This window comes from Molossus molossus, unplaced genomic scaffold, assembly GCF_014108415.1.
Source record: "Molossus molossus isolate mMolMol1 unplaced genomic scaffold, mMolMol1.p scaffold_m16_p_9, whole genome shotgun sequence".
In the NCBI taxonomy this organism is placed as follows: domain Eukaryota; kingdom Metazoa; phylum Chordata; class Mammalia; order Chiroptera; family Molossidae; genus Molossus; species Molossus molossus.
Window position 1 is genome coordinate 74558822 of NW_023425403.1, and position 72089 is coordinate 74630910.

Consider the following 72089-nt stretch of genomic DNA (forward strand, 5'->3'; position numbering starts at 1 on the left):
TATGTAACTTCCTTTTTTAGCCTCTATACATTTTTAACTTAACTTTGAGAATAAATATTTTTTTTAAATTTGAAAGATACTTTTTCAATGTCATAAAAAAAAAATATATCACTACTAAACAGAGCTTCCTATGGGGATTACAATAATTTGATTTATGTATTTTTAGTATAATGACTACTCCCTTTATATCTGAGTCCGTGAGGGGCATATAACACAATGTTTAAGATGAAGTGTTAAATTTCACTAATTAGTGTGAAATTCTAGGACTACCATCCCATCAGTTATTAATGTTTAGACATGTTTAATATAGTTAATCTTCCTTTGATTAATTTTCTCATTTTCACATAATGTGTTTATTTTGAATAAGATAACTAATGAATAGTCATATTGAATTTATCTCAAACATTATTTTTAAATTATTAGGAGAAACACTAATTATTTACAAAGTAAGATATTTTTTCCTTCAAGCATTTGTAATAAATATATAATTAAAATATTTTCCAGAACTCATTTAGATATTACATATCAGTATGATTGACCTGTCTATATTGTGAAACCACCATAAATAAGTAAGGTTGTTTTTCATGTCCACACATGTTAATAAGTCATAGTTAACCTGTCTCTTGAGTTCTCATAAAATGCTCAAACTGTGGTATGACTATTATGCTTTATCAGTTAGTAATCAGATGTGAACACGAATTAAGTGTTGCTAATTCAATTTAAAAATTAAAGTTTAACTAAAGAGTAAAGACAAAGCAGACTTAGAAGAGAGTATAATAACTATTTTTCCCCAAACAGAAATATTTGAAAAAATTGTTTAAAAATGTGTTTGCTCAGCTCCTGTATTTAAATACAGACTTTTAATCATTTATTTGAGAACTTATTTCCACCAGCTTTATAACAATATAACATTATGGACTATTTGCTTAAATACTGCCCTTGGGAATTTAAAAGAATGTTTTAAGTCTTTACAAGTAACTCCTTTCATGCTTGATGAGACAACTGTTTTGGTGGCCTTCAGTGAAATGACCTCTAAGAATACAAATCAAAAAAAAAAAAAAAAAAGTCAATCTTACAATAAAAAACAGATTTTGGCATTTTTCCTAAAACAAAGAATATTGAATTTCACCAAATGTGCAACTTAAGACTTTTATTAACTTTATGTCCAGATGTCAATGTTGTACTGTATAAAACATATTAAATAAAATAATGTAAAAGATGTTATAAAAACCATAAACTGGGAAATATTATATTTCATTAAATACAGAAATAGTTCAAATTGTTACATAAATATATTCTGACTAAAGCATTCAAGAATGGATGCTCAAATCACTCTGAAGTCTGTATTTCTTACTTCCCATTGTTTTGAGTATTTATAATGCCCTATATATCATTTTAAAATATGAATTTAGCCCTGGCTGGTTTGGCTTAGTGGTTAGAGTATCTGCCTGCAGACCAAAAAAGTCGTGGGTTCAATTCTGGTCAAGGGCACATACCTTGGTTGCAGTTGGGTCCTGGCCCTGGTTGGGGTCGTGTAGGAGGCAACCCATCAATGTGTCTCTCTCACATAGATGTTTCTCTCTCCCTCACACTCTATCTGAAGATACTATCAAAAAGTGAAAGAAAACCAGAGAATCAGAACATATTTGAAAATAACATATAATAGATTGTATATAAAATTTATAAACTATCTCCTCAATAATACAAAGAAAAAATTGAAGGTGGACAATTCACCTTAATAGCTATTTCTCCAAAGACTGATAGAAGTGGCCCATCAGCCCATGAAAAGATTCTCAACATTAATCATCATGGAAATAAAATCAGAACTACAATGAGATATCCTTTTACACTCATTAGTAGGACTATATTTCTTTCAATTAATTGAAAAAATAAAATATTTGTATTGGAGAGAAAATAGGAAAAAATAGAACCCTCATATACTGCTGTTAGTAATGTAAAATTGTACAACCACTTTTGAACACAATTAGGCAATTCCCCTCAAAAAGTTTAGTCATAGTTGCCATATGACCAACTAATTCTACCCTTAGGTATTTACTTTGGAGAAAAGAAAACATATATTCACACAGAATCTCATACTGAAAGTTAATAGTGGTATTATCCATAATAGTCAAAAAAAAAAAAAACCCAGAAATTACCCAAGTTGAACAATTATAGCAAGTGAACCCCACTGAGTTTATCTTTGCCTAATCATCACTGAACCTGGGCTACACATTTAGGTGAGCTTCAAGTGGTGGAGAGATGAAACTTTCACCAAAGAGAAAATTGCTACTTTTTCCTGTGTAACCAAGTTATTACTGGAGTCAGTCCTGGTTGAATTCTTGAATATAGCATTTCCCATTTCACTGGTGAGAATTGTTGCATACTATTTACCATATTAGTCATTGGGGCCAAGATGATGTACCACAAAATGTGCATGTTAGACCACAGAGTCAAATGGCATTTAGTTTCAACAAGAGTAGTAGCAAACCAAGAGATGTTTTTCAAAATGTTATACCTGGCAGCTGTCCATATTTAACCTGTCAGTTGGGCAACACATTCAAAACCACAAAGGGTGCTTCTTGGTAGGAGTTGCCTCCGTTTGCCAGAGCTTCCAATCATCAAAATGTCAGTAACAAAAACTCAAAAGTATCAGTAACTTAGTGGAGCCCAGATGTACAAGCTCTTCTGTACATGCAGTCTTGCTTATTTATTAGAATTCCCTTTGACACTTATGGAACAGGGATGAAGAAACACATAACACAAGAATAGCCATATAACACATAAATTTTTACTATGCATTCAGAGATAGAAGCAACAACAACATTCATCATACTGGCCTAAAGCCCCACCACACACACACACGAACACACACACACACGTTCATGTTAGCGTCTTTTCTATTTCTGAAAAATTTGCTCAGACTTCATCTTTGAATTTGCATAAATCCTATCCTTATAGAACCAGGTAAAATGCAACTTTTACAAATAAGAAATCCATGTAAAAATTTGATACTCCTGCCCTCAAATTCTCAAATTTTCTCACATGTGTATAGCCATAAGTTACTCATAGAATAAGAAGAACTTAGCCATATATATATATCAACTATGTGTGTGTGTATACATATGTCAGCTATGTGTGTGTGTATATACATATATATGTGTATATATATGTGTGTAATATATATATATATATTCCTCACCCAAGGATATGTTTATTGATTTGAGAGAGAGAGAGAGAGAGAGAGAGAGAGAGAGAGAGGGAGAGAAACGTTGATCAGCTACTGCCAGTACACACCCCAACAGGGGACAAAACCCACAACCTAGGTATGTGACCAGACTGAGAATCAAACCCGCAACCTTTTTGTGTATGGGATAACGCTCCAACCAACTGAACTACCCAGTTGGGCCTATTTCTTTCTTTATTTCAAATTGATTTTAGTGGGTTGACATTGGTTTGCAAAATCACAAGGTTTCAAGTGTACGACTCAATAAAATATCATCTGCACGCTGCATTTGGCGCCCACCTCCCAAAGCAAAATCTCTTCTGTCCCCATTTCCCTGGCTCCTTTACCCTCATGAACCTAGCCCCCACCTGCCTTGCCCTCTGGCCATCACCATACTTTTGTCTGTGGGTACATATAATGCATATATGATTTTTGGCTAACCACTTCACCTTCTTTCATCCAGTCCCCTGTCCCACTCCCCTCTGACAACTGTCTGTTCCATGCCTGTGTTTCTATTTTGTTCAACAGTATTTTGTTCATTAGATTCCACATATAACTGAGATCATATGATATTTCTTTCCCTGACTGGCTTACCTCACTTAGCATAATTATCTCCAGGTTGATCCATGCTGTTGCAAAAGGTAAGATTTTTTTTTTTCTTTTTTAAGGCCAAATGGTATTTCATTGTGGAAGTGTAACACAGCTTTTTTTTTTTTACTCATCTATTGATGGCACTTGGGCTATTTCTAGATCTTGGCTATTGTAAATAACACTACAACGACTATAGGTATACATTTAATTTTTCAAATCCATGTTTCAAGTTTCTTAGACTCTATTCCCAGAAGTCGGATTGCTAGGTCAACAGGCAGTTCCATTTTTAATTTCTTGAGAAAATTATATACTGTTTCCTCAGTGGCTGCACCAGTCTGCATTCCCACCAACAATGCATAAAGGTTTCCTTTTCTACACATCTTCACAAGCACTTGTTTGTTGATTTATTGATGATAGTTTTTCTGACAGGTGTGAGGTGATATCTCATTGTGGTTTTAATTTGCATCTCTCTGATGATTAATGACACTGAGCATTTTTTCATATGTCTAGTGGCCATCTGTATGTCCTCTTTGGAAAAGCATCTATTCGGGTCCTTTGCCCACTTTTTAATTGGATTGTTTGTCTTTCTGGTGTTCAGTTGTGTAAGTTAGAAGTGTATGCCAAAAAATTGGACAACCTAGGCGAAATGCAAAAATTCCTGGAAACATAAAATCTTCCAAAACTAAATTAGGAAAAATCAGAAAACCTGAATTAACCTATTACAGCTAATTAAATTGAAGCATTAATAAAATAACTCCCAGTAAACAAAAATTCTGGACTGGAGAGCTCCACAGGTAAATTTTACCAAACATTCAAAGAACTAATACCTATCATTCACAAGTTATTCAAAGAAATTCAAGAGGAAGGAAGACTTCCAAGCTTTGTACAAGGTCAGCATTATACTAATTCCAAAACCAGATAAAGACGCTACAAAAAAAAAAAAAAAAAAAGAAAGAAAAGAAAATTATAAGCATATATAGCTGATGGCATAGATGCTAAAATCCTCAAAAAATATGAAAAAACTGGGTCCAGCAATACTTTAAAAAATTATGCACTATTATGAAGTGTGATTATTCCAGGGATGCAGGGTTTGTACAATATTTACAAATCAATAAACTTTATACGATACATCACATTTAAAAAATGAAGGTCAAAAATCACATCATCATATCATTTGATGCAGAAAAAACATTTGATAAAATCCAGCACCAATTTATGACAAAAACTCTCCACAAAATGGCAACAGAGGGGTCATACCTCAACATACTAAAGGCCATATATGACAAACCTACAGCCAATACCATATTTAATGGGAAAAATCTAAAACTGTTCCCTTAAGATCAGGAACAGGGCAGGGATGTCCACTTCCACCACTCTTACTCAACATAGCACTGAAAGTCCCAGCCACAGCAAGTAGACAAGAAGAAAGAAAAGGCATCCAAATTGGAAAAGAGGAAGTAAAACTGTCATTATTTGCAAATGACATGATATTGTACATAGAAAACCCTAAACAGTCCACTAGAAAGCTATTAGATCTTATAAATGCATTTGGTAAAGGAGCAAAATACATAATTAATATTAAAAATCAATAGCATTTTTATACACCAATAATGAACTTTCATATAGAGAAATTAAGTAAGCAATCTCACTTACTATTGCAATAAACAAAAATTAAGGTACCTAGGGATACATTTAACCAAAGAAAGTAAAAGACCTGTATTCAGAAAACTATGGGACATTGAAGAAAGATATTGAAGAAGATACAAATAAGTGGAAGCATACACCAAGTTCATGGATTAGAAGAATTAACATCATTAAAATGTCCATACTACCCAAACAATACATAGATTTAATATAGCTCTTATTAAAATACCAATGGCATATTTCAGAGATCTAGAACAAATATTCCAATAATTTATATGGAACCACAAATGATCCTGAATAGCCTCAGCAATTTTGAGAAAAAAGAACAAAGTTGGAGATATCACACTGCCTGATACCAAACTATACTGCATGGCCATTGTAACCAAAACCATCCAGTACTGGCATAAGAACAGGTATATAAATCAGTGGAACAGAACAGAAAGCCCAGAAATAAATCCATGCCTTAATGGTCTATAAATATGTGACAAAGGAGGCAAGAGTATTCAGTGGAGTAATGACAGTCTCTTTAATAAATGGTGTTGGGACCGAAAAATGGCGGCGGAGTGAACGGAGCTACACAGACCGTCTCCCAGAACCAAACTGGAATTACAACTATAACACAGACAAATCGACAGGAAAAAGCAACAGAAAAGCAGCTTGCGAGGACCATACAACGAGGGACACTGACTGACTCCATCCCGGTAGGCTTGCGAAGGCGCGAGACGGGGCTGGGAGCGCACGGTCGGCAGCTCCGCAGCGGCTTGAGCTATAAGCGGCGCCCGTGGGTTACACTCCCAGGCGGCCCCACAGCGCAGCCGGGACAGAGGCTGAAACAGCCACAGCCACTCACCTTGGGCTCCGGCGGAGGGAGGGCGGACTGGACTGGAACTGTGTCCGGACACTCGGGGTTTGGAGGGCGCTCGGAGCTTTGGCTGAGTGCAGCCACTCGGGACCTCTCCACATTGCTCCTTCCCAGGGCTCTGAGGAGAGGCAGCAGCCCCTCCCTCGGAGATCCAACCCCACCCTGTGGGCCATTGAAGTGCTAATTGAGGCTCACTAACAACCAGCATCTGCCCCACCCTCCTGAAAGCCCCTTGGCTGAGCACCAGAGGGAGTTTTTCAATCAACTGACAACCCAAAACTGATCAATTAACCTAGACTGCTAGCCTCCAGGCAAAAAGCTAGAGGATAACAGTACGTTTCCTGGGCTGGCAACTTTAACCAGGAAAGTAAGACTTGACAGTGGTGTTCAACCCGGGTCCTCCCTCGCTCATCTAAACACAGGAGAGGGAGCCACAAACAGCAGAACACCAACACCCACAGGGAGAACTTGACAGGCTCCAAAGCCCACAGTGATAGCTAAAATGGTGAAACACAGAAACAGAAGCCAAATGAAAGAGCAAGACACCTCCACCGAAGATGAGATCAATGTGGAGCAATTAGGCATGTTAACAGAGCTAGAATTCAGAGCCATGATCTTGAGGAAGCTGAACAGCATGAGTAAGGACATAGAGACACTGAAAATAAGCCAAATGGAAATTAAAAACCAACAAGAAGAGATAAAAAATGACATATCCGAAATGAAAAACACATTGGAAGGTTTAAAAAGCAGAGTAGGGGAAGCTGAGGACCGGATCAGTGAATTAGAAGACAGGATAGAAAAAATCAACCAATCAGAAAAACAAAAGGAAAAAACTATTAAAAAACAGGAAGACAGCTTAAGAGAACTATGGGACACCTGGAAACGTAATAATATTCGCATCATAGGAGTCCCCGAAGAAGAAGAAAAGGAGCAAGGGATAGAGAATATATTCAAAAAAATAGTGAGAGAAAACTTCCCTAATTTGGTGAAGGAAGAAGGCATTCAAGTTCAAGAAGCACAGAGAGTCCCAAGTAAGAAGAACCCAAACAGGCCCACACCAAGACACATAGTAATTAAAATGCCACAAATTAAAGACAAAGAGAGAATCCTAAAAGCAGCAAGAGATAAGCAACAGGTTACCTACAAAGGGAACCCCATAAGGCTCTCAGCTGACTTCTCACAAGAAACGCTACAGGCCAGAAGAGAATGGCATGAAGTAATCAAAGTCATGAAAACCAAGAATCTGAATCCAAGACTACTCTACCCAGCAAGGCTATCATTCAAAATAGAAGATCAAATAAAGAGCTTCCCAGACAAAAAAAAGCTAAGGGAATACATTAGCACCAAACCAGCACTGCAAGAAATGTTAAAAGGACTGCTGTAATTAGCAGTAGAAATGGGAAGAAAAATAGAACCACACTAAACAAAAATGGCAATAAATAAGTACATATCAATAATCACCTTAAATGTAAATGGATTAAATGCTCCCATAAAGAGACACAGAGTAGCTGATTGGATAAGAAAGCATGACTCATCTATATGTTGTTTACAAGAGACCCACCTCTCAACAAAAGACTCACATAGGTTGAAAGTGAAGGGATGGAAAAAAATTTTCCAAGCAAATGGAAAGCAAAAAAAAGCTGGGGTAGCAATTCTCATATCTGATAAAATAAATTTCAAAATGAAGACCATAACTAGAGACAAAGACGGCCACTACATAATATTGAAAGGATCTATCCAACAGGAAGATATAACCTTGATAAACATATATGCACCCAATATAGGAGCACCAAAATATATTAAAAATCTTCTGGAGGACTTCCAAGGAGAAATCGACAACAATACAATCATAGCAGGGGACTTCAACACCCCGTTGACAGCACTGGATAGATCCTCTAGGCAAAAAATTAGCAAGGAAACAGAGACTCTAAATGAAGCACTAGACCAAATGGATTTAATAGATATCTACAGAGAATTACACCCCAAAACTACAGAATACACATTCTTCTCAAGTGCACATGGGACATTCTCAAAGATAGACCACATGATAGGACACAAACTAAATCTCTACAAGTTCAAGAAGATTGAAATCATATCAAGCATCTTCTCAGATCACAATGGCATGAAACTAGAAATCAATTGCAACAAGAACATGCAAAGACATTTCAACACATGGAGGCTAAATAGCATGTTATTAAACAATGAATGGGTCACCGAGGAGATCAAGGAAGAAATTAAAAACTTCCTGGAAACCAATGAAAATGAACACACAACAACACAAAATCTATGGGATGCAGCGAAAGCAGTTCTGAGAGGGAAGTTCATAGCACTACAGGCCTACCTCAAAAAACAAGAAAAATTTCTAATTGACTGTCTAACCTCACAGCTTAAAGAATTAGAAAGCAAACAAAAAGAAAACCCCAGAGCAAGTAGAAGGAAGGAAATAGTAAAGATCAGAGCAGAAATAAATGACATAGAGACCAAAAAAACAATTCAAAGGATCAATGAAACAAAGAGCTGGTTTTTCGAAAAGATAAACAAGATAGATGGACCCTTAGCTAGACTCACCAAGAAACAAAGAGAGAGAACCCAAATACACAAAATCAGAAATGAAAGAGGAGAAGTAACAACCAACATCACGGAAATACAAAAGATCGTTAACAACTACTATGAACAACTATATGGCAACAAATTCAACAATCTCAGCGAAATGGACAAATTTCTAGAAACACACAGTCTCCCAAAACTATTCCCGGAAGAGATAGAAAACTTGAACAGACCAATAACAACTAAGGAAATTGAAGAGGTAATCAAGACTCTCCCAGCAAACAAAAGCCCAGGCCCAGATGGTTTCACAGGGGAGTTTTACCGAACATTCAAAAAAGAACTAACACCCATTCTCCTCAAACTATTTCAAAAAATTCAAGAAGAAGGAAGACTTCCAACCACATTCTATGAGGCCAGCATAATTCTAATTCCAAAACCAGAAAAAGACACTACGAAGAAAGAAAACTACAGGCCAATATCCCTGATGAACATAGACGCCAAAATCCTGAACAAAATACTAGCAAATCGGATCCAGAAATACATCAAAAAAATTATTCACCACGACCAAGTGGGATTCATTCCAGGGATGCAAGGCTGGTACAATATTCGCAAATCAATAAACGTGATACACCACATAAACAAAATGAAGAATAAAAACCACATGATCATATCAATAGATGCTGAAAAAGCATTCGACAAAATCCAGCATCCATTTCTGATAAAAACACTCAGCAATGTAGGAATAGAGGGATCATATCTCAACATAATAAAGGCCATATATGAAAGACCTACAGCCAACATCATACTCAATGGACAGAAACTAAAAACATTTCCATTAAGAACAGGAACAAGACAGGGATGTCCACTTTCGCCACTCTTATTTAACATTGTACTGGAAGTCTTAGCCACAGCAATCAGACGTGAAGAAAAAATAAAAGGGATCCAAATTGGAAAGGAGGAAGTGAAACTGTCATTATTTGCAGATGACATGATATTATACATAGAAAACCCTAAAGAATCCATCAAAAATCTATTAGACTTAATAAATGAATTTGGCAAAGTAGCAGGATACAAAATTAACGTCAAGAAATCGACGGCATTCTTGTACATCAATGATGAGCTCACAGAAAGAGAAACGGAAAAAACAATCCCATTTACCATCGCAGCAAAAAAATTACGATACCTAGGAATAAACTTAACCAAAGAAGTAAAGGACCTATTTGCAGAAAACTACAGGTCATTGAAAAAAGAAATAGAGGAAGATATAAAAAGTGGAAGCACATACCCTGTTCATGGATTGGAAGAATTAACATAATTAAAATGTCCATACTACCCAAAGCAATCTATAGATTCAATGCAATCCCCATCAAAATACCAACGACATATTTCATAGAACTAGAACAAATACTTCAAAAGTTCATATGGAACCAAAAAAGACCCCGAATAGCCACAGCAATCTTGAAAAAGAAGAACAAAGTTGGAGGGATCACAATACCAGATATCAGGTTATACTACAAAGCGACTGTAACCAAAACAGCCTGGTACTGGCACAAGAACAGGCATATAGACCAGTGGAACAGAACTGAAAGCCCAGAAATGGACCCAAGGCAATACGCTCAATTAATATTTGACAAAGGTGGCAAGAGCATACAGTGGAGTAAAGACAGCCTCTTTAATAAATGGTGTTGGGAAAATTGGACAGCTACATGCAAAAAAATGAAACTAGACCATCAACTTACACCATACACAAAAATAAACTCAAAATGGATAAAAGACTTAAGTGTGACCCGTGAATCCATAAAAATTCTAGAAGAAAATGTAGGCAACAAAATTTCGGACATCATACGGAGCAGAATTTTCACTGATACATCACCTAAGGCAACAGAAATAAAGGAGAAAATGAACACATGGGACTACATCAAACTAAAAAGCTTCTGCACAGCAAAAGAAACAATCATCAAAATGGAAAGGCAACCCACTGTATGGGAGAACATCATTGCCAATGATGTATCAGATAAGGGGTTAATTTCCAATATATACAGAGTGCTCATACAACTCCACAAAAGGAAGACAAAGAACCCAATTAAAAAATGGGCAGAGGAGCTGAATAGACACCTTTCCAAACAGGACATACAAATGGCCAAGAGACATATGAAGAAATGCGCAACATCACTAATCATCAGAGAGATGCAAATTAAAACAACAATGAGGTATCACCTCACACCTGTCAGAATGGACGCCATCAACAAATCATCAAACAAGTGTTGGCGAGGGTGTGGAGAAAAGGGGACTCTAATACACTGCTGGTGGGAATGCAGACTGGTGCAGCCGCTATGGAAAACAATATGGTGCTACCTCAAAAAATTAAATATTGAACTTCCATTTGACCCAGTGATCCCACTGCTGGGAATATACCCTAGGAAGCCTGAAACACCAAGCAGGAAGAATATATGTACCCCCATGTTCATAGCAGCACTATTTACAATAGCTAAGATCTGGAAACAGCCCAAGTGTCCACCAGTAGACGAATGGATCAAAAAGCTGTGGTACATATACACAATGGAATACTATGCAGCGGTAAGAAAGAAAGATCTCTTATCCTTTGAGACGACATGGAGGGACCTGGAAAGTATTATCCTAAGTGAAAGAAGCCAAGCAGAGAAGGACAAATACCACATGATCTCACTTATATACGGAATATAATGAACATAACAGTCTGAGGAATACAGTAGACCCAGACACATGGAAGTGGGGCACAGACTGACATCCCTCAGAAGAGGGGATGGGGGGTGGGGGGGTGGGAAGGGATAAACCACAGAACTTATATGCATGTATGCATGACCAATGGACATGGACAACTAAGCCGGGGACAGGGTAGAGGGAGGGTGGGGTGGGGGGTGCCAATGGGGTAAAAAGGTAAAATATCTGTAACAAAAAAATAAATAAATAAAAATTTCAAAAAAAAAAAAATGGTGTTGGGAAAATTGGACAGGTACATGCAAAATAATGAAACTAGACCAGCTTCTTACACCATAAACAAGACTGAACTCAAAATGGATAAAAAACTTAATGTCACTTGTGAAACCATAAAAATTCTAGAAGAAAACATGGTTAGTAAAATCTCAGACATCCCGTGTTGAAATTTTTTGCTAATACGTCTCGTTGGGCATGGGGAACAAAGGACAAGATAAACAAATGGGACTACATCAAACTAAGAAGCTTCTGCATGGCAATAAAAACAATCAACAAAATAAAAAAGGAACCCACTGAATGGGAAAATATATTTGTCAATGATACACCTGATAGAGGTTAATTTTCAGCTCCATTTGTAATTATCCTTCACTTTAAAGAAGTTGAAGACAGAACAGGGGAGTTAGGGTTCAGGACGCATGGAGAGAAACAATGTCCAAGGCAGTGTACAAGGAATATTTATTTTTAGTTTCAAGTATAACGTGGTTGCTTGATGTTCAACCAAACTGCCCATTGTTTTATCCAAAGTCCATATTGGCTGTATGGTTATTATTACTGGCACCAGCTTTAAGGATCTCTTGACCCATTTATCTCTATGCTTTTCTGTTAGAAACACACAGTGTGCACTCTTTAGCTAGACTCAGACAATAGTGCCTTTTTTTTAAAAGTTCGCCTTTATCCATTTCATTTTCTGTCTTATTGTCATAATAGTATCTCTTACATTTCTTGTCACTTTTAACATAAGAGCTAGGAGTGTTTTTCAAGTCAGAAGACTTCTTTGCAATAATTTATCTAGATTTATTTGGTTCTGTTTCTTATTCCCTAATGAATCCACTGCATTTGGTATTTTAAACCCCATTTGAGGAAATAAAGTTCAAAATCTATTCAGTGCCTGATCTGTGGTTTCACATGGAAGTTTTTCTGTTTCAGGAACATTTTCTCAGCAGTGCCGGATCTGCCCTATCGTCGCTGACACTCAATGCCAATAACTCTAAGGCATTTTTTGTTTTTCTGTTTTTTTTCTGAATCAATCTAAGGTTGTCATGATAGATCATAGAACGTTCTGAACAGTAAAACAGCCCAGGTATTGCTTTTCTTCTTTTACAAGCATCATGCATCCCACTTCATCTCCCAATGACCCAAAGTTTTTACCGTGCTGTGGTTTCAGGCCATAGTGGTCATGAATTTCTTCCTTTCATATCTGTGTGCAGAAAACACATTTGTGTAACTGCTGTCAGACGAAGTGGGGAAGGAGCAGGCCACAGTTATGTGCATCCAGAATGAATCTTCATAGTGCTAGTTGTTACAGTGGGGCAGACCTGAGCTGAAAGCCAGATGGCAAGGAAGAGCCCCTGTTATTAGGAGAGTTAATAACCACCAGGGCACCATTCAGCAACCTGATTTTTGCACCATTTCACAGTACTCAATCAGTAGTCATTGCTTCAATTCTGCCCAATAAAAATCAACAAAATGTTGGACCATTTATTGCTAATTATTAATAAAATTGATCTACAAACTGGTTACCATGAACTCTCTAAAGTCCTGTAAATTCCCAACAGATTCTCATTCTTCTTCTTCAAAAGGGTCATGTCTCTGTGAGTATTCAATTCTTCACATCTAACCTGTGAAGAAATGTCAAGGGTCTGAGATTTTATTGTATTTGCCATTTAACATGTGAGCATGGTGCAATTTCATAAATGGTCTTATAAGACCTAACTCTCCTGGGTCAAAGTCAAAGGATTATATATATTACTCACAGCGCAGCAAGTAGTATGAGAATCAACATATGATTTGCACATGGGTGCAATAAAACATAGGCCCAGATAAATCCCTGTATATGTGTCAGGTTGCATTAAAGGAGAGGAACCCCAAGCTTTGGGAGCCCCTATTATTTAGCATACCTACTCTTTGCTCTGGACAAAAGCATTTCATTTGTTACACTGGACAGCAACCATCTCTGCCATTTGCTTCAGAGGCTGTATTCCAAGGTAATAGCAAAGCTGCCCTTTGCATCAAGGGCATATACATATATATTCCAAGCCCATTTACCATATAGATAGTTTTAAAAGATAGTCCAGAACAATAGGTGGAGTTTACTTACTCTCAAGATGTACAAAAATACAAGGCATGCATAAAAAATAGTCTCTCAATAGTCCACACATGCATTTTGTGTTTAGTTATTTAGTCCTATCTCTATGAACTCAAATTCTATTTCTGAAGAATAGTAAACAGCTTGGCAAAATGATAGAAGTTATACATTTTTTTCTCAATAATGTATCATTCCCTTTAAATATTACAGGAGGGCTTTAAAGATTAATTATTTCCTTTAGTGTATATAAAAATAAAATTATCAGCACAATAGGCAAATACTCATTTTTGAAATAAAAGTACTATATATAGGGACAGTTTCTTTGAAACTGTTCTTTTAATATCATTCTCTATCTATTAAACATTCCTTTCAACAACATAGCTTTAAAAATCCATATTCTTAAATCATAAGTAACATCAATTTAGAGATTATTCAGTACAAGTCCATTTTTTTAAAAATGAGAAAACTGAAGAAAATTGAGGTTAAACCTGATGTTGTGATAGAACAAGTTAATGACTGAGTGCTTTCTTCGGTACTTGAGTTTTCTTCTAAATCTGCAGATAAAAAAATGTTTTTTTATACAATTCCCATTTGCATAGAAATATTTTTCAAAATCAAGAAAAAATTATATATGTACACAAATGTATTCATATACATTTATAGATAAATAAAAAATTAAAACCATGCCAATAAATTAATGCATACAAAATGTTCTGCATTTCATTTAGCAGGAAATGTATAGTGACATTAACATTTTCATGTAGATGAATCAGTGCTATTACTATATTATTAATGCTAGAAAGGATCATCTATATGTATAAAACTTCATATCTTGATATAGCCCTATTTAAAATTAGGTCAAAATATAAACTAGGTATTTATTCATTATACAAATTGGAAAATGGAGAGAAACTGGAAAATTAAGACTGGAAAAAACATAAAATGATTTTCATTTCACATCATTTTGAGTGACAGTTTCATTAGTATAACACTTTAGGAGTGCTTATAGAATGTATAAAATAAACTAAAAGGAAAACTCTCACCTCATAACAAGTTTAAAAAATATATTAGGGAATCAAAAACAAGAAAGTTGAAACTATTTAAAAATAATCATAAAGTCATGTATTATAAGAGCAAAATAATACCAGAAAAATGCATACATACTAAACAGTATTTTAACGAATATCAGATTTAATTATTATTTTATAGACGCTAAGAGTGTCTGTTCTGTACCTGTGGAGAGGCGTCTCAATGTGACCTATGTCCAAAATTTTCACCCCTCTTTCTTTTCTTGTCCACGTTTCTCATCTGATTATAGAACTATTCATTTAAAATGCTTTAACTACAGCCTATAAGATATATATGAAATGAAATCCTACCCCAAGTCATTTTTAAATAAAATTAGATTTAAAAATAAATTATAAAACTCAGTATTTAACAAAATTATTAGCTAAGTATCATGTTTTTTTGTTTGTTTTCATTGATTCCAGAGAGAGGAAGGAAAAGATAGAGAGAGAGAGGGAGAAAGAGACACCTGTGTAAGAGAAACATCAACTGGTTGCCTTCCACATGTGCTATGACCAGGGATTGAACCCATGATGACCTGAGTATGTACTCTGACAGGAAATCTAACCCACCACTTTTTGGTGTATGGGACAAAACTCCAACCAACTGAGGCACATCGGCCACGGCTAAATATCATGCTTTTTCATTGAAAACAAATATTTACCACATCACACTTAAAATGATGTTATTAACTTCATGAGAATTTTTATACATTTTTTTCATAAATATACATATGTAATAGACTTACACTGAATAATTTCTAAACTTATTTGTGAAATATAATAAACAAAATAGACCCAGAGACATAGAAAGAAGTAGAGTTCAGACTGACAAACCTCCAAGGAGGGGGCTGGGGGGATGGGGAAGAGATAAACCAAAGAACTTATATGCACATATGCATAACCAATGGACATAGACAACAATGCCATGGGTGGGGGGATTTGGGGACACAATGATCGTGAAGAGGGTGTCAATGAAAAAAAAAGGAAAAACATCTGTAACAAAATAAATAAATTAATAATAAATAAAGCTTAGTGGCATAATGCATTTAAAGGTAAAAAATAAAAATTAAAAATAAATAAAGAATTTTAATTACTTATAGTTGTCACTAAAAAAAATTTTAAATTCTAAGAATTAAGAATCCTAATTAAATTTATGATTATATAATTCAATAATATAAAATATAAAAATATTTATTGAATAAAAATTAAAAAATAAATTATGGTTGAGGTGAACAATAATTTTACTTAAATGAACAAATTTAAAGATCAAAAGTTAGCTAACACAGAATTAGCGTTTGGTTCTTTCCCACTTTGTTAAAAGGACAATAATTTTGCTCTTGTTTCCAAAATATAAAATAATATTTTTTCCTTAAAATAATTTGGTGGATTACACTTTCAAAAGCAATATTAAAGCATTTATATTTTTCTCCCTGCCTTATCCCTCCAGAATTCAGCAATTTTTAATGAATGAGGCATGACAATACATTTTTTCATAAATTTAATAAAACTAGTTTCCAATTACATATAAAAAAATGTTTTTAATTGATTTTAGAGAGAGAAAAAGGGAGAAGTAGGGAGAGATAGAAAACATCGATGAGAGAGAACATCGATATGCCACCTCCTGCATGCCCCCCACTGGGGATTGGGCCCAAAACCTGGGTATGTGCCTTGCCCATCAATTGAACTGGTGACCTTTTGGTGCATGGGTCAACGTTCAACAACTGAGCCACAATGACAGGGCCACATTTTTTTTTTTTCAAACAAGACTTTGGCTGGAATATTATGTCTGAGAGAGAAATGCTTGGACTCTGAATATCACCAAAAAATTTTAAGGAAAGAAAATTGACTTTGAAGCCAATGAAAGCCCCATGGAGAAATGGCTTGCTTGCTACCTCGCTTCTTCTTATGGTTCATGGCAGTCTTTCCAGATAAAGAGCAACATTTGCTTTCCTAGGAAATGGCAAGGAAAGCATCTCAAAATATTTTGGAGACCTTGAGAACTTGAGGAATTTACCCAAATCTATAGCTGTTGTAGGCCATGACTAATGGTAACAGTGTAACTTGGCTTCTTTTCTCTGAGAAACTAATCAAATTCGATCTGAAAATTCCTTATAAGATTCCAGCAAAGCAGATCTAAGAAAGCCTATATAATCAATTGTTATTCTTATTATGTTTATGCAAATAATCAGGCCAAATTGAAACTAGACTTGATACTCTGAATAAATGGTTTTAATTTGGCCCTTTAACAAAAATGAGGGAGATCTTAGGGTGGGGCAATTGTGTTTCAATATACTCTCTAATGCATAGTTACACATTAGACTCTGGTTCAATTAATTTGTCTTCAAAGTTTTATTCTTTAACTATAAACTAAACTTAATTCTGAATTTTTCTAATTTTCTTAAGAATTTGGCTACAACCCTCCAAAATAATATTTTATTTTTCTCCCATCTTTTAACTTAGAATTATTAAGAACTAAAACATTTTCCTTCCTTCGAACCATTCATCATAATTCTTGCCATTCTAGCTTTTGCCCCAGTAATATTAGGATTTGTAACACTTTGTCTCCTTCAGGTTAAAAGTCCTACTCATACTCAGGGAATACCACCCCTAGACACCAATGCAACCGCTTTCTGTTCCCATGCCTCATCATACCTTAGACAGAGAGAAAGATCTCTTGGCTCTGAAGGAAAATGTTTCCCCTCTTTAGCAGGAAGCAGCTACATAAGAGACCCTGTGCCCCTTTTCCTTAAAGGATTCAAAGCCAAGATCCTTGAGGGGAGAATGTATTAAGTAGACAAACAAGATCAGAGCAAGGATGATAAGCCAGATAAAGAAGGTCACCAGAGCAGAAATCCCCGGGTGCTTAGCAATGGTCAAAACTAGGAAAACAAGGACCTTGCCCCCAGGGTAATCTTTCCTCCACCAGCATATCACTGGTCTCTGGTTTAGACCTTCTGATTTTTCCTCTCTAGAGATATCACCTAGGCTTCAGTTGTATTATCAGCTCCAGGCTCAGAAAAACAACAAAATTGAGGGGATAAAACCAGGACCAGTTGCATTAACTAATGCCATCAAAGAGGAAAAGTATGAAAAATGGACCTCTAGAATCAATGTGCATATCACAGGGGGCAAGGACATTGGAGCAAAAATTGCCCCAACCTTAAGAAGGAAAACCAAATATTTAATAAATAAGAGGAAGATTCTCGTCAATTGATAATAGAATGGGCGATTACTCAAATAATGACTGAGGAGGCCCAGGGGCTCCTCTAAACACCTCTCAAACCATCATTATTTCCCCACAGGGGCCCCAGCTACAAGTAACTGGGGGAAATTAAAAAAAACCCACAACAGTGTCAGTCACAGGTAACAGGACAAATACAGCAACAAGCCTTCCTCCAGCCTTTTGAATGCCAAATCAATGATATTAAGTTATCACTCAACTTCCTAGATATGCCTGAATGTTCCATCCCTCTACTGGGATGGGACTGGTTCTGTAAATTACATGCCCAAGTAACCTTTTCTCCTAAAAGGCAGCAGCTTCACCTGCAGGTGTCACAAGCACATGCACTCCAACTCCAGATGCTATAAACTTGTTCAGGGAGACCTGGGGGACAACTGTTTCCTCCTAAAATAAATAAAACTCTTTCAGCAAATGGGACTCTGGGGATAGCATTCAGTATTTACCTCAGTAACCCAAAATCTCCCTGGAGGAACCCAGATGGTGATGTATACTTCTTTGATTATACACTCCTACATTAGTGTGTGTAGCAGCACACCAGCATGTGCTTTGTAATCTGTCCAGAATTCTAATTGTTATTGCCAAGAAAACTGCCACCTCCTTAGCTAACCAGTAGAAATCTCTAGATTCTCTAACAAAAGTAGTTTTAGATAATCATATTCCTTTAGACTATTTTTTTTTCTTTATTGATTTTGAGAGATAGGAAGGGAGAGGGAGAGAGAGATAGAAATATCAATGAGAGAGAACATTGATTGGCTGCCTCCTGCATGTCCCCCACTGGGGACTTGACCCACAACCTCAGCATGTGCCCTTACAAGGAATTGAACCAACAACCTCCTGTTACATAGGTCATTGCTCAACCATTGAGCCACACCTGCCAGGCAACTTTACACTATATTCTAACTGAATAGGGAGGAGTATACTTGATACTCTTCCTATTATACTTATGTAAACACTTCAGCCCAGGGAGACACCAATATTATAAAAATTAGGCAAAAGACAACCTAGTTCCAGCAGACACTTGACCACAACACACCCTATTTGAAAAGGGTTCTCTTTTCTTGTGAATACTGCAATGTTTTCATTCTGTGCTTTTGGCATTAGCAAAACTTAGGCTGACTATACTTCTAATAATCCTTCTGTTGTACTTAGAAATAAAACTAATATTAGGCTGTATTACATCTACAGGAAAACATGTTTTTCTAAATATTAATACTTAATCAACTACCTACCTTTAGCCCTCATAGATTTGCCTCACAGCAGAAACTTCTCTTCTATTAGAAGTTAAAACCTGTCATCCAGACTCCATAAATATAAAGTGAACATTGACAGCAGGGAGTTACTATTACCAAGCTAATCGTAAACTCCTAGAAGAGCTAACTGACAATAAAGTAGAAATTTATATACTTTAAAAATCACATATTTTAAAAAGTGTCTTAGCAGAATACACTGCTCTTGTTTTCAATTACCAGCAGACTCACTGGTCAATCACAAGAGAGCAAGATTAGTATCAAGAACAGAATTATCAGCTGAGTCAAACTACACATCCATAGAGAAAACTCCTGCTACTCCCCTCAAACTCCCACTTTCCTTTTACCCTATATAATTAGCCAGCTTGACAAGAGCTGTTAAGATAATTTTGAGGATAAGAGTCCCCATCTTCTCAAGTCACCACCAGTTGAATAAACCACTTTCCTTCTCACCAGCAACTGTCTTGTGAATTTGGCTTTTGCTTTGGTAGGGAGTCAAAATTTGGGTTTGGTTTCAGTATCTTCTGGCTCTCTGTGACACCCATAGTATTGGGAACAATGAAAACCTACACATACATATATTGTGATAAAGGTACTGCTTGCTTTCTCATGAGTAAAAGGCATTTGTCTTACAAAGACCTCAAGTTTGTGCCAGTATCCAGGAATGGGTTACAGACTAATTCATTAGTTTGTGTAATAGTCAGACCCTAAAAATTGTTATTTCTTGGTTATTCAATCAAACACTAATTCAAGTACTGATGTAAAGGCATTTTGCATATGTGATTAAATTACAGACCTAAAACAGGAAAATTATCTGGATTATTCTGGTGGGCCCAAGGCAAACACTTGAAAGTAGAGAAATTTTATAAGTTGGAGTAAGAGAGATATAGTGAAAGAGAAAGCAGAACAGATGAGGCCAAAGGGATGCAATTTATCATGAATATCATAAATAATGGATTCAGAGAGTCTTGTAAGAATTTCTACTGTGACCCAGTAAAATGACTGAAAAATAAAAAATTCTAAGTAATATGTGGCAAGAATTTAGAGCTACTGGAAATCACATACATTGCTGTTGGGAGTGCAAATTAGTCCAACCATCTTGGAAACTGGTAGCATCTAAATCTGAACATATGCATTTCCTATGATTCAGTAATTCCATTCTTATGCATATATCTATCAGAAATGCATATATTTGAAGATGTATACTACATATTCATATTAACACTACTCATAATAGCTCCAAGCTGAAAACTACTCAAATGTCCACCAGCAGTTGAATAAATAAATTGTGACAGACTAACATAATCAATTCTCTGTTGCAAGTAGAATGAATAATTTAATCGCATATTCAACAATACATGAACTGGTGAAATATACTCTTGATCAAAAGAAGCTAAACACACACACACACACACACACAAAGTGTGTGCTATATGATTAATTTTATGTAAGCCAAGGAAACAGTTGAAATTGTCTATACTGTTACCATTGTGGTTAATGACTAGGAAGATGAACATGGGAGACCTGTAGCATGAGGTAAATGTTTTATTTCTTGAGATGGGTCCTGGTACATAGATGGGTTCTATTAATGAACATTCTTTCAGCAGTGAATTTATGATATGTGTTATTATTATGTATATTATTTTAAAATATATGATTCAGCATCTGTCCCAAAGTGGTGGAACAAGAAAACAAAATTATCAATTTTTCTGAACAAATGGAATTTAAAATATTAGATGATAGATAGATGATGATGATAGATAGATAGATGATAGATAGATAGATAGATAGATAGATAGATAGTAGATAGATGATAGATATTCATATATTAACATACACAAAGATACATTTCAGAGACACTAAGATATACTATTATGTACTGCATTAAGATATATAAAATATAAGCCGTGACCACCAGTTCGGCTCAGCCATCAGAGCATTTGCCTGTGGACAAAAGATACATATATATATATATATATATATATATATATATATATATATATATAAATGTGCAATGTAAGTACTGGAGACTAAGTCTGAGTATCAGGTGTATCTGATAATATGAGGCAAAGAGATCAAAGCAGAGAAGAGTAAGGGCATTTGGAACCTGATTTTCCAGAGGCCTGGCTTCTAATACCATGAATTATCAAATCAAAGACCACTACATTTGGAATTTAGGGTGATGTACCTTTTATTTTATTAAAAAAAAAAAAATGACTTGAGAGAGAGAGAAAGGGAGAGGGAGAGAGAGAGAAACATCATGAAAGAGAACATCAGTTGGCTGCCTCCTGGATGTCCCCCACTGGGGATGTGGCCCACAAACTGGGAAATGAACTAGCAACCTCTTGGTGCATGGGTCGATGCTCAACCACTGAGCCACACCGGCCAGGAAGAGTGATGTACATTATTAATTATACATATGTATACCTCTTTATTTGTGGCACATAGTCCTCCAACACTAATTTCAAAACTACTGCAGGCTTAGTTATGAATAAAGTTTTATAGACCATAATGACCTGATAAAGGGTGCATTTAACATTCTACTGGAACACCATTTAGTAAGTGTACATTAATATGCACTTTATCAGCCATCTGATGGTGTATTTATGTTGTTAATTCTTTTTTTTTTTTAAGGGACATTTGCCATATATCTAGGCTCAATATGATCTATTTAAGTTCATATTTTATGATAATGCTTTATCCTTTTATCACAATGTCTGCTCTTGTCTACTGCTACTATGTCCTCAGATTGATTCTTGACAAGTGAATTCAAATTCTGGATACATCTTTTTCATGTACCTGATTCTATTTTGAATAACTGATTATATTATTTCCTAGCATAAGCCAGATTGAAACAACATAAAAAGATTTGACCTAGAGATTGATGTATTTGTCATTTTTAAAGAGTAGAAAGTCACTGGTGGAAAACTTTCAATTAATTGACATGAATAAGTTAGTGATTTAGGAGAATAAAACTAACAACACAGCTTAAAATAGCTTAGAGCAGATTGATACTAGGTAAGGAAAGAGGAAATAGTCATATCTTCATTGCTAAGAACATCATCTAATATAGCAGCAATATTAATTGAAAAAAAAGTAGAAACATTCACCTTTGTGAAAAGAATAAACAAAATTTGATGTGTAGCAAATTGTGGGTATTATAGAGATGAAATGGGCTAACGTGAGTATAATTATCTGATAATGGAAGAAGTGCTTATCTACATAAAAATGCATGAAGATCAAAAACTTGCTAACTTGCTCTGGCCGGTTTGGCTCAGCGGTTAGAGCATTGGCCTGCGGTCCAGAGAGACCGGGTTCCGTTCCTGCTAAGGGCACGTACCTCAGTTGCAGTTTGTCCCCGGTCCTGGTTGGGTCGTGTGGGTGGCAACCACTCGATGTGTCTCATTTACGTCAATGCTTCTCTCTCTCTCTCTTTCTCTCCTACTGTATCTGAATAAAAATGTGGAAAAATGTCCTCGGGTGAGGATTAAAAAAAAAAAAAAAAAACTTGCTAACTCAATGATTACAGGGAATTTCCAACAATACATTAGGGGCATGCTTGAGAGTAGGGATTGGACAAGTACAGTAGGTAGCTAGTTATAAAGATATATATGCATTTTGTTAATCTAAGTAAATGTTAAAATAAAATTGGAAGGTCTTCATATCCACTAACCAGGCCTTCGCTAAAACATCTTCTCAATGTTTTACTAAATGTTTTTTATAATCATTTAGTTAATCCATACATAAAGCAATACATTAGAAACAATAGCTTTATCTGGAAACAACCCAAGTGTCCATCAGTAGATAATTGGATAAAAAAGATGTACAGGTACATGTACACAATGGAATACTATGTAGCAGTAAGAAAGAAAGATATCATCATTGGAGAGGACATGGAGGGACCAGAAGAGTATTATGCTAAGTGGAAAAAGCCAAGCAGAGAAAAAACAAATATCACATATTTGTGAAATATTATGAACTAACCAAACTGATGAACAAAATTGACCCAGAGACATAGAGGTAGGGTACAGACTGACAAACCCCAGAAGAGGGGATGTTGGGGGTAGGGGAAGAGATGAACCACAGAACTTATATGCTTGTGTGCATAACAAATAGACATAGACAACAAAGCTGGGGAAGGGGTTGGAGATATGGGGAGGAGGGTAAAATGGGGGGGGGGGCATCTGTAAGAAAAACAAATTAATAAAAATAATTTTAAAAAAAGAAGCAAGTCTTCCATCAAATTCTTTCTTTCAGCTTATCCATACTCCTTCCAAAAAGAAGCTACTTCTACCAGTTTCTTAATATGCCTTGTCCTGTCATACAGACTCTTCTGACACAGAGTTATATGTAATTCTTCACCACAAACAGCATATTATATGCACTATTGCACACTTTGTTCTATTCATTCAATAATGGGGTTTGGCATTGTTCCTTACATAAAAATATAAAACTGCTTTATTCTTTTTAACAGCTCCATTATGTGCCATGCATGAAAAAAGGATTTCTTTCTAATCTTTGACTATTAAGCAATACTACTGTGAATATACCTATACACATGAAAAAGCTCACGTGTTAGTATTTATTTGAAATATAAATTATTATAATGCTGTGATAACTCAAAAGATTATTGATCTAGAACATATCCAGCGTTCTTATAATTTATAAACCAAATAAGAACACGTGCTTGAGTAGAGTATCACCTTAAGCTGAACACTATACATAAATTCCTTTAATAATAATCTACCTTTAGGCCTAAATACTATACTATTTAATACTTTGGGCAATAATTTCTCAGTAAACTGGCTCTAGTACTTAAAAAACAAACAAGCAACTGACAGAGAGTTTGCTGCCAACTTCAGTGGTATAAATCTTCCCACCATGGCCTATCTCAAGCTAATAATGATTTAACAAATGTTTGGAACATTTAATAAATGGCTCTGAAGAGCTTGGGCTAAGTCCAACACACCACCGTGAGTCAGTGACTTGAACTGATATCTCAGCTCTACAGATAATTAGCTGGAATACTTTTGGTTATTTAATTCCCTAAACATAGTGCTATCATTTCTAAAAAGGAGCTCTACATAGAACTTGTCTTGTAGGACATCTCAAAGGATTACTACTTATTCAGCTCAATGTATGAGTTAAGCCCAACTACTCCATGAGACAACTCTACAGGTATTTTCAGTTACCTCTGACCAGGCAACTAATGAAGATATTTATTTGACATTTTGCTACCTCACATCTTGAAAGACTTGTCTTTCTGAGTTGCCTCTGTATTAATAGCTCTTCTACCTCCGAATGGATCTAACTATTCTTTTTCATGATCTTGCATGCATTTTCCCTTTCTTATTCATCTTTCAGTGTTAATATTCATCAAGTTAGATATTTAGACTTTTTTCCTCTCACTCTACATAGAGATTATGAGGTTATCTAAACTTATGGCTTCAACTATACCCTAATGATTATGACTCCCAATTTTAATTGGTCACCTAAAATTTCTATTAAAATTTTTCAATCTGGCAGACATTTTACTGGGAAGAGTAGAAGGACATCAAACTAAAAAGCTTCTGCACAGCAAAAGAAACAACCATCAAAATGGAAAGGCAACCTACTGTATGGGAGAACATCATTGCCAATGATACATCAGATAAGGGGTTAATTTCCAATATATATAGAGTGCTCATACAACTCAACAAAAGGAAGACAAAGAACCCAATTAAAAAAAATGGGCAGAGGAACTAAATAGACACCTCTCCAAACAGGACATACAAGTGGCTACGAGACATATGAAGAAATGCTCAACATCACTAACCATCGGAGAGATGTAAATTAAAACAACAATGAGGTATCACCTCACACCTGTCAGAATGGCCACCATCAACAAATCATCAAACAAGTGTTGGAGAGGGTGTGGAGAATAGGGGACTTTAGTACACTGCTGGTGGGAAAGCAGACTGGTGCAGCCACTATGGAAAACAATATGGTGTTACCTCAAAAAATTAAAAATTGAACTTCCATTTGACCCAGTGATCCCATTTCTAGGAGTATACCCTAAGAAGCCTGAAACACCAATCAGAAGGAATATATGTACCCCCATGTTCATAGCAGCACTATTTACAATAGCTAAGATCTGGAAACAGCCCAAGTGTCCATCAGTAGACGAATGGATAAAAAAGCAGTGGTACATATACACAATGGAGTACTATGCAGCTGTAGGAAAGAAAGATCTCTTATCCTTTGAGACGACATGGAGGGACATGGAAAGTATTATCCTAAGTGAAACAACCCAAGCAGAAAAAGACGTATACCACATGATCTCACTTATTTATGGAATATAATGAATATAACAGTCTGAGGAATAGGGTGGACCCAGAAACACGGAAGTGGGGTACAGACTGACAACCCTCAGAAGAGGGGGTGGTGGAGGGTGGGAAGAGATAAACCACAGAACTTATATGTATGTATGTATGTATAACCAATGGACATGGACAACAAAGCCTGGGATGGGGTTGGGGAGATGGGGAAGAGGGTGTCAATGGGGTAAAAAAGGAGAAACATCTGTAACAAAAATAAAATAAAAAATGAAATGAAAAATAAAAAAATAATAATAATAAAGAAAGTACTTTCTTTCACCAAACCTTTCTATCCATTGGAGGAGACAGTGGAGCAAAAATAATTTTGACTTGCAATAGCAAATGCTATGCCCCAGATATATTGAGCTACGTACTTTTCATTACATGTACATGACATACTCTGTCAAACCAGCCATCTCTCAGCCTGTTTCTTTCTTCTCTGACCCGTGCTTCTTCATTATATTTAATCCCAAGATTAACTGTCTACTTGAAAGTCTTCCCTGATTTCCTCAGACAGGGATATTCTCCAGGCTCTTATTGCATCTTGTGAAATTCTGATGTCTAATAAATTGATTGTATTAGGTTATATTTGTTTATATTGATATTCATATCTTTTTTGATCTCTTCAATAATTTGTGAACCACTTGATGGATAACACTATATCTTTATATATTTAGAGCCTTCCATGGTGCCAGCTAAAGAAGTACTCTATAGATAAAATTTCAATTGAATTGAAGAAGTTTAAGTCAATGTTACGGAATGAACTCAAGCATAGAAAGGATGAAGAAATTAATGACTTTAAATATCCCATTCAACTCTCAAATGGAGTAAAATAATTCTTTGTTACCAGAATTGTCGATTTGGTCTCATTTATAGTGAAGGAGTATTTCAGCTATAGAAATGGACAGCAAGCCAAGTACTAAAAAAAAAAAAAAAAAAGCTCAAGAAGTGTACACTCATAAGGGAAATATATATTTATTTCATACCAACCTAAGCCATCTGTAACAATGTATATAATTTAGATATTGAACAAGAAAAGAGTATAGCCTAGAATGGGGCTTATCTACTACTTCCAATAAATATATTGGAAAATTACAATATTATTTTATTTCAACAGGAGGAAACAAAAGACATCAAATTAAAAATAATGTATTAGGAAGTGATAGAGTAAAATTAATTGGCATTATATTAGGAGGTAGAGAAGCCTGTTTATAAATTCTGGTTCCTAGGTAGGAATGAATTTAGCCTCTTTATGATAATAACTAACATACATGTTTGGGTCAATGTATACCAACAGTATATTATACATGTAAAGTAATCAATAGTGCTCAAAATATAAAAGATAATATTATTATTGTAGTGTGTGAAAGCAAATTTATGTAAAGAATATTCCCTTTTTCCTCCTATGCTTATTTATTATTCTTGGGTTGTTTTTTTTTTGTTTGTTATTATTCATTTATTGCCTACAAGGCAGTGAATATTTTTTAAAGACAGAATTAAACAAGGAATTGTACTCACAAATAAAAGTCAGGCTCTAACAAAACATGCATTCTCTGTTTACTGAGAAACACATTTTGTGCAGTAGCTACAAAATCATTGCTCATGTCCAGAAAGATTGCATCTATTGCTTCCCCTTGATTGATCAGTTTTAGATTAGTTTGATAGAACTTGTACTTTAAAAAGCCAATGCTGTTATTAACTAATTCCCGGAGTAAATTACCTCCATAAAATAGGCCAGAACATTTCCCCTGTTGCCTGATCAGGAGGCAAACTTGTTGGCAAAAGCAGACAAGTCCTGCTCCCTCCAACCAAGAAAAGAGCAGAAAATGCCAGTTATTCTCTCGGTCACTAAGCAAATATATAATCACTCTCAGTTGTAATCTTGCCCTACAGAGTAAACTCTTCTCTTACAGGTGCTACTAAATTGCTTTATAACATTTTTAAATATGGTTTTTTATACTGATTTTTTTAAAGGGAGAGGGAAAGAGAAACATTGATGTGACAGAAAAATATCCATCAACTGCCTCCTGTATACTCCGCAGTGGATATTGAGCCTGCAACCCAGGCATGTGCCCTGAACAGAAATTGAACCAATGCCTTTCAGTGCACAGGACGATGCTCAAGTGATTGAGCGACACCGAACAGGGCTATGACATTTTTTTTTTAATTTTTTGAGTAAAAGATTTAAATTAAAAAATCATCAATTTCAAAGATTATATATTATCTTTTCACAAAGTGTGGGCATAGAATTGCCTTTAAAACCAAGTATTTATTTTGCAATGATGACTAATTTATTTTTGTTACAGATGTTTCTTCATTTTTCCCCAATTAGTCTACCTACAATTATAGGACAAATCAATTGTTAAAATAATAAACATGTGGAGAAGGCATGTATGTGTAAATGAGTACTATCTTTAAATAAAAATTAAGTCAGTGTAAGATTTGTAAGTCATTGAAAGTCATCCATTTATTAAACATTATCTTTTATATTTCCCAGACCTACTCACTTATCATGTGTCAATCAAGAAACAAGAAGCAACATTTGAAAACATAAAGGCTAAATAGCATGTGATTGAACAATGAATGGGTAACAACGGAGATCAAGGAAGAAATTAGAAACTTCCTCGAAACCAACAAAAATGAACACACAACAACACAAAATCTATGGGATGCGGTGAAAGCAGTTCTGAGAGGGAAGTTCATAGCACTACAGGCCTAGCTCAAGAAGCAAGAAAAATTTCTAACAGACTATCTAACCTTACAACTAGAAAGCAAACAAAAAGAAAACCCCAGAGCAAGTAGAAGGAAGGAAATAGTAAATATCAGAGTAAAAATAAATGACATGGAGACCAAAAAAGCAATTCAAAGGATCAATGAATCAAAGAGCTGGTTCTTTGAAAAGATAAACAAGATTGATAGACCCTTAGCTAGATTCACCAAGAAACAAAGAGAGAGAATCCAAATATACAAAATCAGAAATGAAAGAGGAGAAATAATAACTGACACCACAAGAATACAAAGGATCGTGAACAAATATTATGAACAATTATACAGCAACAAATTTGACAATCTAAGTGAAATGCATAAATTTCTAGAAACACATAGTCTCCCAAAACTGAACTGGGAAGAGATAGAAAACTTGAACAGACCAATAACAACAGAAGAAATTGAAGATGTAATCAAGACTCTTCCAGCAAACAAAAGCCCAGGCCCAGATGGCTTCACTCACGGGGAAGTTTTAACGAACATTCAAAGAAGAACTAATACCCATTTTCCTCAAACTATTTCAAAAAATTCAAGAAGAAGGAAGACTTCCAAACTCGTTTTATGAGGCCAGCATAATTCTAATTCCAAAACCAGAAAAAGACACTACAAAGAAAGAAAATGACAAGCCAATATCCCTTATGGACATAGAAACCAAAATCCTGAACAAAATACTAGCAAATCAAATCCAGCAATACATAAAAAAAATTATTCACCATGACCAACTGGGATTCATCCCAAGGATGCAAGGCTGGTAAAATATTCAAAAATTAGTAATTATGATACACCACATAAACAAAATGACAGATAAAAATCATATGATCATATCAATAGATGCCGAAAAAGCATTGAACAAAATCCAGCACCCATTTCTGATAAAAATGCTCAGCAATCTGGGAATAGAGGGATCATATCTCAACATAATAAAGGCCATATATGAAAGACCTACAGCCAACATCATACTCATTGGGCAAAAACTGAAAGCATTTCCCTTAAGAACAGGAACAAGACAGGGATGCCAACTTTTGCCACTCTGATTTAACATAGTACTGGAAGTCTTAGCCACAGCAGTCAGACAGGAAGAAAAATTAAAAGGGATAAAAATTGGAAAGGAGGAAGTGAAACTGTCATTATTCGCAGATGATATGATACTATACGTAGAAAATGCCAAAGACTCCATAGAAAATTTACTAGACTTGATAAATTAATTTGGCAAAGTAGCAGGATGCAAAATTAATGTCAAGAAAGCAATGGCATTCTTACACACCAATAATGAACTCACAGAAAGAGAAACTACAAAAAAAAAAAAAAAAAAATCCCATTTACCATCATGGCAAAAAAATTAAGATACCTAGGAATAAACTTAACCAAAGTAATAAAGGACCTATTTGCAGAAAACTACAGGTCATTGAAAAAAAAGAAATAGAGGAATATATAAAAAAGTGGAAGCACATACCTTGTTCATGGACTGGAAGAATCAATATCATTCAAATGTCCATACTATCCAAAGCAATCCATAGATTCAATGCAATCCCAATCAAAATACCAACAACAAACTGCACAGAACTAGAACAAATACTTCAAAAGTTCATATGGAACCAAAAAAGACCTCAAATAGCCACAGCAATCTTGAAAAAGAACAAAGTTGGAGGAATCACAATACGAGATTACAGGTTATACTACAAAGCCACTGTAATCAAAACAGCCTGGTACTGGCACAAGAACAGACATATAGACGAGTGGAACAGAACAGTGAACCCACAAATGAACCCAAGGCAATATGTTCAATTAATATTTGACAAAATATTGGAAGAGCATACAGTGGAGTAAAGACAGCCTCTTTAATAAATGGTGTTGGGAAAATTGGACAGCTACATGCAAAGAAAATGAATGTAGACCATCAACTTACACCATACACAAGAATAAACTCAAAATGGATAATAGACTTAAACATGACTCATGAATCCATAAAAATCCTAGAAGAAAATGTAGGCAACGAAATTTCAGACATCATACGCAGCAGAATTTTCACTGATACATCACCTAAGGCAACAGAAACAAAGGAGAAAATGAACACATGGGACTACATCAAACTCAAAAGCTTCTGCACAGCAAAAGATACAATCATCAAAATGGAAAGGCAGCCCACTGTATGAGAGAGCATAATTGCCAATGATATATCAGATAAGGGGTTAACTTCCAATATATATAGAGTGCTCATACAACTCAACAAAAGCAAGTCAAAGAACCCAATGGGCAGAGGAACTAAACAATGGGCAGAGGAACTAAATAGACACGTCTCCAAACAGGACATACAAATGGCTAAGAGACATATGAAGAAATGCTCAACATCACTAATCATCACAGAGATTCAAATTAAAACAACAATGAATTATCAGCTCACACCTGTCAGAATGGCTGCCATCAACAAATCACCAAACAACAAGTGTTGGCGAGGGTGTGGAGAAAAGGTGACTCTAGTACACTGCTGGTGGGAATGCAGACTGGTGCAGCCACTATCAAAAACAATATGGTGTTACCTCAAAATATTAAATATTGAACTTCCATTTGACCCAGTGATCCCACTTCTAGGAATATACCCTAAGAAGCCTGAAACACCTATCAGAAAGAATATATGTAGCCCCTTGTTTGTAGCAGCACTATTTACAATAGCTAAGATTTTGAAACAGCCCAAATGTCCATCAGTAGAGGAATTCATAAAAATAGCGGTGGTATATATACACAGTGGAGTACCATGAAACTGTAAGAAAGAAAGATCTCTTATATGTGAGACGACAGAGAATGATCTGGAAAGTATTATCCTAAGCGAAACAAACCAAACAGAGAAAGACAAGTATCATATGATCTCACTTAGTTGTGGAATATAAAGAACATAACAGTCTGAGGAATGGGGTAGTCCCAGAGATGTGGAAGTGGGGTACTGACAACCGCCAGAAGAGGGGGTAGAGGGGGAGATAAACCACAGGACTTATATGCATGTATGCATGAATAATGGACATGGACAACAAAGCTAGGGACAGGGCGGGAGGGAGAAGGAGGGGGGAATAAGTGGATGGAAAAGGAGAAACATTTGTAACAAAAGTAAATAAATAAATTTTAAAAAGAAACAAGAACCAGAGATATAATATTCAAGAAGAAATAAACTAGATTTTAAGAAGCATGCCAAACAGTAAAGGATATAACATGAAAATTAAGTCTTCAATAGACCAGTACAAATTTTTTTAAGAGCAGCTACTTTTGGCCTAGCCAGTGTGGCTCAGTGGCTAAAGCATCATTCCATGGACTGAGAGTTTCCGGTTCAATTCCCAGCCAGGGCACATGACCAAGTTGCAGGCTCGATCCCTACTGTGGAATGTGCAGGGTGCGTGCAGGGTGGTGTGCAGAGGGAATGCACGGGGTGTCCAGGAAGCATGCAGTAGGTCCCAATCGATGTTTCTCTCTCACATCAATGTTTCTATCTCTCTCTCCCCAAACTCAATAAGAACATATTAAAAAAAAAAAAAAGCAGCTGCTTTTGACTGATGAGTCCAATGGTCATTTGCCATTCTCTCACAGTTTGATGTAAAATAATTTTTTATGTTCAAAAGCAATCTTGTTTGGTATATTGCAACCATCATCAAGGTATTAAGGAAGTTGCCAGATAAAGCTTGTGAAGTATATAGTAGGCAGAGAAGGCAAATATGTAACCAAATTAAATATCTAATATAGTATGGATATATAAATTAAAGCCTTACTGGAAAAATTCAATATAAGTAATAGATTGACCCATCCGTGGTAATACCATTATCGTAGCAGTGGGCTAGCTGTTAGCAGATTGTATATCTGACAGTAGTAGATGTGGCCAATTTAGCTTACAGAAGGGTCTTGAATAACATTATTTCATTCAATGTCATTTTGTTATAATGTTAATGAGACGCTGTTGTAACATAACTCTTGTTCCTATCAATTAGCCTATGGTAAAATTGTTTCACTTAAAGTTTCGGAACCTACTGAGGATGACAAGTGAGGATTTAGCATTCTTGAAAGGAAGCTCATATTGTTGAATCCATAAATAACCACTCTCTGACCCATTTGGCGACACTGTTGGTAAGACCACTGAGGAGCCACTGTGCTGGGGATACAAGGAGTGAGGGACAAGTTTCTGAGTAGGATCTCTATGTTCTACCTTCAAATTATATCTCAAAACTAGCAACTTCTTTTCAAGTCCTTTATGCCAAGATACAAGATTCACAATCTCTTTCTTGGATTATTACCAATTTGTCTCTCTCATTTCTAGTCTTTTCTCCATGTAGTGGCCAGAGTCATATGGTTACAAATTTTATCAGATAGTTTTTCTGCTCAAAAACCTCTACTGGGTCTCCCACAGAACCTAGAGAACAAGACCAAATATCTTTCAATAACCATCAGATTACAAGTAACCTAGCTAAACATTTTGCTCTTTCATGTTCTACTAAATTCCCCTTGGCTTATACTCAGTTTAAGTGACACTGCCCTTCTTGATGTTTTTGGACTATCACAGAAATTACTCTCCTTCAGTCATCTTAATCGATCTCTTTTCTGGAATGCTGGTCTTTGCTCAGTAACATTAGGCACCTTGTATAACATTATAACCAAATTCTACAATTGCTTATCTCCTTAATAGTAAATATTAGGTAATACATTAAATATTTTTATATTGATGATATCCCACACTTATCTTTCTCCACAACTATACAAAGATTACATGAAGTTAGGCATTTTTATGTTTCATGTAATGTTTGTGTTCCTGGATATAGAACAATGACTAGTCTATAATAAGTACTTAATAAAATTATTGAAAGAACTCACAGAATTTGAACTTCTTTATCCATTTGGTTATTACAAGAATTGGTAAATATTCAGATGGAAAGAAAACAGTCTTATTCTATAACTACTTTAAGTGTTCTACTTACAAAACTCAAGACTCCTTGTAATCAATCCTTCACTATTAATTATTGCTAATTCCAGATCATTAACAAAATAATAACTATCCATGAATCTTTGTAGATTTGTACTACTGGACAATTTCCCTTCCAAAGTGGTCAGCAAATACATCAAGCTTGCAATTTAGTCTTCTAAAATAAGTTCTATTCTTTCTCATCTTTCAGGAATGCCCTTAAGTGAAGTTTCAATACCCTAGCAGTCTAATCCCAGCTGGTACTTGTATATTTGCAGAACACATATATCAAAGTCAATTCTTGCTTCTTTAGGTAACAGAGCATATTGAATTTCTCTCTTGGGCTTCTGAGAAAGAAGTGTTACAGCAACAAAAGTAGGAGCATAAGTCACATATTTGTGAAAATTATTACTAAACCTGACCTTGCATAGACAATTTCCAAGTAACAATGGGATCCTGCTACTACATATACCTAGACATATGGATTGATAGATAGCATGGCATAAGAATACCATGTATTGGTAGTCCATGATTCACCTCCGGATTCTTAAAATAAGTGGCTTAAAAGACCAAAATTCTGCTCCGAAAGATTTTACAGAGAAAGGTGGGGTGCACAGTCATTGGGGTGGGCTGAATTTCTAATTTCACTGGAGACTTAAAAAGACATTATATCAAGTGATTATGTTTGGGTCTTACATTCTTACTTTAAGCACAGTCTTAGGACCAAACACTGTTTTAGGTCTTTGAACATATCGGTTTATAAAGTAGATAAAATTTCCATTCTAATTCTAGATCCCAGCAGAAAGATAAAAATGTGCACACACAGATATAGAAGTAGAGTACCGAATGATAAACCTCAGAAGAAGTGGTAGGAGGGGGGAGAAGAGAAAAACCACAGAATTTAATGCATGTATGGGTAACCATGGACATGGACAACAAAGCTGGGGATGGGTGGGTGGGGGGATTGGGAGGAGGGTGTCAATGGGAGAAAAAGGAAAAACATCTGTAACAAAAATAAATTAATAAAAACAATAATAATAAAGATGATGGGAGCTAAAAAATTTACACACACACACACACACTAAATGTATTCTAATACCATTATAAATGCTAAAGAAAAAATTCTAGTTTGAAATTTAGAAATGACTGACTTTTTTATAAAAAAGCAAGTAACCAAGACAGCAATAGTCGGTCCTTCAGTTTGGAAGCTGCCATTACAACTTCTGGCTATACAGTACTATGACAGAATGGGCACAATTTAAGTAAGCCAGCACCGACTGGAAGCACCACATTGACAAACTGTGTGTCAGGAAGCTGAGAAGGAAACACTGAATACCTCCCTTCTGTTTGCCAAAATTGCATGAGAACACTAACCGGAAATGTGTCTTAGCAATGCAGTTTTTACTTTTTCAACTTTGCCATTGAGAAATGCATTTTTGAAGGACACTAAAATGAATTTGTGACCACATGGATGGATCTTGAAAATATCATGCTAAGCTTAATAAGCCAGACAGATATAGTTAAAAAGTATATGTTTTCACTCATATGTGGGATATAAAACTGAAAGTAACAAATAAACAAGAAAAACAAATGAACAAAAACTCATAGACACAGACAACAGTATGATGCTTACCAGAGGGAAGGAGCATGGCAGATATTAAAGAATAAAGGGGGTCAAATATATGGTAACAGAAGATTTGACTGGGTGCTGGACACACAGTGCAATATACAGATGATGTATTACAGAACTATACACCTAAACCCATATAATCTTATCAACCAATATTGCCCAAATATATTTAATTAAAAATGAATTTAAAAATATTAAATAGATGGTGACCACCAAGCCATAGCATCCATCATAATTTATCTTCTCAGTTATCAGCACATTTACTAGGTATCATGTAGTTACATATGAGTTATTATGCAGAGTGGAGGAGGATAGAACCTGGACAGGTCGAAGAAAGTATTTCTACAAGGAGCATGGGCAGTAGTGCCAATGGGAGAATCAATGTATAAAATTAGATTTGCAAACAAAAAAAATGATGGAAGATGATTATAGCTGGTTCTCTCCCTGATAAAGAAAGTCATAAATATGTTAAAGAGGAAAACTAAAATAAACAATATGGTGTTAAATGGGAATTGGAGATGCTGGTGTCAATCTGCAGTGGTTTTATATATCTTAATACATACATGCAAGTGTTTTTTTATGTATAAATTATATATATCACATAGGCATATGTGTATGTATGTGTGCATTCATATAATTCCTGGCTCTGGTCACTGAGAAAGCCTAAGAGCAGTGACAACCCATTAACACGCAGCACGACTTTTGCCAAGGTAATGGTTTTATTTTCCCCTAAATGGAACCCAGGTTCCTTGAAATAATTACTCTTTCTGGGCCTGGGGCAAAACATCAGCAAGTGTTGTGAAGCACTACGTGTGTGTGTGTGTGTGTGTGTGTGTGCGCGCGCGCATGCTCAGAGAATGATGCAAGCACTTCAATGTCACACAAAAGCTACACGGAAGAGGCTTTCACTTTTCAAATCTGGGATAGTTCAAGTGTCAAAGTGAATATTGATAACAAGAGGTTATGAGTGATAAGTAAAATAGGCAACAGAGCAACATAAATGAGTAAATATATTAAAAGTCTTATCCAGAGTAAGAGAATCCCAGAGTTTTAAAGCACTTGATTTGATGATTGCACATGGTTATGGAGGAGGATGTCTTTATATGTAAGAAAATATACACTCAAGCATTATCGGGGAATGAGGCATCATATCAGCTACTTGTTCTCACTGATTAAGAAATAATAAACTTTTAATAAGTTTGAAATTATTTAACATTTTTAAAATATAATAATAAATCTAACTACAGAAACTAATGTTTTCTGGGGTAGATGTTGATTGCCATACAGCACTTTATTTCACACTATTTTTTGTTTCATGAGATATTCATAATTATTGATTCCCATAAAATTTTATTTTTTATCAAATAGCTATACCAAGTGTAATTTTTTTAACATCAGTGTTGTTATATAGATATATTTCTGTATTATAGGGAGTACAATACAAAAAGAATGAATGTTATGATTGTTTCCCCAAAACTCTAAATACTTGGTATCTCACTTTAAAAAGAATCACACAGTACTAGAGCTTTTATTGAAACATTCACCCTTTATCTGTCCCTATATCTTTATGAGCCACCGAGTCAGTTTTAATTCTATTTTCATTCTTACAAAGGCTGAAACATATGTTCTTCTGTGTACAGAATAGAAAAAGTCCTATTAGGAATGTTTATTTTCAAATTGCATTATTTTCTAGAATATTAAAGCATCATTATGCAAATTGCCTACTTTTAATTGGCATTTTAAAATCAGATTTATATTCTAATTTTCACAGATGGAAACTGCACCAAACACAATCATACATTGTGTGTATTTTCTAATGTCTTTTTTTCTTATTCTTATTAAACCTTATCTGTTGCTGTATATGTTGCATTATTTAAAGACTGTTTGACATATTTACTACTTGTTGAGAGCTAATTCAAGAACAAAATTGCTTTTAACATGCTGTGATAGATTTTGAAAATTTTCAAGTTCAATTATTTATAGACTAATTTTCTGTTTGCTGTCTACTGAATGGCAAAGTGAAAAGTTCACAAATCCAGCTAGATGACACTTGCCTCCTCATATTCTAGGGCACTGACATTTCTTGGTGGACTGACAATAAATCATAACTCCCCAGGCTACTTGTTAGCTTTCTGAAGTTGATATAGTTCAACTTAAAAGTTTGGTCTCTGTTGGATGAACACGAGTTCTGTTTATGAATACTATTAAGAAAAAAAATGTGCTTGGGACAGTAACAATGGTGCCTCAAAGACTAAATTTAACTGTGGTAAATTTAAACCATAATCACTAGTCCTACTGCCTATGAACATCACATTGATGTTTAAAGGCTTTAGGGACAACTGTATTTTTCACACCAGATGAACTGTATTTTCATTTCAGACAGTGTCATTACCAGACCTATAGGCAGCCATCAATCACCTTGTGATCTGTGTATCACTGTTACTAGAGTCCTACTAGGGTTAAAAAAAAATAGACACAACAAAAAACTCAACAGTTGGGAGGCTGTTGGCATTTTACTTGGAGAAAGAAGTACCATAAAGAGATTATCAACACAAATAAATAATACATTTTGACAACAAAGTATGAGAAACAGAAAATACATTCAAATGGCATAGTAAAAATTTATAACAGATTTTAGATTTAAAAACATTTATTATGCTGACTTTATTTTTAGTAATCAGGAGAGTGCATGTTGCAGATTCCTTGAAAAACTGTAATTATAAATTTTTATTGTTGTTGTTCAAGTAGAGTGGGAGGGAGAGAGAGGAAGAGAGAGAGAGAGAAACATCGATGTGAAAGGTACACATTGAGTGGTTGTCAACCACATGACCCAACCAGGGCCAGGGACAAACTGCAACTGAGGTATATGCCCTTAGTGGGAACGAACCCAGGTCTCTCTGGACCACAGACCAACGCTCTAACTGCTGAGCCAAACCAGCCAGGGCTAATTATAAAATGTTTTTAGGACATGTAATAAAATATCTGATGCTATATAGAAAAAATTGATTCAATATTTCAGAATATACATGCATACATAGAAAGTGTTTTTGTCATATAACCTTAAAAATTATTAAACTCAAAATACATAGAATACTTGAATATAAGTCACAAAAACATAAAAATCCTAGAAGAAAACATAGGCAGTAAAGTCTCATACATCTCTTGCAGCAATATCTTTGCCGATATATCTCCTCGGGCAAGGGAAACAGAAAAAAAATAAACAATTAGAACTACATCAGATTAAAAAGCTTCTGCACAGCAAAATAACACATTAACAAAATAAGAAGGGACCCACTATATGGGAAAATATATTTGCCAGTGATACACTTGATAAGGGGTAAATTTCCAAAATATATAAATAATTTATATAATTTGACACCAGGACAACACATAATCTAATTAAAATGTGCAGAAGGCCTGGCTGGCATGGCTCAGTGGATTGAGTGCTGTACAGTGGATTGAGAGGTCCCAGTTCGATTCCAGATCAGGGCACATGCCAAGGTTTGGGGCTTGATCCCCAGTAGGGGGCATGCAGGAGGCGGCCTGTCATTGCCTCTATCTCTCTCTCCCTTCCTCTCTCTAAAACATCTATAAAACATATATATATTTTTTTAAGTGGGTAAAGAACCCGGATAAACATTTCTCCTAAGGGGACATAAGATGACCAGTAGACATGTAGAAAATGCTCAGTGTTACTAAACATCAGAGAAATGCCGATTAAAACCACAGTGAGGTATCACCTCACACCTGCCAGAATGGTCACCATCAATAAATCAGCAAGTGCTGGCGAGGACATGGAGGAAAGGGACTCCTACTGCATTGTTGGTGAGAATGCAGACTAGTGCAGCCATTGTCAAAAACAGTACGGTTTCCTCAAAAAATTAAAAACGGAACTGCCTTTTGACCCAGCGATCCCACTCTGGAAATATATTTTAATAATCCTGACACACCAAACAGAAAGAATGTATGCACTTCCATGTTCATAGACACATTATTTACAATATCCAAGACATGGAAACAGCCTAAATACCCATCAATAGATGAGTAAATTAAAAAGCTGTGGGACATTTACACAATAAAATTCTATGTGGTCATAAAAAAGAAGGAAATCTCATATTTTGCAACAGCATGAATGGACCTAGAGACTGCTTTGCTAAGCCAAATGAGCCAGTCAAAGAAAGACAAATACTGTATCATCTCATTTATATATGGAATCTGATGAACAAAATAAACTGATGAACAAAATAGAACCAGAGGCATGGGAACAGAACAACAGCTGTCAGAGGGCAGAGGAAGACTGGATGAAAGAAGGTGAGGGGATTAGCCAAGGAACATATATGCATAACCCACAGAAACAAGCAACAGTGTGGTAATGGCCAGAGGGGAGCAGGGCAAGGGGGGTAGGGGATGAGGACATCTGTAATAGTGTAAACAATAAAAATAAAGTAAAACAAAAAAGAATGTCATTTCTCTGGAAAATTGTTTTATGATAACCCACCCAAAAAACGTCATTCATGCCTCTTCAGTGATTATACCGAAAGTTAAGATTAATAGCAATAATAGAAGCATATAACTTTTTAGTTCTTTCGTATTCACTCATAAATTTTTGAGTGGATTAAGTGGGCAAAGTATATTATTTTCGTATTTTTTACTGTGTTCAAGTAATCATTGCAAATTTTCCAAATACTCAAATAGTTAACTATTTGTAGAGTAATTTTATCTAGCTGCTATTATCCTAAATTTCTTAATCCAAAATTACATCTGAAATAATGTATTTCCATGAATTTACAACATACTGGATAAGAGTCTGGAAATCTTTTCCAATAACGCATAATCTGAATATGTAAAACATAGGTAATTAACATAAAGGAAACTTAATATTCTTAGTTTAAGCTTTTAGAGTCTAAATCAGGTAATAATTTGTAGATTATCTGTAAAGAACTTGTAGCTTGTGGATTCATTTCTGGCTTTTTTTGCCATTAACCCAGTGTTTTAGGCTTGTTTACTAGTCGGTTTCCCAAATTCGCCAGTCTACATGATATATCTATTGCTTTGCAAGTGCCATTTCTTCTCTGAAAGGCTTTTTATCTCCTGCTCTATTTAGTTAGATTTACTTATCCTTCAAATCTCAGCTCAAATGACATCTTTCTGTGGAAACTTTCTACATAGTTGTATTCAGTCCCCAAACCTGATGGAAATATTCATTTATTCTTCTGAGTTTTGGGAGCTCTTTGTTTCTATATTGGCACTTACCACAACCATCTATGGATATCCTTTTTGTTCTTATCATCATTATCATATAATCATCATAACTCTCGTTATATAACTCCAAACATTAAGTACCATGTGTTCAGTTAAGAGCTTGATGAAAATATATAGTCCTCACATAAAGATATATATTAAAATGTTTTTTCTTTATTAATTTTAAGAGAGAGAAAGAGAAAGGGAGAGAGAGACAGAGACATTGAGAGAACATCGATTACCTGCCTCCTGCATGCCTCCCACTGGGGATTTGGCCCACAACCTGGGCATGTGCCCTGAATGGGGATCAAACCAGCAACTTCTTGGTGCATGGGTCAATGCTCAACCACTGAACCACACCAGCTGGGCTAAGATTTTTTTTTTTTAACTTTTGTATTTTCATTTAGATCTCTGGTACATTTTGAATTAATTTTTGTGAAAAGTGTAAGGGATATATTCACTTGCAGTAGTTTTAGTTCTATTGGTAATCCTATTGGTATTTTATTTAACAATTAAACAATATAAACTAACAACAATAAGACAATTAGCATTCAGAGTGTCATGCACAGACATTAAATAACAAGGTTGGGACCTGTGCACAAATCTATCTGGTTTCAAAATCACTGGGACTATTTATTGTGCTATATAGTGGCTTCAGTGATCAGTCATATTTTTACAGCACTATGCTGCCTAGTCCTTGACACATAGCAGGTCCTAAATAAATCTCTGATAAAGGAATAATTAATGAACAAAAAAGATGAAATTGATATGACATAATCAATTACTAGAACAATCAAATATGATATTATTTATTATTGGTTATATTCATTTTTTTATGTAGGCCCACATTTTTTTCAGTGAATGCTTTTATTTAATAATATATACATAATTTATTACCCATAAATTTAGAAGAATTAAAATGTATATAAGAATAGGTTAGGAAACAGTCATAAAGATGATAGATTATGATCCATGGTGAGTTTGGAATTTGAGAAATTTTATGTGTTTTAACAAACACTAAGTTTGAACTACTAGTGTCATTTAGGAAGAAAGAAAAAATAAAATGAAGTGTTTTAATTAAATTTAACCTTCAAAAGGAAGATATTTAGAAGGCAAAAATAATCAATTTTTATAAACTTTCAATTATGTTCTCATAAAGATATTTTTACTCAAACTATATCAATTACATTTTTTAGCTGGCTTAACATTTAGCTCATTCATTATCAGATTTACAATTGTAAAAAAAATTGCTGGCTAATAGCTATAAAAAGAGACAATTCTTGGCATAAAATTGAATGCACGCTTTCCATGGAAAGTTACTGAAATAGGTAGATACTCTTTTCAGCTAATTAATTTCTGGAAGCTACATCCTCATTTATCATCTGACAGGCTCACAATAACAATACATGCCCTTATGATCACAAGACTCAGTATTATATCTTTAAAAAATGCCTTTTCACAGAAAATGTTCTGGCAATAACAATTTGTGCCGAGTCAAGCAGTGTAACTGTTTACGGGTTAGAGAAGCATGCTTGAGTTTTTTAAACTTTTGTAGTTTCTGCATTGTATTTACATGTTTTATGATACTTAACATTCTTAAAATACAAAAGTCTGTTTATTAGCATAGTTAAACTAAAAAGAAAGATATCAAAATGTTAGTTTTTTTCTTTCTACTTCTTTATAATTAATCCAAAGTAATACAGGAGAATATATCTTTTTTTAAAAAATAGTACATTTCTCATATTTCCTTCTAAAAAATAATAATGACATTTTCTTTCTTTCCTATAGTCATGGTTTACCCACCAATTAAGAGCCAACATTCTAATTGACGGCCAACACAACACCCTTACCCTAAGTATATATACCTCAAAATGACCTGGCACATTAATTTTACCAATCTAAATACTTTTTATTGCCCTGGCCGGTTTGGCTCAGCGGTTAGAGCGTCGGCCTGCGGTCCTGAGAGACCCGGGTTCGGTTCCCGCTAAGGGCATGTACCTCGGTTGCAGTTTGTCCCCGGCTCTGGTCAGTCGTGCGGGTGGCAGCCACTTGATGTGTTCCTCTCACGTCGATGTTTCTCTCTCTCTCTCTGTTCCTCTCTCTCCCTCCCACTCTACCTGAACAAAAAATGGAAAAATGTCCTCGGGTGAGGATAAAAAAAAATAATAATAAAAATAAATAAATTTTACCAATCTAAATACTTTTTATTGAATTCGGTTTTATCACTTTGGGAATACAAATCTTCTCTAGATTTCTCAATGTTCTTTCACATCTTGGCCTCCAGAGATACAAAAATGGGTTTGCTATGAGATGGAGAATATTTGCTTTTAGTTTTCCCAGAAACATTTGCTCCTCTCATGGCATGAGTGCTAGACTTTTAGCCATTTGTTTTTTAATTGTTTGTTCCCATTTAAAATATATAAGCCTTCCCTTACCTCCTTTAAATAGTTAGGTTCAGCAGGAGGGTCCCAGATGAATGGAAAAGGCAACTGAATACACAAGAATCTTTCTCAGGAATTAAAAGAATTATTTTTCTATGTGTTTATATTTCAAAATAATAATTCTCATTTAAAATTTGAAAACCCTTGTCTTATCTTCCCCCTGGATATACTTTTTTACGTTCCAAATAATAAGAACTGCAAATCCTTCCCTCTTTCTTTCAGAGGATAACTGTTTTTTATGATAAAACAGTGGGTTCTCTTTCTCCCTCAGGAGGAGTGAGGGAATAACTATCCTTCTATATAAATTGCTAGTTTCATATTGCTAGGGTTCCTTACTTATACTACTGAGACAGGAAGGTTTATTATTTTTATTTTTTTGTGTGTGTGTGTATTTTTTATCCACACCCGAGGACATTTTCCTATTTTTTTTATTCAGATAGAGTGGGAGGGAGGGAGGGGGAGAGAGAAAGAGAGAGAGAGAGAGAGAGACATCGACGTGAAAGGGACACATCAAGTGGTTGCCACCTTCACAACCCAACCAGGCCCAGGGACAAACTGCAACAGGGGTACATGCCCTTAGCAGGAACCAAACCTGGGTCTCTCTGGACTGCAGGCCGACGTTCTAACCACTTAGCGAAACCAACCAGGGCCTGAGACAGGAAGGTTTAGAAAGACCTCTGGCTTGGCCAGTGTGGCTCAGTGGTTGAGCATTGACCATGCACCAAGAGTTTGCCAGTTTGATTCCTGATCAGGACACATGCCCAGGTTGTGGGCCCAGTCCCCAGTGGGGAGCAAGCAGGAGGTGGCCAATTGATGTTCTCTCTCATCGATGTTTCTATCTCTCTCTCCCTCTCACTTTTTCTCTCTATAAAATCAATAAAAAAAGAGAAAAAGAAAGACCTCTGGTATTCATCAGATCACCCTGGGCAAATCAAAAGGGATGTAGCTATTCCTGTAAGTATTAAGTAATCTTTCACAGCCCTACGAGTATATTGACTACTTTCAGGAAAATATGAGTATATGTAGGTATTAAAATCTTATTTTAGGGCATCGCCTCTGAGAATCTTGTGCCCTGCTACCTGGAAGCATAAAGAAAGAACCGTCACCTTCCATAAACATCTGGATTCTTATATGTTTCTTCCCAGTGATTTGCATATAAACACCAAGAAATATTTTGTATACTTTTGCAAATCATCACAGAATGTTGACTAATAACACACAAATATCTTAAAGTGAGTGGATTATCAATATCTAAATTGTCTGGTTGTTAGTCTTAAAAACATAAACTGCATAATAATTAATCTTAAAAAGATGAGTGGTGAGAAACACTGCTAGAAAAAGCTCTGCTTAAGTAAAAAAAATAATAATAATAATAAATAGGTAGTTCCAGCAATGAAATAATAGTGTGGAAGAGAACACGACAAATATTCAGCTTTTAAATTCTTCTACACATCATCTCATAGATCACAATTTTTGACCATAATATAAATACTGCAGAATTTAATCTTTCTGGTATTTTCCTTTAGTGTTTCTAATAAATTTGCTAGATTGTGAGTTTCTTCAATCTCTAATTATTATTTAGTTATTCCAAAACATCTATTGAGCCCCTAAGTCTTTGGGAGAATTTGTCTAATTAAAGCATTCCTTTCTAGAAATATCAGTAGAAATACAATAAAACTGAGGTCACAATTCAGTCATGAAGCTAAAGATGTCACATTGATCATGAAACAGAATGGGTATCTCTCTGTGCAATACACTGGATGACTTACATCTGATGTCATGAAATAAAGTACTGCATGCCTTCAGTCAAACTTATTAATGTCATTCTAGCCTTGAGAATTAATATATATGATTGCCAAATTATAAAGACTTGGATTTTCTTGCCTGGTTCAGAGAGCACTATTATGACAGTCGTCGTTTTCTCGGGGAGAAAAATGCAGCGCCACATGTCTTTTAAATAACACCCACAACAGTAGACCTCTACAATTATCTCTCTTCCAGAGAAATCAGTCACATCCGCTTCCCACTTATATGTTAGATTTTTCAAGAAAGAACTCCACATGGGTAAAGATGACATGACTATCACCCCATAGATGAGGATACTATAGCCTCATAGGAAACTTTTTATGGTGAGATATATTTCAAAAGTTTATTTTGCGAAGTCTGGCTCCTGATCAAGTCGATGTGTGATTTTTCAGGTCTGCCCTTAGGAACTTGCAAAGGGATTGCCTGGCAGGTTTCACAGGGAACAGCTGCCCTCTTCACACCAGACTTGGAGCACAGTTCAGTCATTTCAGTCTCGAAAGGGAGTTGCAGCAAAGCACTCAACCCTGCCTGCAGTTCTGGCTGTCCTGCACAGCTGCATTCTTCACCTAGGTGTCTTTAGTTCTAAGTCTCTTTACCTGATGCCTTCAGAAAAGTTCCTCTCCTGAGGCCTTGACCAAGGCTTCCTCATGTGGGGAGAAGGGGAAATCAGAAGAAACATTTTCCGACTCCTCTGAGTCAGTGCTCAGGTTAAATGGAAACAGCAAATCCATTATAAAAAATTAGATTCTAAAGCCCTACAAATTGATGTACATTATTTGAGAATCTTAACCTGTGTGGTGAGTCTACCTGCAGAGAACGTGGATGATATATCAGAAAAATGTGATGTTTTAATTTATAAACTAACATGTAGTTTGCATAGAAAAATTACAAAATATAGAACACTATAATGGGGGCAATTGAAATCACTTATATACATCTGATAAATTCCATCTGATAGCGTCATCATTAGTTAATATGAATGCTAGGAAGAGAGCAACAGGAGGCCAGACATTCTAAGCACAGTCATCTGGGCAGCTTCAAACTCCCCAGGGAACCACCCATTCATTTGCTGTAGATCACTGGGGGAAGGAATCCAACAAAGGGGAGATGAAGGTATGCACAGTAAAGTTGGAGTGACGCAAGGGAGGTGCATGGCAATTAGCCTAGCCCAGAAAACAATGGATTGGCTAGGGGGTGAACCCCATCAGACATGCACAAAATTTTGGAGAGTTAATTGGTTAGTTTAAGAAGCTCCAGGTTAAAATCTCCAAATAAAGAGCCCCCTTTCTCTTGTTGCTCTTGCTCTCTCTTGTTTTGTGCTCCAAACTCACCCATGTACTTGCCACATATACTCTCCCCATAGCCACATGGCCTTAAATAGTCGCACGGCCCATGGTTGTGCAAACTCCACTGTGTAATGGACTGCACCTGGTAGCACAAGCTAAGCTAGCCAGGTGCTGGACTGGACTGGACTTTAATATGGAGCAGAAACTACGAGCAGTGGCCTTCATTCTGGCCCTGCTGAAGACCAGATTGGACTTTTGACATGGCGAAACAGAGATGGGACTTTGGAGTGATACCCCCTTCATTTTAAATAATCAATGAAGCTTTCCATGAAAACTTATCCTCCTATGGGGGCCTCAGAAAATTACTTTCCTTGTGGCACCTCAAAAACTCCACTTTTATCAATAATACGTCAATTTGTTATATATGCATGTTTATTGTATACATGAATACATAATATTTTATACTATATATATTTTGGATTAGAATAATAGAGTTTTGTACTACCATGTTATTTATTTAATTCTTTATCAAACATCTATTCAATGCTTTCAGTGCATCCATTTTCTACAAGTCATCAAAAATTATTTAGAACCATAATTTTTTTTTTAAATTTATTTTTTTATTCTCACCCGAGGACATTTTTCCATTTTTTGATCAGCTAGAATGGGAGGGGGAGAGAGGAAGAGAGAGAGAGAGAAATATCGACGTGAAAGGAACACATCGAGTGGCTGCCACCAGCACGACCCAACCAGGGTTGGGGAGAAACTGCAACCGAGGTACATGCCTTTAGCGGGAACCGAATCCAGGGCTCTCTGGACCACAGGCCGATGCTCTAACCACTGGGCAAAACCAGCCAGGGCTAGAACCATAATTTTTAAACTGCAATAATATCTCAGCAGATAAATTTATCATAATATATTTATTCCCTTATTTAGAAATAAAGTTGATTTGACTTTTTTCATATTATAAAAATATTAAATATTTATATCTGATACTATGTATCTGATTATTTAAAGAGAAATAATTTCTATCAATAATAGAAAATAATATAATAAATATTTTTAACTCCTTGAAACAAAATTGCAAAACGACTTTCTAAGAAGTTACAACAATTCAGAGATCTCAAGGTATCATGGAAAGAATTTTTTTAAAAAATTTCTAGAATATTTTTTATCTTGGCCAAATACATGTGTGTAAATATTTATTTCATTCTTAATAGTTATTCCTTTTATTATAATTAAATAATTTTATTGAAATGTTTATGTGAAATGTACTTGTATGATATAACTCACATAATATTAACAGAACTCTTAGATTTATGACATCTATTTTCATGCCTTTTTTGTTTTTCACTTCTTTTTAATATTTGTCAAGTCTACATTTTTATTCTATATTTTTTTGCTTGAGACACCAGGAAATTACATCTAATTGTATGCTAACATGTCCCCCAGATTATGAAATGATTCAGCAGTAAATATACAAAACTGAATTAATTTTCTTTACTATAAATTTGAGCAAAATTCTAAATTATATATCTTGAAGACTGTCAAATATCCTCCTACCCCTGAGAAAAATCTGAGTTATGCCCTTAACATCTCCCTCTCCTTTATACTTTCTATCAGTTGATCAACCAATCTTGTTAATTCTATTAAAAATTCTCTCTCTATCATTTATCTTTTTCTCCCCATTTACAATTTTCTGCTTGGTAACTCTGCCTAGCAGAGTATATGCAAAAATTATAACAGATTCTTGATGAAAATCTGTTAATTTTATTAATAATTAATATGCCTCTGTATCTGGTCCCCCTTACAACAAAAAAAAATTATCACACCAATCCTTTAGGTACATAAGCATTAATTCTTTTCTAAAGACATGTAAATGCAATTCAATTTTTAGCAACACTTATGTAGTCCATTACTATTTTGGCACTGTTTACTCTCCAGCCTTATTCCTATACACTCTGCCTCATCCACAGTGTCATTGTTAGTCTGATAGTTTGCCATTTTTCTCAAACCTGCCTTCACATTGCTACTATGACTGGCTGCAGAATGGGTCTAAACTGAATACTTGTACCATCAGTAGAGCCGTGTATATATTGAGGGACATCTATCTTCCCCAAAGTGAAGTGGGATCTATCTTCTCCAAAAGGAGTAGGTGTCTGTGGGATTGCATTTTTAAAATATATCCTTTAAAAACTGGAGCATTTCTAAAGTGACTAAGACAAGCTAAAAAATGTATAATAAATATTTATTTAGGAGCAGTATGAAAAAAATATATTGTGACATGTCAAAATAAGGGAACAACCCCAGTCTGTTTGATGTTCATTGCCTTTGTGAAACAAAAACACAGTTATTGCAGAGACCCTTACCCTCACCTCTAGCCCTTCCTGTATTATGCCCTTGACTTAACACTCTCTTCCCCATCTCTTTTCATATAAATATATGTGAAATACAACTTCACTCTGAGTTCACTCAGTTCCCCTGTAGAGGTAGTCATTGTGGCAGGTTACCACATCTGTAATTAAGTACTCCCTTTTTAAATATTAACTACTTTTTAAAGTAATAAGCACTGTTGAAACCAAAGCATATTAACTGTACAATTAAGAAACAACCCTGGAGAAACTGGGGGAACGCACAGTGTCAGGGATCCACACAAGAGGAAACCAACTGATCATTTAGGTTGATAACTCCATTGCAACCTGAACATTTACATTTTAGCATTTCACCAGCACTCATTAAGTATTGATTAAATACCTATTAAACAGGTCATATTTGCAGTCACTACTATATGGTCTAGGAATAAAAATTTGATAAGACATAACATACACCTTCAAGGACTAATTTCATAGTGAGAAAGACTAGTAAATACATTAGGAACCACAAGATAATTTGAAGATGATAAAACACTGAGGGAATACGAGTCCTGTGATTCATAAAAAACACTTTATGAAAAAAATGATATTTAACTTGAATTTTGAAAATCAGAAAAACTGAGTGTTGGATGAAGAGGAGAAGGAGAAAGAACCATCCAAGAGGAATTAAAATGAGTGGAAACACTGAGCTACGAGGATGACTGGCCATCTGAAGTGCACCATTGTGTGCCATACATAGATTGCATCTGAGAAAGTTATAGAAAGCCATTAACAGGCTATATGAGATGAGATGAGCTAATTGCAGAAACCCATGTGTTTGAAGGAAGACACAGGTGATTAGGTATTTTAGTGAATGGACAAACTAAAACCAAGTATTCATATATTTGGAAACATATATTTTAGGAAACAAAACATTTATATTAGGAAACAAATTACTGGTGAGAAAAATAAAATAAGGTAGTGGCAAGGAAATGGAAAACACATTTATAGAGGATTTTGCTAGTTCACATTAACAGGTTCTGTGTTCAGAGACGCTATTTAGTAATTCTGTCTCAAGCTCAGAATTTGATTTGGCTGGGTACAAATGAGCAGTTTTCCTTATAAATTGATAAAGATTATTTACTTACTCTAAACATGATTTCTTGGTAAAAAAAAAAACAACTTTTCTTTCAAAAATACAGTCAAATTTCTGATGAGGATGTGGAAAAAGAGTAATCCTTGTGCAGTGCTCATGGGAAGGCAGAATGGTGCAGCCACTGTGGAAAACAGTATGAAGTTTCCTTAAAAAATTAAAAATGGTACTGCCTTGCCCTGGCTGTTGTACTACAGTTGGTTGGAGAGTTGTCCCATACACTAAAAGGTGGTAGGTTAAAAATGTGGTATGTTCCCAGTCAGGGAACATACCCAGCTTGCAGGTTGAATTTCTGGTCAGGGTATGCCTGGGAGGCGACCAATCGTTTCTCTTTCACATTGATGCCATTCTCTCTCTCTCTCTCTCCTCTCTTTTCTCTCTCTCTCCTCTCTCTTCTCTCTCTCTCACTCTCTCTCTCTCTCTCTCTCTCTCTCTCTTTCTCTCTCTCTGTCTCTCTCTCTCTCTCTCTCTCTCTCTCCCCCCCCCCTTCCTCTGCGTCTCTTTTTCTCTTTCTAAAATCAAAAAAAGGAAAAAAACAAATGGAATTGCCTTTTGACCTAGTGATCCCACTTCTGGGAATATATCCTAAGTATTCTGAAACACGAGTTATAAAGAATACATGTACCCCTATGTTCATAGCAATATTATTAACAATAGCCAAGATATGGAAACAGCCTAAGTGCCCATTAGTAGATGTGTGGATAAAAAGGCTGTGGTACATTTACACAATAGAATACTATGCAACTATAAAAAAGAAAGAAATCTTATGGACCTGGACATTAGTATGCTAAGCAAAAGAGGCCAGACAGAGAAACACAAATACCATATGATCTCACTGATATGTGGAATCTAATGAACAAAATAAAACTGACATACAAAATAGAATCAGAGTCATGGATACATGGAACAGACTGACTGAAGTCAGAGGGGAGAGGGATGTTGGAGAACTGAATGAAAGAAGGTGAAGGAATTAGCCAAAGAACATATATGCATGGCCCATGACACAGACAGCAGTGTGGTGATGGCCAGAGGGAGGGGGGCAGGGGCTCCATGGGGGTGGTTTAAGGTGGAGAGGAATGGGGGACATCTGTAATGGTGTACAAATAAATTTATAAAAGAGAATAGAGTCAAATTAACCTTTATGGATGACAGAAATAGCCTTCTTTCCATCTCACTTTCCTAAAATTTGAATTAGGAGATTTATGGAGTTAAACAATGTTTAGTCCTTCAAAGAAGAAGGCAGAGGTTAACTGCACTGGAATAGTTAATGGCTAATATGAAAACCATTTTTTCTGAGATGTTAAAAAAAAGTTATATTAAAAAGAAGACACAAAACATCTATTCTTGTGGCTTGACATTCATACCAGATTCCCTATTTCCCAAAGTGAACGTCAGCACACTTAGAACAAATTCCAAATGATCAATACTTCTAGTCTCACATTCTATTTGTAATAGATATTAAAGGGTTGTGAAAGCTACTGTTTGCTTCTGTGAGTCATTGCCTTTTTTCACTCTCCTTATCAAATGCACTGTGCCTTTGTTAGTAATGGTGTTTAATATTGTCTGCTTTATTACTTTTAACAATTTTATATAAAAATATAGATTATTTATAGATGCATTATGCTCTGTAGCAGCAAACTGCATATTCCCCTTTCTCCCTCTCCTTCCTCCTCTCTCCCTACCCCCCCTTCTTCTCTCTCCCCTTCGTCTTTACTGCAATGGTCATCTAATAGCTTTGCATCATCCCTTGATTCTCCATCAGAAGCATGCCTTTGTTTTAATGTGGGAAATGATACTTCATTTGTAAGCTGAAAAAAATAACTCAACTCTATTATATTATAAGCAGAACAATGATACTTCAAATATGGCTATGTCTTAATCCCCATAACTTATGATAATGTAAGGTTAAATGCTATACTTGGAGTCCCACAGACCATCCTCTGGACCCATGATTTGCTAGTACAACTCACAGAACTTTGACACTGTTATACTCAGAGTCACAGTATATTACAGTGAATAAATACAGACTAAATCAGCAAAGGGAAAGCTACATGGGGCAAAATAACACACCTACCTACACCTTGGTTTCTGGGGGTGTTATTGAGGGTCACTCATATAGGCATGCTGACCCGATCACTTCAGAATCCAGACTCCCAGAGTAAAATCAGGTTGGCACCATAAAACACACTGTTAAGCTTTAGAATCAGTTTGCCAAATAACTTGCTAGAATTATTATTGGATGTGCCTTACATTATCAATCAAGTTGGACAGAACTGATATCTTGACAATATTCAGTTTTTCTATGCATGAACATAGTGTATCTACTTCTTTAATACTTCTTTGACTTTGTGCATTAGAGTTTTATGGTTTATCTTATGTAGATCTTGTATATATTTTGTTAGATTTATACCTAAGCATTTTATGTTTTGGGGACTAAGGTATATAGCTAACACAATAATGAAGAGTGATATTATTGTAGGTAAGCTATATCTTAATATTTGAACACATAAAGTGATGTAGCAAAGAAAACATAAAGTGATTTTAAAAATTAACATAAACTGCCTGATTAAACTAATATAGTGTGTCCCAAGGAGCTGGCCCAAGGTCCCTCCTAAAAATGGTATTTTCTTGCCAACGCACAGGGTGTGCACAGCTCAAGCTGAGATGACCTTTTCCTGCACATGTGATAATAGGGAATTAAGGTACTATGTGTTCAGATTTTAAAATACAAATTTTGGAGGACACACTTCAACCCATAACACATAGAAATATAGAAGAGTACTACCAGATATCCACATGCATACAGTGAAAACTTACCCCTCATCTTCCATCCAAATATAACCACTCTTCACTCTTTTCATTTTTGTTGTGCTGATATATAATCATTATATTAACTCGAGATATGTTTTTCTGTATATACAGTTTATGTCCTGTTAAAATATGCAGTACTGTGCTATTTAAAAAAAAACAAAACAAAACAAAAAAAAAAACCTCCTATAAAGAGACTTTAATGGCTCCATAGGCACATATGCCTAGCCAATTGCCTAGTGCTGGATGTTTCTGCTATTTCCATTTAAATTATTCTCTTCATATACTTTTGTAAGTATCTCTGATAATTTTCTTAGAAAAACAAGTCCACCAAGTGCAACTGCCTGATATGAACATTTAATCAGTACTATATCACACTTATTAAGCCTATATTATGAGGCCGGTATTAATCTGAGGACTTGACACAAACTAACATCTTTAACCTCAAAGATCTCTATGACACATGTTGTATTAATACTATTGCCATTCCCCAGATAATGAAACTGACGCAAACAGAAATTCAATAATTTGTCCAAGATCATGGGGGCAAGCACATGATACAGCTGAAATTGCTTTGAATCAAAACCACCTACTTCTAACATGTGGGATTTTAACCACTTTATTGATTACCACATTGCCAGGTTACAATCCATAAGATATACTGAATTACTTCTTCCCTATCAACAAAGTCGTCATGACCATGTTCCCAGGCATCCTTGCTGCAGTTATCAACTACATTGTCTCAAAATTGGCAATTTCAAGGTCAAAAATCATACCCAAAAAATTGACTTAGTTTGCATTTCTTTTTATATTTTATTATTTTATTTATTTATTTATTTTTGTGAGAGATGATTCTCCTTTTTCCCCCTTGTCACCCTCCTCCCCCTTCCTCCCAGCCCCGTCCCCACCTTTGTTGTCCATGTCCATTGGTTATGTATTCATGCATATAAGTTCTGTGGTTTATTTCTTCCTCCCCCCACCCCTCTTCTGAGGGTCGTCAGTCTGTACCCTACTTCCACGTCTCTGGGACTATGCTGTTCCTCAGACTGTTATGTTCATTGTATTCCACAAATAAGTGAGATCATATGATATTTGTCTTTCTCTGCCTGGTTTGTATCACTTAGGATAATACTTTCCAGGTCTTTCCATGTCTTCTTAAAGGATAAGAGATCTTTTTTATAGCTGCATAGTACTCCACTGTGTATATGTATCACCGCTTTTTGATCTATTAGTTTACTGATGGACACTTGGGCTGTTTCCAGATGTTTGCTATTGTAAATAGTGCTGCTACAAACATGGGAGTACATATATTCTTTCTGACTGGAGCTTCAGGTTTCTTAGGGTATATTCCTAGAAGTGCAATCACTGCGTCAAATGGAAGTTCAATTTTTAATTTTTTGAGGTAACAACACATTGCTTCCCAGAGTGGCTGCACAGGTCTGCATTCCCACCAGCAGTGCACTAGAGTCCCATTTTCTTCACACCCTCGCCAACGCTTGCTGTTTGATGATTTGTTGATGGCGGCCATTCTGACAGATGCGAGGTGATACCTCACTGTTGTTTTAATTTGCATCTCTCTGATGATTAGTGGTGCTGAGCATTTCTTGACATGACTCTTGGCCATTTGTATATCCTATTTGGAGAGGTGTCTATTTAGGTCCTCTGCCCATTTTTTAATTGGGTTCTTTGTCGCCCATACAGTGGGTTGCCTTTCCATTTTGATGATTGTATCTTTTGCTGTGCAGAAGCTTTTGAGTTTGATGTAGTCCCATGTGTTCATTTTCTCCTTCGTTTCTGTTGCCTTAGGTGATGTATCAGTGAAAATTCTGCTGCGTATGATGTCTGGAATTTTGTTGTCTACATTTTCTTCTAGGATTTTTAAGAATTCACGAGTCACATTTAAGTCTTTTATCCATTTTGAGTTTATTATTGTGTATGGTGTAAGTTGATGGTCTAGTTTCATTTTTTTGCATGTAGCTGTCCAATTTTCCCAACACCATTTATTAAAGGGTCTTTACTACCTTGTATGTTCTTGCCTCCTTTGTCAAATATTAATTGAGCATAATGTTTTAGGTCCATTTCTGGGTTCTCTGTTCTATTCCATTGATCTATGTGCCTGTTCTTGTGCCCGTGTCAGTCTGTTTTGATTACAGTAGCTTTGTAGTATAACCTGATATCCAGTATTGTGATCCTGCCTACTTTGTCCTTCTTTTTCAAGATTACTGTGGCTATTTGGGGTCTTTTTTGGTTCCATATGAACTTTTAAAGTATTTATTCTAGTTCTGTGAAATCTGTCATTGGCAATTTGATGGGGATTGCATTGAATCTATAGATTGCTTTGGGTAGTATGGAAATTTTAATGTTAATTCTTCCAATTCATGGACAAGTTCTGTGCTTCCACTTTTCTATATCTTCCTCTATTTCTTTTTTGAATGTCCTCTAGTTTTCTGCAAATAGGTCCTTTATTTTTTTGGTTTATTTTACTCCTAGGTATTATTAATTTTTTTTGCTGCAATGATAAATGAGATTTTTTTTTAGTTTCTCTTCCTGTGAGTTTATTATTGGTGTACAAGAATGCTGTCAATTTATTGACGTTAATTTTGTATCTTGTTACTTTGCCAAATTTACTTATTAAGTCTAGTAGATTATTGATGGATTCTTTAGGGTTTTTTTTATGTATAACATCATGTCATCTGTGAATAATGACAGTTTCACTTCCTCCTTTTTAATTAGGATCCCTTCTATTTTTTCTTCATGTCTGATTGCTGTGGCTAAGACTTCCAGTACTATGTTAAAGAAGAGTAGCAATAGTGGGCATCCTTGCCTTGTTCCTGTTCTTAAGGGAAATGCTTTTAATTTTTGCCCATTGAGTATGATGTTGGCTGTAGGTCTTTCATATATGGCCTTTATTATGTCAAGATATGATCCCTCTATTCCCACATTGCTGATTGTTTTTATCAGAAATGGATGCTGGATTTGGTCAAAGGCTTTTTCGGCATCTATTGATATGATCATGTGGTTTTTATTCTTCATTTTATTTATGTGGTGTATCACGTTTATTGATTCACGAATATTGTACCAGCCTTGCATCCCTGGGATGAATCCCACTTGGTCATGGTGGATAATTTTTTTGGTGTATTGCTGGATCCGATTTGCTAGTATTTTGTTCAGGAGTTTGGAGTCTATGTTCTTCAGGGATATTGGCCTGTAGTTTTCTTTCTTTGTAGTGTCTTTTTCTGGTTTTTGGATTAGAATTATACTGGTTTCATAAAACGAGTTTGGAAGTCTTCCTTCTTCTTGAATTTTTTGAAATATTTTGAGGAGAATGGGTGTTAGTTCTTCTTTGAATGTTCAGTAAAACTCCCCTGTGAAGTCGTCAGGGCCTGGGCTTTTGTTTGCTGGGAGATTCTTGATTACATCTTCAATTTCCTTCGTTATTATTGGTCTGTTCAAGTTTCTATCTCTTCCCGGATCAGATTTGGGAGACTATGAGTTTCTAGAAATTTATCCATTTCGCTTAGATTGTCCAATTTGTTGCCATATAATTGTTCATAGTATATAACGGTCCTTTGTATTTCTGTGGTGTCAGTTATTACTTCTTCTCTTTCATTTCTGATTTAATGTATTTGGGTTCTCTCTCTTTGTTTCTTGGTGAGTCTAGCTAAGGGTCAATCAATTTTGTGTATCTTTTCAAAAAACAAGCTTTTTGTTTCATTGAACCTTTGAATTGTTTTTTTGACCTCCATGTTATTTATTTCTGGTCTGATCTTTACAATTTCCTTCCTTTTACTTGCTCTTGGGTTTTCTTTTTGTTTGCTTTCTAGTTCTTTAAGTTGTGGTATTAGTTTGTCAATAAGAAATTTTTCTTGTTTCTTGAGGTGGGCCTGTAATGCTATGAACTTTTCTCTCAGAACTGCTTTCACAGCATCCCATAGATTTTGTATTGTTGTGTGTTCATTTTCATTGGTTTCCAGGAATGTTTTTATTTCTTCTTTGATTTCCATGGTAACCAATTCATTGTTCAATAACATGCTGTTTAATCTCCATGTTTTCAAATGTCTTTGTATGTTCTAGTTGTAATTGATTTCTAGTTTCATGCCATTGTGATCTGAGATGATGCTTGATATGATTATAATCTTCCTAAACTTGTAGAGACTTAGTTTGTGTCCTAACATGTGGTCTATCTTTGAGAATGTCCCATGTGCACTTGAGAAGAATGTGAATTCTGTACTTCTGTGGTGTAATTCTTTATAGATATCTATTAAATCCATTTGGTCTAGTGCTGCATTTAGAGCCTCTGTTTCCTTACTAATTTTTTGTCTAGAGGCTCTATCCAGTGATGTCAGCTTGGTGTTGAAGTCCCCTGCTATGATTGTATTGCTATCGATTTCTCCTTTGAAGTCCTCCAGAAGATTTTTAATATAATTTGGTGCTCCTATATTGGGTGCATATATGTTTATCAAGGTTATATCTTCCTGTTGGATAGATCCTTTCAATATTATGTAGTGGCCTTCTTTGTCTCTAGTTATGGCCTTCATTTTGAAATCTATTTTATCAGATATGAGCATTGCTACTCCAGCTTTTTTTTTTTTTTTCTTTCCATTAGCTTGGAAGATTTTTTCCCATCCCTTCACTTTTAACCTATGTGAGTCTTTTGTTGAGAGGTGGGTCTCTTGTAAACAACATATAGATGAGTCGTGCTTTCTTATCCAGTCAGCTACTCTGTGTCTTTTTATTGGAGCTTTCAATCCATTTACATTTAAGGTGATTATTGATATGTACTTATTTATTGTCATTTTTTGTTTAGTGTGATTCTATTTTTCTTTCTATTTCTTCTACTAATTACAGCAGCCCTTTTAACATTTCTTGCAGTGCTGTTTTGGTGCTAATATATTCCCTTAGCTTTTTGGTCTGGGAAGCCCTTTATTTGACCTTCTATTTTGAATGATAGCCTTGCTGGGTAGAGTAGTCTTGGATTCAGATTCTTGTTTTTCATTACCTTGATTACTTCCTGCCATTCTCTTCTGGCCTGTAGTGTTTCTGTTGAGAAGTCAGCTCAGAGCCTTATGGGGGTTCCTTTGTAGGTAACCTGTTGCTTATCTCTTGCTACCTTTAGGATTCTCTCTTTGTCTTTAATTTTTAGCATTTTAATTACTATGTGTCTTGGTGTGGGCTTGTTTGGGTTCTTCTTACTTGAAGCTTTCTGTGATTTCTTGAACTTGAATGCCTCTTCCTTCACCAAATTAAGGATGTTTTCTGTCACTATTTCTTCAAATACATTCCCTAACCCTTGCCCATTTTCTTCTTCTTTGGAGACTCCTATGATGTGAATATAATTACGTTTTCAGTTGTCCCACAGTTCTCTTTAGCTGTCTTTCTGTTTTTTAATTGTTTTTTTTTTTTTCTTTTGGTTTTCTAATTGGTTGATTTTTACTACCCTGTCTTTTAATTCACTGATGCGGTCCTCAGCTTCCTCTATTCTGCTGGTTAGTACTTCCAATGTGTTCTTAATTTCTGCTATGTCATTCTTCATTTCCAATTGCTTGGTTTTCAATGTCTCTATATCTTTATTCATGGTCTTGATGTCCTTACTCATGCTATTTAGCTTTCTCAAGATCATGGCTCTAAACTCTACTTCTGATAACTGCTTAACTGTATTTAATTTATCTCATCTTTGGTAGAGGTCTCTTGTTCTTTCATTTGGAATCTGTTTCTTGGTTTCACCATTTTGGCTATCTCAGTGAGTTTTGGAGCCTGCCAAATTTTCCCTGTGGGTGTTGGTGTTTTGCTGTTTGTGGCTCCCTCTACTGGGTTTGGATGAGTGCAGGAGGGACCACATTAAACACCACTATCAAGTCCTACTTTCCTGGGTAGATTTGTAAGCCCAGGAAAGGTTCAGTTATTCTCCAGCTTTTTGATTGGGGGCTATTAGTCTCAGTTACTCAGGGGCTGGGATATAGCCCTTAGGTGTTCTGCATAAGAGGATACCCAGAGGGTTGGGCAGATGCTGGTTGTTAATGAGCCTCAGTTTGCATTTCTTTGGTTCACCTGGGTGGGGTTGAATCACCAAGGTAGAAGCTCTTTCTACCCACAGCTCCGGCAAGAAGCAAGCTGGCCACTGTCCTTTGTGGCCATGGCTCAGCAAAAACTTGAGTGTCCCTCAAATCCTGGGTGTCCCCACAGAGTTCCAGTCCAGTGTATCTGCCCTCTGCCAGAGCCCAAGTAAGTGACTATTGCCAATATAGTGCTCTGTGCTGTGGAGCAGGCTTGGGATTTTAACCCCAAGAGCACTACTCATAGCTAAAGCCACTGTTGTCTGTGGGCTCCTAGCCCACTGCCCTCTCGTTCCTCTGCAGATCCTACCAGTGTCCCTGATTATATGGTCCTCTCCTGCTGCCTTTCTGTTGCTTTTCTCAACAATTCATCTTTATTTTAGTTGTAATTCTTGTTTGATCCTGAGAGATCCTCTATGTAGTTTCCATTCACTCTGTCGCCATTTTTTCTCACTTTAATTTGCATTTCTTTGTCTACTACTGAAAATGGAGGTTTGTATATATTTGTAAAACCTTTGTCTTTTAATTGCAGAATATCTTTGTAGTACTGAATTATAATATTTATGATGATGCAAAATTGTGAAATGAGCCAAGATTTCTTTAATTCACAGTATTAGGTGGTTTTTGTTGTTTATTATTTTTTTTGTTTTTCTATTTTTTGCCTACTCTCAATTATCTGGCTGTCCTCAGGCCAATTCCAGCTTTCAATGAGCTCAATATCAACCTTCTTAAAATTCACATCTTTTTCACCTTTTTCACAAATATATGCACATTTCCTGTTTATTCTTACTCAGAATCTTGTAATCAGCCAAATACAAAGAAACAGATAAATAGAAAGGCTAATTCCTTTTTAGAGAACTACTCCATTAAATGCCTACTTAGAAAGTTATTTTTATTCCACTCATTGCAATTGTATTAATGATTCTTAAGTCAATTAAAACAAATGACAATTTTTTTTTTTCATTTAGCACTCAGCCATCCCATGGGATATATTGCAGAAGGATAATATACCCAGTATTATCTAAAATTACAACATAAAAATAATATTTGCTTATTTCAGTCATACATAAAGGAATTCTACTGAGTTCCTAAGCATCGGGAAATAAATAATATCTTTGACCCAAAAAACTATATAAAGATTACTTTGGAATTTAGAACATAATGTGCCAAGAGTTACATCAATATGTGAGTGTCTATCATAATTTCTGTTATATCAGACTTCAAATATATACTTTTGAATTAGGAGGAAGTGATGAATAAGTACATTTTATTTCAGCTGTGGTTTTTTGTTTTGTTTTGTTTTTGTTTTCCTGCATCACAATACAGGTCCCAGCTATCCATGTTTATGAGTCAAAGCACTTCTAGACTACACAATCAAAAACACCAATCTTGCCCGGCTGGTGTGGCTCAGTGGTTAAGCGTCAATCCATGCTGGTTCTATTCCTGGTTGTGGGCCCTATCCCCATTTGAGGCCATGCAGGAGGCAGCCAATCAGTGTTCTCTCTCATCAATGTTTCTGTCTCCCTCTCACTTCCTCTCTCTCTTAAATCTATAAAGACAAATAAACTAATTAAAAAAAAAAAAAAAAACAATCTCCATGTCAGAAGTTTCTTAATCAAAAATTTTCTGTGGTAATCTTCATACTGTGAATTGCTAAATGGAGTGATTGTATGTTACAAGTACTTAATTAAATATGTATATAATTTTTATAGTTGCTACTGTACCTTCTAAAATGTATCCTTAAAACAGGACATATACATGGGTTTGCTTTGTCACTGAAAGAGCTTAAGATTTATTGTAATTTGGAACTTCAGCTCCCAGATTTTAGTCTACAAAGAAACCTATAAACAAGTCCAACATCTTTCTTCAATTGCACACTTGAAATCAAACAGCTCTCCTGTGAGGATGAAGATCACAAGCTGTGGAGTGAATTTCGGTCTCTCATTTCCCAAAAATGCTAAAATTAGACTCCTTCAAAAACCACCCAAGGTAAGTATAATACCAAAATCTCGTTTTCCAGTGTCTAGCTGACTTCCATGGCAATAGTGTACTCAGGGTACCATTCACTGGCTACTTAAAAATAATTTATCCAATTATTCCTCTTATTCAATTATTTCATTTCTATGGAGCCACAGGTAAAATTTACAATGATCAACATTTTAGGCTCAGAGAGGAACCAAGTATAAATAATTTGTTTTCCTTATTCCTTATTACTATAAATCATACTTTTTGTCTCTTGGAACTTTTTATTTTATTTTACAATGAATGAGGTAAGTGCTTGCTGTGATATGCAAAAGAGTCCTAGATAATGGCATGTGTGTTTTTTTTTTTTTTCCAAATGACACTTTTTATATCTTTATATTGATTTACAGATGAGAGGTAAAAGTCAGTGGTTCAAGGTGTGAGGGCATGCAAAATAGCAATCTCACACAATGAATATAGAAAAAATTGGTTTTATTTAAACAAAAAGAGGAGAGGGGATGGGGATATCCAAGGGGAAGGGCTACATATCATTGAGCCAAGGGGTTTTGGGTCAGTGATGCAGCCCCTAGGAGCTGGAGTTCCATCCTTATATGCATCCACTTGTGGGAAGCCTTTGTCAGTCAGTGAGTTTTGGGGTCTTGGTTGGTGGGTTTTGTCAGGAGGCTGGATCTACAGGAATAGAGATGTGTGATTGGGCGCTTCTCTGGTTCCTGGTATCCAGCTGCATTTCTTGTCAGGCCAGTTCTCCTGTATCTGGACTTTTGGTCTTTGTTCCCCTGGGGAGGGGCGGCTTGCACAATGGCTATTGCTTGTATGAGTCTTAACAACAGGCATGCAATATATAGTTTGTTTCATGGAGACTTTACCTAGAAATAATCTAATATCACTTACCAATCTCCTTTTTAAGGCATTATGTCTATGTGAGCTGATAGCATACATGTTTTATCACTTTGCATGTCTTAGAGCCTCTCTACAGCATTCAGTTTAGTACAGAGAATGTATGGGGATTTCCTCTAATTAAAACCTTCCTTCTAATCGGCTATCTTGCAAGTAAAGGGTTTACAACACTGTGTATACTGCTGAGAATGCATTCATGGAAAACAGTGTCTTTCATAATGTTTTAGAGACCTGTTCTCAGTTTATCAGCATGCATGGTTCTTTTCTGAAAAAGGAACAAACCTGGCTAGCATCTGACAGCATAAAGTAATGCACATGTGCTCCTCCACGGGATGCCTGTCAAAAGTTCTCAGATATATTGGTTTCCTCCAGGCCTTTTGTTCATGATTCCTTTAACATGAAGCAATCATAATAGTCTATACAATACTGCAGACAAGCCAATGACTAGATACATTAATTCTTTTTGGAGTTGTTTGAAGTTTTCATTTACCACTAAATTCATCCACGGGGCAAACAATAATAGCACTTAACTTTCTCACTCTGAACTGCTTACTGTGTGTTTCTCCAAAAACTTTTTGTCAGTGGAAAACAAATCAATATCACAAGAATGTACATATCCTGACAATCTTATTGAAATTCACAAATATATCTTTATAATTTCAAACATAAGAAAAGCAAGTTTCACCTGGCTGGTGTGGCTCAGTGGACTGAGCATCGTCCTATGGACTGAGAGGTCCGTGTTCGATTGCAGGTCAGGGCGCATGCCCAGGTTGCAGGCTTGATCCCCAGCAAGAGGCAGCCGATCTGTCAATGTTTCTCTCTCTCTCTCTCTCTCTCTCTCTCTCTCTCTCTCTCTCCCCCCTTCCTCTCTCTCCAAAAAATTATCAATAAAAACATATTTAAAAAGAAAAGCAAGTTTCCCAAGATGATAGCATCATAAATTTTTAAGAGAAAGTATGAAAACCTATAATTTTAAAGACATCAATAGAAATTTTAGGAGGAAGTTGATTTTGTCATTTAATATTTGCCCAGTGTTAGCAATTAAGTTTATGTTAACAGTGATAACAATAAAATCATGTAAGCAGAAGAATCTACCAAAATATTTTAACATAAATACAGCTAAAGGTGATTTTCTTTTTTAGTTTTACTAATGTCATTTTTTGTTTTATTAAATTTATTGGGGTGATTAGTTAATAAAAATTATATGGGTTTAAATTTGTACAATTCTATAACATACCATCTGAACGCTCCACTGTGTGATCACCACCCAAAGTCAAGTGTTCTTCCATCACCATATATTTGACCCCCCTTTAGCATGTTCTACCTTCCTCTTGCCCCTTTTCCCTCTAGTAACCATCATACTGTTGTCTGTGTCTGTGAGTTTTTGTTTGTTTCTTTGTTTGTTTGTCTTATTTGTACATTTGTTGCTTTCAGTTCTATATACCACATGCTTGAAATCATATGGATTCTGACTTTTTCCACCTGATTTATTTTGCTTAGCATGATATTCTCAAGATTCATCCATGTTGCTATAAAAAACATGGTCAGCAGATATATGAAAAATGCTCAACTTCACTAGCTATTAAGGAAATGCAAATCAAAATCACAACTAGATACCACTTCGTACCTGTTAGAAATACTATTATCAACAAGATAAGCAATAAGTTTTGGAAAGCTTGTGGAGAAAAAGAAACACTCCTATGATGCTGGTGGGGATGAAAACTGGTACAGACACTGTAGAAAACAGTATGGAGCTTCCTCAAAAAATTAAGAGTAAAGTTACTATATGACCCAGGAATCCCTCGTCTGGGTATCTTTAAAAACATTAATTCATAAAGATATATGCATCTTTATGTTCATTACAACATTATTCACTTTGACCAAGACATAGAGACAGCCAAAGTGTCCTTCATTAGAGGGCCGGATAAAGAATATGTACAATGGAATACTACTCAGACATAAGAAAAACTAAAATAAAGTGATTTTTAATTAAAGAAAACATTTTCTCTTACATCCTTTTTATTAGGAGGCAGAGGTAGATGTCAGTGTTTTAGTCCTTTGCTAAAATCATGTCATAGTGTATTTATACTAAAGGGCTATAACACAGAAGCTCTTTTAAAGATGGTGTGAATTAAAAAATATATATATGTATACACACACACACACATACACACACACATATATAGTTTTATTACATTTTTAAATCATTGTTTCTAAAACATCTTCAATAAGTAAAAGGTTAAAGCCTTAATAAATCTGACTTCAGGATGAATAGAGTAAACTGGCAGTGATCAGTAGTTTGGACCTAGATGACAGAGTCTCCGCAGCATCTGGTTTCCCAGATGTGTTGCTTTGTATCAGGAGCATAGAGAATGCACTTGTGTCCCGACCAGCACTGCTAGTAACTTTCTGATAGCTGAATTTGGAAATTCCAGGAAGCAAGACTAGGTTGGGGACAAGCTCTCTTGGAATAGCTCAAATATCCCTTCTATTCATAAAAAGGTAGCATTTTGTATCCATATCCAAAGAATGCAAAATACCCAAGTGAAAATTGTACAACTCACTAACCTTTTCAGTTCTTTCTCAAGTTCAGAATATTTAATTTCTCAAGTTGCATCAGGGGTTTTACAATTATTTTTATATTCAATTTAATATTTTTTGATGTTTTAATTCAGCGGTTCCCAATCTGTGGGTCACAACCCCTTTGAGGTCGCCTAAGACGTAACAGTAGCAAAATTACAATTTTGAAGTAGCAACAAAAATAATTTTATGGTTGGGGGTCACCACAACATGAGGAACTGTATTAAAGGGTCCCAGCATTAGGAAGGTTGAGAAGCATTTTCTGATATAAAAAATGTAAAATATATATATATACACACTATATACATAATGTAGAATATGATAAATACATAAGAAGTTAACATTAATATAACCACTAGCTCTATCATGAAACAGTTTTGGAAGCAATTTATAAAATATAAGCATGTATCTCTCTCATTGCATCCATGACCTCCTGACCTCACTGTGGTAAATAATTACCTTGCTATTTGTGTTAATAATTGTTTTGCCTACTAAATGTTCTTGTATTTCCTCTTTGATGCATTGATTATTTAGGAGTGTGTTAGTTTACATTTAGTTGTAGATTTCCTCTTATTTATTTCTAGTTTAATTCTGTTTTTCACCTTAAAAAATAATTTAAGTAGTCTTCCTTCTTCTTCTATCCTGAAAGGTTTTATGTAAGATTTGAATAATTAAATGAACATGACAGAATTGGTTAAAATGTTCTACTTTGAAGAATCATTTTACTCTTTTTAGAATTTTGTGGTTTTCTTTGATATACTGCCTCTCCATCATGGGGTATAGTTTGCATGTTGTTTGCTACACTCAGTGTTTTCATTTCTATAGTTTTCAGAAGAAACTCTCCATGAAAGGAATGGGTGGACCAGACTGATCAGAAGTTGAGCAATAATATAGGCCTATGATTTTCAAGCAACCCATAGGTAGCCCTGCTAAAATAGCTTAATTCATGCTAAATTATCTCTGATTTAATACCTGTGTTTCAATCAGTTATCTGTTTGGTCGGGAAAGCCATGATATTGTAGGAGGTGGCAATTTGCAGCTGAAGCATACTTAAAGCTACTGAGAATGAAACACTTTCGTCTGACATTCACGGAACTAGAGCAACATGTCATTCCTTTGAAAGGGCTGTGTCAAGGAGTGTCTATGTTTACCATATACAGATACAAAAGTTTTCTTTTCCTTTGTTAGTTTTTCTACAACTCATCTTTCATCCCTTGACCCAACTTTTCTATTTTGTGTATATAGAATGATGACAATTTTCTTTTACCTAGAATGTTTAGTATATTTGCAAAGATATTATTTACCTACATAAAATTTCAGTGTAAAATTTTTTAATTTAAGGTTTATTTTAATAGTTGAAATCTGAAATGACTGTTATTGCTTTGATACCTAAAAAGATAGTTTCACTGAATTAAAAATTCTAGGGCGGATTTAATTTTTTTTTTTTTTTGAAGCTCATTAAAGTTGTTATTCCACTGTTCATGGTTTTCATTGTTGCTCAGGGTAAGACAGTGAACACTCTACTTTTTTTAAAAGTAATTTTATTATCCCTCACTTCTCAGATTCTTCTACGATTTGTCATTATTTTCTACAGTACCAATAAGATGATTAAAGCATGAAATTTATTTATAGAATTCTTAAAGTAAACCATGGGGTTTCTTAATGTTTGACTTTGTCTTTTTTATGAGTTCTTTTCTCTTACTAAAGGCTCTTCTCCATCATGGGGTCAAATTTACTTGTGTGCCAACAATCCCTACCTGTGTGTTTATATTGTTTTGTTAAATGGTGGAAAATGTACAACCATGAATTAAGTCATTCTTCCCTGAGGTTTAAAATTTGCCTCTACCAATCTAGAATCATCTCATATCAAATGAAGATTTGATTGCCCCTGGATCACAAAAGCTTATGTAATAAGATTTTTATATCACTAAGATTATCTTGTGCCTTACCCAGAGTGATACTCCTTCATGTAGTGGTTCCTCTGTAAGAGTACCATTTTCTGAGACTCTGATTTCGGTGTTTTGGGGTTTTATGCTATTTCTTTTTCAACAAAAAATAAGTAAAAATATGCACTAAAGACCAAAAGCACTTTCAGGCAGTTTTGCTTTTTTTGGACACTAATATTTATTAGAATTTGGATGAACAATTTCTTTTTACTACATTTTTAGACCTAGATTATTTTAAATAAGATTACAAAAATATGTTATCTAACTTTCCTGGTTATTTTTTTATTCTCACATGAGGACTTTTTATTTATTTATTTATTTATTTATTTATTTATTTATTTATTTATTTTTCATTTACCTTCAGATAGAGCAGGAGGGAGAGATGGAGGAAGACAGAGAGAGAGAGACATCGATGTGAAAGAGACACATTGACTGGTTGCCACCGACATGACCCCAACCGGGGCCAGGAACAAACTGCAACCAAGGTACGTGCCCTTAGCAGGAATGGAACCGGAGTCTCTCTGGTCCACGGGCTGACGCTCTAACAGCTGAGCCAAACTGGCCAGGGCTAACTTTCCTAGTTATTTCAGTAAGAAAGTTTTCCCAACTAGCCCAACCCATTATTTCTGGAAATGGAAAATCACATGCAGACATGAACAAAGGAAAATACATGGGTATTGATTAGTTGTGTGACCTTGTTTTCAAGGCACAGAAGAGCAAAGGATGTGCAGCCTGTCTAGTAAGAGATGAAACATTTCTCGTTCTCTAGTGATACTTAAATACAAAGTTAAGTTTTTCTTCTTTATGTGATTAACACTCAATCCCATTTCCCTAGTCAATCATGAAAGTTCTAAAAAATAGCAACTTACTGTATACATAGGGCAGTGAAAGAAGGTGTTTTGTATGTGCCTGGCCCATTCACTGACAATAAAACAACTGCCGTTGTACAGCTCAATGTTGGTGAAATATTTGGTGGCCAATCATGGTATATTGTCTTGACAGTTTTAATTGAAACCTAATTGTGTGTGTAAAGGCTACTGTGTGCAAAATTAAAAGTGGCCATAATATCACTCAGTAAGAATATGCATTCATGCTGAAAAAGACGCTCTACAAATATAAGAGAAAGCATATTCAGTAATTTTACAAGTTTAAGATCATTTAATCTTTTCAGTCTGAGACAACAAAGAAGCAAATATGAAAACAAATTAAAACATTGTAACAGAATCTGTTGCTCTTTAATGTCAAAACAGTGTTCAGAGACTTGCACTCCCATCATTTGGATGCATCTGTCAGGGACATAAATGAAAGCCTGGAATTATTTCAACATGAATTTGCTTGTTGAATCTTACTCTATTACATCTTCTATCTCATGTTCCCTTTCAAATTCACGTGTTTTTTTTTTTTTTTTTTAAAGACAAGTTTCAAATTTATTATCAATGGTAGAATTATAGATATTAAATGTTAATCCCAACCAAAGAAATGTTTACAGAGGCCTATTTCCAAAATTACAGTGTATTTTGTTTTTGCAACAAGTTGTCTATGTTGCTCTCTTACTTGAATAATCAAAGTGAGGACACAGAATACCAAACTGCACATTACACATTTCAAAGTCATTCTTAACATTTAGTATTAAGTACTATTTATTCTTAATAAAAACAAACATAGCCATCTGAAATAACAGAGAAATAATAATAATTCTTAATTTTGCTTAAAATCACACCGCTTTAGTCTATTTCATGCAAGATGTTCCTTTTTGGAGAAAGTTACTATTTATACTTTATGAGCTTATTCAGTCAACCAATAAGAGTCAATCAATTGTGGACTTGGGTAATAAGGATATCTCACTTTGTATTAGGTTGGATATCTCACTTTGTATTAGGTTGAATTATAAATTTAATCACTTGTGGTCAAGTGATAATAGAATGTTTCAGTATTTCACACAAAATGTCTGCCTATATTTTTCTTATTATGCTTCATTCAGTGTGTGTAGCGCTTGTACTAAATGTAAATGTGGTACACTAGTCTACATCTAACTATTTTGGGAAATGATGATAACATTTTCTTTGTTATTTTTTGTGCTACATATATTTTAAGGTAATATTATTTTAGAAGGAAACTATAATGATATGTTAGCCTCTAAATTGACCAGAAGGCATTTTCTTTATTAGTGATGACTGTCTGACTTTGCTTTTTTAAGACAAAGAAAATATTACTAAGCATTAATGATACAATTCATTTTATTCTAGTATCATGAAAAGAATATATTCATTACACTTATTTTTCTATTTTTTGTTTTATTTTAATGAAATAGATGCTTTGAATAAAAAAATTTGAATTCAAATAAAGGCAATCTAAATCTTGGTTAATAGTTTTTCAAAAGACAATGCATTCAAAATTAATACATTTAATTTTATTATGCTTCACTTCATTTTCTAACATATTGTTCTTTTAAAGGACAGAATTCTTTTCTGTGTCCCACTCAGGTATAAAAATAGACACTAACAGTTTGGGAATAAGTCTTCAACCCCACTGAGAAATTCTTCACAATGGCATCCTGCCGACACTAGTAAATTGAATCATACTGTGATGACTATAAGAAGCAGCCCTTCCATCAATTAGATGAATTTAATCATTAAAGAGAAGCTCAGTTTGATAACCATTAAGTGCACCTTAAATGAAAACGAAGAGCACACCTTTTTGTCTCTACAGAATTAATTCAAAATAGATTTTTCACAAAATACATATATCATAATTTCGTTTGGATGACATATATAGATAATCTGCTTAAACACTCATGGGCATGACTATGGACCATTAATTACATGCATAGTCCTCACTGACCAAATTAGTTTAAAACTTAGCAAGTCTTTGTTTCAATTACACTTCACAAGACTAATTCTTTATGCTTTAAATGTAACAAATTTAAACTGGTTACAATATGAGATAACTAAAAAACAACAACAAAAATAAAATAAACTTCCTACCAAGAGAAAGAATTTCAGATGAAAACATGGCTTTAAAAACCTGCTCTAAAATTTACATTGTTCTTTCATATTTATTATTTTGTGAGCTGTGTGGTGTACATCCCAATTACGTATACATTGTTTTCTACAGTTTTTGTTTTTGTAAAAGTAAAGAAAATCTTTCAGCTTTACTGAGGAAGAAGAAAATCACCCAGAGACTCTTATACTCCCAACCAGATAAGGACCTAAGCTTGGTGGAGCTGACAGTCTACAAATTGATACTGTGCAATAAAAATAAGAGCTGGCCTGAATGGAATGTATGAATTTAAATGCTTCAACTCAATATTAAATTTCTGAGCATGTGTGTGTTTTTGTATGCATGTGAGCACATTAGTACGCGTATGCACAACCCCCCACCCCCCAAAATCTGGGATTCTATTCACAAGCGTTCTTACTTTAAATGTACATATTAAGTTAATTTTTTGCAAGCCTACCAAAAATTAGAACACTGCTCTGTGCCAAATCAAATTAAAGTTCACATTTTCAAAAGGCTTTCTCCCATCATTTCTACCAAAGTGCAGTTTCCTCCACAGCATGTAATGCATACAAAATGGCATCAGACTTACTTGTGAATATATTAGCTTAATGTACAACTGGCCATTGCCATCTAGTAAAAATGACCTTTACAAGTAAACTATCCGTCTGCCAACAGAGGCAAAACATCACAAGCAATCTATTTACACGACTAAACATTACTTATGATAACTCAGCCACAAATGGGAGATATATGGTCTTTAATTTTTAAAAAAATTATTGTAATTCTGGAAAGTCCAGGAAGCACATTCTATTAAACATCATGGTATTTACTGGCAGGAACAGATAGCATCGATAGATAATAAAATAAGAGTACATGAGATATCACATTTCTAACTGAAGTAAAATATCTTGAGAATAGTTGGAAGCATATATTCATAAATAGTATTAAATCTACCTCTTTGGTTTCATCATCTACCACTTTTTAAAATACACTATGCCTTAGTTATAATGTTACCATTTCAATATCAGTGACAATCTTTCATATATATTTGAATTTACAATTACTTTTCCTTTCATGTAGAATGGACTTACATCTCCTTATCTCCATAGTGAATTCTTATTTTTAAAAGATAAGCTATAATTTTACTCCTTCAATGAAGTTTGAAATTTTTCTTCCAGGAATGATCTTTAAAACACTGCACTATTCTCAATTATCAATTATCTTTGACATATTGCAATATACTTACTTGTTATCATATCCTCGATCTATCATATTGCTTGCCACCTAAAGTACAGGAATTCATTTCTACACTCACTACATGTTTTTCTCTCAGTCTGAGTCTCTCATTATTCTCTCTCTCTGCAATTGCCCCCAGGCTTCCGCTGAGTACTATGGGACATGTTCTATGATTTAAGATGAATAACGTGATGCTATGAGTGGTGGTCAGTGTTATCAAGTGAATGGTTATCTTGTTTTTGTTTCATTCATTCTAAGAATATAAATGATGAAAAACACACATATTTAAGTATGTGAACTCTTCCTCGTGTCAAAAAAAAAAAAATATTTGGGATACAGTAAAAAGTGGGATAGGTAGAAAAACTGAGAGGTCAACAAAAATATAATAATAAAAATATCAGAGGAAAACAAGCCTGCAGACATGCATCTGAGGTGTGCTCCATATAAACTGAAGAATGTGTCATAAAGGGAAAGGAAACAGATGTGATAGAAATGACAATCTTAGTGCTCAAGAGTCTCTCTCTCTCTCTCTCTCTCTCTCTCTCTCCCTTTCTCTCTCCCTCTCCCTCTCCCTCTCCCTCTCCCTCTCCCTCTCTCTCTTTTCTTAATAGTGATGCTTTAATATTATTCTATTGTTCACCTTCCACTACAGGTCTTAGGAAATCCATAAGGTAGTCCTATTCCATTGATAGACTGAGTTAGGAGTAGGCATATGTATCCATGAAAAAATAAAGCAAAAAAATTTTTTTTTTCCTTTATTGATTTTGGAGAGAGAGGAACTGAGAGGGAGAGCGAGACAAAAACATCAATGATAGAGAACATCGCTGGCCACCTCCCGGACATGTGTCCTGACTGGGAATTGAACCTCTGACCTCTTAGTGCATGGGTCGACGCTCAACCACTGAGCCACACTGGCGAGACAAATCAGTTCTTTATTTCAGTTGTTAATTTTCAAATCTATATTTAATGCTTTGAGATAAGGCACTCATTCTTTAACTATAGGATAATTAGTCTGAATTAAACATATTAAGGATAACATGGAAAAATGAAAAAAATCCCCAGTCTTTGATGACACTGTTGAATCACTTGACCTAGTAAACTAGACTTTTCCAAATATTTAAACTTTTTGCACATTAGTTATTCGACTATTTCCTCGTCCCTCCCCTGGAATTCCAATTAGACACACTTTAGACAACTTGATCTTGTCACACAGGTGAATGAAACTCTGTTCATCTGGGGTAATTTATTCAAAATTTGCTCTCTCATTTAATTGATGTTCCACTTTCTAATGATATCCTCCCTTTTTTATCACCATTCTTCCATTTTCATCACTACTCAAGGTACTTTCTTTTCTACTGTAACTATTCTAACTACTATCTAATTGATTTATAAACTCTACACACTTACCACAGCTTCTATATCAATAATCACCAAGTTGTTAATTCCTTTTTTTGTAATTTATTTTTATTGTTGACAGTATTACAGTTGTCTCCCATCCTCCTCCCCAATAGTTGCCCACCTCCACCACCTGGTTCCCACCCCATCCTAGGTCTTGATTGCACTATTGTCCTTGTCCATAGGCTATGCATATAAAATGTTTGGTTAATCTTCCCACTCCCTTCACTCTGAGATCTGTGAGTCTGCTAATTCTTTAATCTCAAATGGACCTGCCAGGCTATACTCTTGACTTCATCTCTCTCTACATATAGTTTTATCCTTCCATTACCAATCAACCACTTCTCTTTCTCTTTTTCAATTCCTATCACTAAGTCAAAGATCTGTCATATTAACCAGCAATTTTATGGTGTTGCCAATTATCTTTCCCCTACATCTTTCTATTGTTCAAACCTTGGATGTGAATGTGGAAATTAAGAACTCAGTAGCATGGCTGCTTCCTCTATATTTAGACTTAGCTTATTCGGTAGGGAAGAACATAAGATAACAGAAGTATAGAAAGGAGTCACTATCCTATCTGTGTCCCCATTGTCTTAACTAAAATTTATCTATTTATTTGCATTATTTTTTCTGTCCCCTTCTCACAAAAGACATTTTAACATGTTTTACTCTCTTCAAGTCTTCACCACTTCCTCCCCCATCTTGCAACCTGACTCCACTATCACAATATTCCACCACAAATAAATT